This window comes from Ixodes scapularis, unplaced genomic scaffold (genome assembly GCF_016920785.2).
Source record: "Ixodes scapularis isolate PalLabHiFi unplaced genomic scaffold, ASM1692078v2 PGA_scaffold6__148_contigs__length_123643588, whole genome shotgun sequence".
Classification (NCBI taxonomy): Eukaryota; Metazoa; Arthropoda; class Arachnida; order Ixodida; family Ixodidae; genus Ixodes; species Ixodes scapularis.
The window spans coordinates 61,508,105-61,580,193 of NW_024609881.1; the positions used below are offsets into that span (position 1 = coordinate 61,508,105).

Consider the following 72,089-nt stretch of genomic DNA (forward strand, 5'->3'; position numbering starts at 1 on the left):
CTTATCGATATTTGTGTCGCCTAGGCTACAGACTTGCGACCCTCTTTTTTGCATTGCAGAGGTAGGAAATTGGAAAAGAGTCATCCATGAGCTCGCACGGGCGAGAATTTTATTTAGCCAACTTCATGGGGCGTACGTCGCCGGCGCTTTATAACCGCGATCACGAATACGTCCTTAGCTGCCTATAGGACTATTGCAGTTTTTTGCCGGCTGCTCTCCCTTCGCATTGCCCTACCTCGGCGTTGACAACTTAATTCCGTTTTTTAGATTTAAGTATTTTTGTCATTTCCAATGTATTTTGTATGTATACGTAGCGTTAACGTCTTCTCTTTGTCCGTGCCCCTGCCATGTTTATATTTATTTCTGCGTGCTCTATATTTTATATTTAATGTTTCTGTGCATATTTAGTCATTGTCGACGCAGGTGTCAACAAACATAAAGCCGTCGCTTACGCCGCAACCGAAGTGACTTCTACTTTTAGTTTTACGAGAGTCTATCACGCTATAAAGTCATATATTAAACTCGAGTGAAGTCTCGAGAGGGTTGCTTCGACTGCCAGTGCGCATGTCATCAGTGTAGGCAGAGCAACGACGTAGCAATCACGACGCGAGAGCATACTGCGCCTCGATCTGGCCGGCCGCGTTCACTCTGCAGAAATGTCAGCGTGGGACTCTTGAGCCCCGTTAGCTTACTAAAGTTGCAAGACGCTACTTTGTTGTCGCGAATCATTTGCCCTTCGAACGGTCGCGAAGCCGTTGCGCTCGGAGTACCCTACCCAGCATCTTTCAGAAACCGTTCGCGCAGCATCGCAACCTTCCGTCTGCGAGCGTCGGCGATTCATCGTGTGTTGAAATTCGGACGATGTGCTGCTCGGGGTGTCTTTTATGTGTAACTCTTTCGTAAAAAAATTTGAAGTTTAAAAACGCGAACCTAACAGTGCACAAACAGTTTTAAATTTATTGATAAAAATATATTTATATATTTATAGATATATTTGTTTACATCGTGCGCAAAGAATAGTCGCGCTTAGTTCTTCATTCTAAATTATAATGTGGGTTATACGACGGTAAAACATACTGTCTTCAAACTTGCCCCGTTTAGAACCACTTTTGGACTGGACAGCTTCTTTAGAAGTTCGAAAGATGACCTTCAAAGAGCTGTCCTGTTAAATTGGTATTGACAGCAGGGTAGACGCTATGCGTGTTTAAGGCCAATCGTGTCTCAGGCTAGGGTCACGTGACTACTGTCTCGAAGCTGGTGATAAGGCAGAGCACGGAACCTGCCTAAAGCCCAGGTCACGCATGACATCTACTGCACTATGAACTTTGGGTAGAAGTGACAAATTCTCTCTCTGCGTTCATTGTTGAGATGCCCCTGAAGATTAGCCTTTGTAAGCGCACCCCACCCCCGTTCTGGCCTGCTTGCTTTGTACTCCTTCTCTCTTTTTCTCTCTCTCCCTAAGCTGAAGGCGCGGTAGACGGTGCGTACTGGCCGGACGAATCAATGAGGTAGAGGGGCTTAGAGTGATAAACCGGAAGTTCGGAAGTGGCACCCCCCCGGTTGCCGCCATATTTTACGCAAATGTGACCACTCGTCACGTGACCTCCCAAGAGCCGTGACGTCACAGGTAAGATGGCAGCGCCCAGAGCTGGCGGATGCGAGTTTGTTCGGTGCGCGGCAGCCGTGATGTGCAGCTGCTTTCCGACGATTTTGTGTTTTTTCGTGCTCGCTGACGCAGGTATAATGTGAAAATATGAAGGAATGAGACTTTGTACCGTTTTTGCGCAAGATCGCTCTGGATCATCTGGATATTAACACCTGTGAGACAGCATCAGCCGTACCGCCGTACCGGTGCTCGGATTCGAGATCTGTTGGAGGATCGATAAAACTTTGAGTGGTTTTAGCATAAAATTTTCGCATTCTCTTAGCTTTGTTTGAACGTTGGAATGTCTGAGAATCGATGCGAAAGGTATACGTCGCGTTAGGACCTAGGAGAAGTTGTTTCTGCCCTGCGTCACCGAATAACCATAGCAACTTTTAGCGAGGAAGCTCCTGCGATCTTTAACCCTTTGTGCTAATCGACGATTCTACATTCGATCGCTTTTCTTCCTTTTTTGGTGAGTGCGAAGCGCACACTTATTTTCAGCTACGAGGTTGACGTTTTATTGAGTGTGGGGATGAATAAATTGTTGCAGGCACCTGCTTCAAAGCTATTTGACTTGCAATAAGAACAACTGTTTTGGTGCATGCATAGATTAACTGCAGCTTTTTCTCTTTCGTAGGATTTATTGCAGCAATACTTTTTTTCGTCAAGAGTGCATTATATTAGTCGGTCAATTATTTACTTGTTCTAATTACCTGGTAAGATGATTCATATTTGTGTTCATTCCTACCTCGCCTGAAGAGCAGTCTTGTTGAAAAATGTTGACAATCCCTTTCGGTCTCTTCAAATAGACCTTTTTGAAAAGTGTGGGTTGCCTATACTTCGTATCATTGTAACCTGGAAAAGGGCAACCACCACAGCCCCCTCGAACCAATCAGAGAGACAGAGCGAAGGTGCGTGACAAATCTGTGCAGACGAGCACTCTAAATAACATGTTGTCATGTGCCTCTCTCCAACGTGCATATTGGCTCACCGAGAGTGTAGCCTTTGCCAAATTGGGATGAAACGAATTACAGTAGCTACTACTCTAATTACCCTAGGCTTTCATACTTTGGCCATTTGTTCGACAAGAATGTTATGTCCGCCATCACTGTGAACTCTGCTCGGCACCTATTGGACTCGAATGCTGCATTAGCATTCGACATGAACTGGAGCCCATTTGTGTGCTCTACGCCGAAAAAAATGGTAACAGTTGTGTTACCATTTTTTGATGGGGTTCTGCAAAGGGTCTATTGTGTCATACATATAGAAAGTGTCCTGCTACATAACAATGCATCAACACATACTATTAAAGTATATGCTCAGAGGTGTTTGTTTTTGCAATTAAGAAGTTACATCAGTGTGCTTTAATGTTATTACAATGTGCGTAGTTTGAAGTTCTCTGCAATGCCTACGAAGGCCCCTGGAGGGAATAAATTAATAAATAACATTTTCACATCACTGGAGTTGGTTTTTGGATGTGCCACATGTTCAGGAGAAGTGGAATGAGTGCAGTCAATGCAACAAGTCTGCCAGTCTGGTATGTCCCATTAATTATTATTGAAGGGTCAGAGATGCGAGTGCCCTCAAAAGGACCTGCGGGTGCGGTGAACACAATTCTTGGTGTATAAACTCTCGAGGTGTAAAGGCAAGCGGAAAAATGTTTATGTGGTTAGTGTATCAAATATGTTTATTTCCACTGGATTACATAATTATTCATTCTTAGTTAATGGTTCCAGAACGAGTTCTTTCTGCGACAATCTCCTGTCAGGCGTTGAGTCGTAATACCTGGGGACCTTGTTGTGGGATGACGCTCCTGGCACGTCGGTGTTCAGTTTGGTCGAGTAGCAACTTTGACCGACTGATGCCGTCTTGTAATCATACATCATGTGCGGCCACTGACATCTGATGCACTGAAAATGCAGGGCTGGCTTTTAATCCGCAAAATTTTCCTGGTCGTTTTCTGCATCAATGCAGCAAGCTCGGGCATGTATTGGTTATGTGGCTGTGCCTTTTGCTGTACCGTTGACTTGATAGCTGGCAACAATGTTTGTTTGCTATCCAAGCAACTTCACTTCCATTTCGTAATGGAGATTTATTCTGCATCCCGCGACCACTGCAACTTGTGTAAGTCTCATGTGGCAAAGTGAAGTCTGGTGATGCTTGCAGTCCACTTTTCAGAGCAACCAACCATTCTATTTATTTAAGTCACTGAGCGGCATTCTCCCTCAAAGTTGGAAATCGTGTGCTACGTGGCGTGGACACAGACAATTAGTGTCAGCAAATTATTAGGTATTGTCCTTGGACGGCAACCGACACCAGATCAACTCTCCTTGCATTGCCGCTCACCTGCTTTGTCGTGCTTACCTCCCGTCCAGATGAAGTAGATCACGAGCTTCGGGGTAATGTCGACACCAGAAACAAAGACCGCCGAAGATAATCCTCAATCTTCCGCGGACGCTCGTCGAGACGTGGTCGAGGGCCATTCGGCACGAACCTTTGCAGGCCAATTCATTGGTACGGGCACCTCCAGTAGACATGGTCGGCCTCATGCAGTGGTAGCAGAGCGGTCTTCGGTCGGCCATTCGCAATACCTCCGTTTTCTTCGGTGTACTTTGTTTAGCGCGGACCTACACTGGTTCTTCCCGATGTCGGGAATGCTTCGGCGTTGGGGTGTCTCGTTGAATTGGCATTCAATAGTAACAGGTAGCCGGTGGTGGTCGTTGTGACTTAGTGGCATAAGTCGCCCTCAGTTCGTCAGATGCCGCTTCACTCAAAGAAGTCTCCAGTTGAAATGCGCTGTCGAACTGCTTCTGAAACAATCTCGGCGATCAAAATAAAACCCGGGCAACTGATGGCAGGAACTAGCTTCCTTATCTCCTCCCGGACACCGTTGTGGATGATGTCACGGATGCCTGGCGTCGAAGTTGCAGCTGGACAACTCGAGTGTCGAGATGCTGGGGAGTTGTTGATAGGGACAGGCTCGGGCCTGCAGTGTACATTCAATGTTAGAAGCCTCATTTATATGAACCGTTCAACTGTTGTCGTGGGGTTGCGGACAAGGCTGCTGAAGGTGTTGTCCCTCACTTGAGAGACATGGGATTCTTAGGTTCTTGTCTTCTGTAGCATCAGGGTTGGCGTGGGTGCTCGATCGGACGCAAAACATCCTCCATGAAGGTGGTGACGCTCTCTTTGGGGCTGTGTCCTGGACAGAATCAGGAATTCGGCTCTCTCTCGTCAATGTTGACTGATGAACGTGCACTTCAGCTCGATCTTGCAAACTTCCCACGACGTTAAGGAAGATTCGTGGTTCTCAAACCAGTGCCTCGCAGTTTCTTCCACGAGAAGTATAGGTTCTGAAGGAGCTGGTTGTCCATCTACCCACTGTGGCGGGCGACACGGACATATTGTTCAATCCAGCCCTCGATGTCTTACGCACCTTGCGTGAAAGTGCATCAGAGTGTGAGATGCAACGGGCATGCAAACGATGGTAGGAGCGGACGTGGTTTGCTGCTACAGGTTTGTCATTGTTGGCTTAGTCCGCTTCGGTTTTTCTGGCAAAAGACCTAATTCCGGTGGTTTTTGATGATAGCAGCGACTTGCTTGGATTTCAAGTTCCTCGTGGTGTATTTTCGAGTTTCGTCCTTGTGGTACTCTCTCGTCTTGCAGTTTTTCTGCCGGGATCGGGATAGGACTTGGTTCACGGCTTGCCGGGGGTTTAAGACTCGGGATAATGTGCCACCCGTGTCTTCTTATCGGGCAATCCACTCGGCTGAGGAGCCGCCAGGGTCCACACAGAGTGAAGGGCTTTGGATAAAGTGCGCAGCACCTCCACCAGAACATACAATGACAGCTGAGCATGGCCTGGAACTTTCCAGAATAGTAAATATTGATAGAAAATAGGACTGGAGCAAGCATCCGTCACAATATAACAAAACAGACAGAAAAGAGTCTATCCTGACCACTAAAGAAGCTGCATTGCTTTAGTGGCATTCTGTCCGAATAAATCCTCTCCTTCGGGGTCTGGCGGCTGCCGTGGACGAGCTGAACTGGAATCGATGTGGGACCACTTTACTGGTAATAAGCCCCTGCAGACTGCCGTCGCAAAGCGGCGTGAACGGGTGGACTGGGTAGGTGACACGCGCGATGAAATGTCCATACAGCTTGCAATTCGCGTAACGAGTGTTGATGAAACTTTGGTGTCAACGAAACGGACCAGCGGAATCAATACTAACTGCAACACCTGTGCTCCGTGAAAGTGCACGTCTACGCCGGAACAGTTAGGGAAGCAGCACAGTATCATTTAGCACGGCACGGGAACTACAAGCGGCAAGACAGCTCTCCGGTGCACCTCGCAACCAAAGTGAGCCTTCGGTCATTTGAACGAAGCGGCACCACGATTGCACACTGCCAAGCACGACTCACGCAATTTCCGTCGCTAAACTGTGTATCTAAATATATTGTACACGCTTTACTGCAGATCTCGAGGGTTCCAATGGTCAACGAGAGCACAGAAACGTCGCCTTAAAATTTATCCTAGCGGTGTCCGAATCAATCCGAGGTCCAAGCAACGTAAGGCCGATTGTCTCCTTCGTGGCAATATCCCCGTCGGTCACAAGCGAAATGCACACCGTTCCTCCGTATTTTCACGTTATACCTACGTCAGGCACCACGCTGAACTCTGAAGTCGCTTTCGATCGGCCTCATATGACGGCTTTCGTGTCTGAAATCAGCTCACCGAGACGAACGACAACCAACAAAGTATCCGACAAGCTCCGACCCAGCTGGGGCCAGCCGCTGCATGGGCGCTGCCATCTTTCCTGTGACGTCACGTCTTTGGTTTGGTCATGTGACGAGTGGTCAAATTTGCGTACAATGGCAGCCGCCTTATGGGGGTCATTTTCGAGTGCAGACCGGAACCCCGGTTTATCGCTCTAAGCCCCTCTACCTCGTTGGGACGAATGATTCGTACACGTTTTATCGCATGATCACGTGGTTTGACGGATGACGCATTTGCCGTTGACAAACTTGGAATGCCTGCGTCGCAAAGACCGGACCTAGTTTCGCGCGTGATGCGGACTGCGGGGTGTAGGCCCGCTGTGGATTTCGCTTCTGTGGTAAATGGTATCTCGTTCGAAAAGTCTTACCCGTGTCGATTTCTTTAAAGAAGCCCAAGACATTCTTGTGAATAATTGAGTTAATCATGTCGTATTACACCTGAGACTGCGGTGGGAGAAATCGGAAGAACTTTCAGTAGAAGGAACAGACAAAGAGAACGTTCTCTGTGTCTCTTCCTTCTACTGAAAGTTCTTCCGATTTCTCCCACCGCAGTCTCAGGTGTAATACGACATGATTAGCTACCACCAGCTCGCCTGCACTCTCACCGTCTTTTCAATAATTTAGTGTTCGGTTCGGCAAATGGCAGCGTGTGCTACATCGTGTTGAATCTTCACGTATCACTTCCTTCTAGTTTTTGTGTTTGAGTGGTTGTTCTGCAGTGCCCGTGTTGACGTATAAGTCGGATTACATCTTTCAAGTCCGGTATTTTCAACGTAAGTGTGCTGCAACCCACTTGGTGATCATTGTCCGTTCTTGTATGGGTACTCTTCCGGATAACCTCTACAATTGGGCAGTGCCTATCTCCTGGCAGCCGGGAGAATAATTTTCCCGCAATCTTACCGACAGTCGCCTGCCATTATCTGTCTGAAATAATGTCACAACTGCAGGTAGAATACTGACTTTTTTATTCTCCCTGCGTTTCGCAAAAACACGTTTCGTTGCCGCCTTTCTGGTCGACATTTACGTTTCATCGACATTCGTTACGCGAATTGCGCGCTGTAGGGGCATTTCGTCGCGCGTGTATTACTGAGGCGCAATGTTTCCTAGACATTCGTTACACAAATTGCATGTTGTAGGGGGCATCTCAAAGCGCGTGTATTCCTGGGGCGCGTGCTCACCGAACCAGCCCACCCTTTCACGCCGCTTCATGCTAAGTCTGAAGCGGTTCATTGCAACAAAAAAAGAAGGAAAAAAAACATATGTTGAGTTTTTTTTTTATGAAACATCGCGTGTTGATGAAACGATCTGTCTATGAAATGTAGTTCGATGAACTGATTGCACCGCCAATGAGAGGCGGCTAGCGGTAGAATTTCGGGGAAAAAATTCTGCCAGCTGCCGGGAGACTGCCCAGGCAGCACAAGGTGTTGGGCCAATATTGGAAGAGCTTTGGCAAAAAAAGGTCCAATGATGCTCCACTTTAGCCAATCTACTTCCAATATTGGCTATACCATTATATAGAATCTTCAGTGATGGCCCAGCTTCTCCAATGACCAACCAATATTGGAAGCAGATTGGCATAAAATGGGCAATCTTGGCCTGACAGTTCCATTGGCTTGCGAATATTGAATGAACACTGGCAAAAAATGGGCAATGTTGGCCTGTCAGTTCCATTGGCTTGCGAATATTGGATGAACACTGGTATAAAATGGGCCATCTTGGCCTGTAAGTTCCATTGACTTGCGAATATTGGATGAATACTGGCGTAAACCGGACAATGTTGGCCTGTCAGTTCCATTGGCTTGCGAATATTGGATAAACACTGGTATAAAATGGGCAATCTTGGCCTGTCCATTCAATTGGCTTGCAAATATTGGACAAATACTTGCGTAAGCCTGACAATGTTGGCCTTTGAGTACCGTTGGCTTGCTAACATTAGATGAATACTGGAATAAAATGGTCAACGTTGGCCTGTCCGTGCCGTTGGCATTCCAATATTTGGTGGGGACTGGCATAAAATGGACGCTGTTGGCTTGACAACGTTGAATAAACACGAGCTTTTAGTGGTTACTGTTGTCCTGTTGGTACCATTGGCTCATCGTCATTTCAAGAACACAGTGGCATATAATGGTCAGTGTGTGTTTGTCTGACAATACCATTGGCTTAAGAGTGGAAGCATGTTGGAATAGGCTGGTTTAGGCGTGTTCGTTTTACCTCAACAAGTTCAAATTGCTCGAGCGCTTGTAAATTTTATGTTATTTGTTCAAAGCGCAATTCAAGTGCTTTTCTGCAAAGTGAACAAGACAATAACAAGGTACAGAACTTAATGGCAAAGTTTTGCTTCTTCACTGTGCATATTAAGGAGTCGCTAGCGACATGGGCTCATCAGAACCGCCAACTGGAAAAAAAGAAAAGAAAAACGATGTCCGGGTTATAGAGTCAACATAATAGGTTATTATGTGAACTTTATGATCTTGACAGCCACAAAAAGAGACTGAATGCCTCCTACATGGCGCCAAGGCACTGATAGCAGACGGCAATGTTCGTCTTGATCTAGAGTCTAGTCCTTTTTTCCGCATTTTATTTATCATTGTCTCTTTTTAATTTTGACATTAGGCTCCAAGCTGATTTCGGAGCTTCGTGTCTGTCAGTCCCGTTTCGTCCTCTTGCTGTAGGGTTATCACGTCTAAGCAATCTCTACTACCTTGGTTTTTGGAAACCCGGATAGCAAATACCAGCAGAAACAAACGAAAGAATTCGAGAAGTGGTCAACGGAGGGTCGGGTGCCGACGCTCTCGGAACGGCTTCGGAAAGGCGAGAGAGGGTGACAAGAGAACAGTCACCCCCCCCCCCCCCCCCCCGTTTTCCCCACGCTGTCACTAATCTCTCTAAATCTATCCTTTGTGAGTGAAGAGGGCTCGGCGTCCTTGAGGGAGGAGAACACTGCGCATTCCTAAGCTGACAGTGCCGTGGAAGCTACGCGCCGGCCGGACGAGTCATCACCTGCACCGCTCTCTGCGCGTGGTTACGGGAAAGAGCGTGATCACGTGATTAAAAATAGACCTGCGATTAGTTCACCGAGCTTCTTAGCTTCCTTTGCACTCTAAGCTTAGGGATGATGGAGTCCAGACCGCGAAACACACGCATACAGAAAGTGGGATCGCGTACATCAAGGCCACACGATAAGGTAGCGACTGGAAGACGGTGGGGACGGTCTCCTCGATATCCAACACGCGCATCCGCGAACTGCAAGTTGGCAGATGAGCTTCGCAATTTATGCATGCTTTTTTGTTTGTTTGTTTTTTTGTGGCAGAAATAGCTGTTTTCTCCAAGGCACAAGAACGACCAGATAATCATGCGGATATCAGGACACCGTGGTGTCCGTTTCTAAGTCGTCTGAGTGCATTTGATTTCTTAGCAGACTGTTTTTATCGGGCGAAGCGGCTTGGCATCTCTGCCATCCACGCTACCCTATACTGGAACCGGCAAGAACGGTGGTTCTAGGGTTTCGATCACCAGCAGCGTATTTCGTCTTAGTGCCAAGTGCGATCTTCAACATGCGGATTGCCAGGACCATGGATATTCTTTCGACAGCGCCTTCACATCGGTGATTTTCCTTTGTTGTGGGCATACATGTGACCACTAGCTTCGACGGACCGAAGACACGACGGACCACCCTCTCTTTCATGTGAGTGACAAGGAGAGGTCTTCCTGATCATAGGGAATCATATGTATTCTTGCTACGCAGTGTACTTTCTGTCACCATCCGATGAGTTTGAACCGTGTCGAACTCTGTGCCAGGAATCTCCGACGAGTTCGCGTGTAATTCACAGCGATCGGCTCGAAAGACTCTGTACAGCGCTATTTGTAAGTTCTTCTTATTCTAATAGACCATGAGAGACGTTCTAATTGGTTATTTCTGTGTTCGAAGTAATTTTTCTTGTTAAAATATGGCTGTCGTCTTGGCGGTAGATGTGTACTGTAGTAAAAAGTCCTCCCGGTATGTCCAAAGCCGAATACCGCAGAGCGTTGAGTAGTCCTTATTTGCCAATGTTCGGCTTGTTGGGTGCGAGTGGAGTGTCAGTTATGTCACCGCGCTCTGCGAGTGTAATTGCCAGTAATTTTCTTTACACGATAAGCTATTTAATGTGCGTCATTTATTTTAAATTCTTGATTGATTCAAACATCCAGTTCTGTTCAACTGTCAGGTTCTTACGTATAACGGGGTATTTATTGAACTTTTAGTTTAGTAGTGCGTTTGACACTGGTGAGCTAAAGAGGGTGCCAGCGGTTGGATTTATACATTGTAAATATTATGGAGGCACTATGGGTACATTTAAAACTACATATTTCCGTGCCGCCAAAACCGTAAATCTTAAACACGTTTTTTTCAAATTAACGTGGAACTATTAGTGTGAACTTAAATAGTGAGATTGTAATTCTTTAGACTTCTTAAAGCTAGGTGAAAGGTTAAGAGACACCATGATGTTGCAAGAGTAGAGCTAAGCAACGTATGAAATAACCTTCGTACTATTTGATTAATTTTTGAAAATCCCTATGAGCATTTTAATCTAGATCGATTAAGCTCTGAGTAAGGACAAGACGGACGAACAAAACAATAGTAAACGCCTGGGCCGTCTTGCTAGAAACAGCGTCTCAGCTGAGACGGGGAAAAGAAAAGCACTGTCAAAGCCAGCGTACAATCTGAACGGGACTCAAGCCTCGACTCAAGACGCTCGCGCGTTTCAGCCTTTACAGTGCTTTCTTTCACCCAGTCTCAGCTGAGACACTGATTCCAGGAAGCCGGCCCCGGTGTCTTACCTGCGCATCTGTTTATTTTAGAAGGCAGTACTCAGTTTTCTACATACAAAATAACGAAAAATAATTCACCGCAAAAGAACGTTTACTATAAGGAAAAGTAAACATAGAAAAGTCGAGATTTTATACTTGAAGAGCAACTGAACCGATTAATCGAATAGTTATTTAAAGGGCGGCGATTAATAATGAAGCTATGTTTTATTTTGATATTCATTATTAACAAGCGTAGGAGAGAACTGAGAGCCTCTGCAACTCTTCACCTGAATCCAAACCCCCGCTTCTGTCTCTTTCGGAATCTTGTGGCCAGGCCCCTGCGTGGAATCCCTTTGCCCAGCCCTCTGCCCTGTCCACTACCGAGCCTGCCGCCGACCCTGCCGCCAAGTCTGCCCAGGCCCCCCTTGATTGCACAATGTTTTATATCTTTTTATTCGGTTTAAATAAATTATGAACTGTCATACGTTATGAACAATTCATTTGCATGCTTTAATGATTTCTAATGTGTCCAAATACGGTAAAATTGCTGAATTCATTAGATTTTAATATCAGAAGGAAAACAGTGCTTGAGGAAAAAGGGCAAGATACTTGCTTGGTTCTCTGTAGTGTTTTTTGTGACGCTCGTTACACCACTGGCTGAAAAATGACTTCCAATAATGGCATAGACAATGGATGCGAAAAACTAGCCAGTGTATTAAACTGGATGCCAATATTGGAATAGCCAATATTTAAGCCCATGTTGGAAGATCCAGTGTGTAGAGCGGTGGGTGCCAATGTTGGTTCAGCCAACGGTGAAACCTCTACACCAATATTGGAAAAAAAAGCGCAAACCACGTTGGTCCAACGTGGGCTAGAACGTTGGCAAACCAGTGGTCCAATATTGGCACCAATGTTGGACCACCATTGGATCGGGCGGCGTTTTCGAAAATGCCAATAGACCCTTTCCGAAATTCAGTGCCATCTGGTGGTTCGTATGGCAGTTTAGGTTTTGCCATATCAATGGCGTAAATGAACTTGTATCGGCACCGTCGCTTTCGCAAGTCAGCAGCACGCGAGGAATGGTTCAGTAAAATCTTTCTCGATCACGTTCAGTTCGACGGTGACCAAGAACCTGCATTCAGAACAAAGCTCGAACCCACTCAGATGCCCCGAGAAAATTCTATACACGAAAGTGCTGGTCACCGCAACTGAGTGGAGCTGAAAAGATCAAGCTTGCTTGACTGAAGGTATGCCGGAGCACCCTTGTGCATCGCCCAAAAAACGTCGTGAACCGAAGTTTTTGAACCCGAAATGTGACTGAAGAAGCGAAGTCACCCTTCGGTGAACTTGCTTTTTCATTGCGCTTATGTTACGCTAAACGCGTACATAAAGATTAAGCTCAAGGTCCCTTCTTTACTAATGCATGGGTTTTCTTGGGGTTCAAGGTAATATTTGAAGTGAATGGCTGAGAAAATGAATTCTTTCCCTCATTGTGCGTTGTAAAGGTATTTGAATATTTTAGTGTCGCAGGCATGCACCTAAGTTGTCCGCACTCGTCTTAAGACCAACATTAAATTTTCTCCTGGTGAGCTTTTGTCCGGGTCTGTGAAAAAATGGGTGAGCTTTTGTCCGGGATTCGCTCCATGCAGCGCTCCGTGTCGCGCGCCGTGCCCACAGCTTTAACTCTTCTGCGAGAACTGCGATTTTTTTTTTACTTTGGGGCTTTACTTTGGGGTAGCACGGCGTGATTACTTCGTTTTGTTTTGCTAGTTTCCTTATTGTTTTTTTTTTCTAGCGGATTTTTTCTACTACGGCCGTGTAACTGTGTTGCTCCATCGCCTCCTTGTCGTACGTCTGCTTTCGGTGTTCGCTCCTGTGCAGAAACATACCGTGCGGCTCACAGAGTGCGCAGCTAATGGAAAATGCGCCGCGTTTTTTATTAGTCCAAACTATTTAAAAACTGCAAGCAAGCCATTTGGCTAGCGACGAGACAAGCGACGGCGACCCGGTTGATGTCGCTCGCGCGACGAGGCAAACCGCGTGAAAGCGACGAAGAACCAAGGGGATGAGAGCTAAGTTTTCTAGAAGTTCAAAAACCAAGCTACGCAACAGTGAAGGGTGAACCGCATGTAAGCGATTTAGCGAGAACGGCGACAGCGACGGGAGTCGGCGACGAGCGACAGAGATTTCTCACGGTCGCTCGTCGCGCCATTCGGTTTTTAGATTTCTAGAAATCATCGCTCATCGCCTTGGTCGCCTGCTCCCGTCGCTTTCACGGGGTTCGCCTCGTCGCACGAGTGAAAGAGCGACAGGAAAGCGGGTAGTCGTCGCTCGTCTCGTCGGTCGCTAAATTGCTTACGTGCGGTTGAGCCTTTACACACGATACTCGGCGGTAACAAAGAAATTAAAACGGCCCGCCCTCGGGATAAACTGTTTTCTCTTTTCTGTTCAACCAAGCTTCAACGATACAAAATTAGCACACACAAACACACAACCGGCGGACGGTCCGTGTACCCAACGCAGTCAAACGTCAAACCGCGACCTCAAAGAAGGCGGATCGCCGGTGGCGCTCCCTAGCAAACTCGAACCTGCACGCTCAGTGAATGCCACCTATGGGCCTCCTGCACTGAAGCTTTGAACAAGCCGTGGCGCCCTCATTTTGGATAGTACAAGCTCACCTGGCTGAACTCCCACTAATGTGGCGCCTTCGCTGTGATTTTTTTCCTTTTCTGTAGTGCAGAAGAACGGAAAAACACCTTTGGGCGTCCGAAATCGGCAACATTCAACGCCTCAAGACAGTCTAAAGTTCCGGATTCATGCCACCACCGCTAAGGTACGCGTCTCGCATCTCTCAGTGGGGACGTTAGAACACCTGGCGTTCCGACGTCTTTATTTTTTCTTCCCTTTAAGTTTCTTTGGGACGCGTGATACGGCGTTTTTTGGTTCCCGCTCTTATCGTCCCAGCTTTGGCCTGTGCTTCGACAACGTTAGTTAGCATTTTTCGTTTTTTTCTCTACTTCATTCGTTACCGTGTTTCGCGCCAGAGCAGGCACGCTTCTATATGTGTGGCAGTTTGAGTCGCTCAAGTTTGTACTACCCAAAACAAGTCATTTTTCGCAGCGCCTCCTGGGCAACGCAGGATGCCCATAGAGTAATATAGTAAACGTAAAGAGAGGACACAGGAGCCGATTCGCGGCCCAGATAGTGCGTTTCATACCCTCCGCTACGTGGCGCTTTTCTACAATTTAGTTAAAATAAATTAAAACACTTTCTGTGAAAAGTATTTATATTTTAAATGACAATGCTTTAATATTGTTTAAAGTACTTAAAACGACTAAATAGTTTAAATCAAATACGTCACAAAACCCACGTGATGAATGGCGCCTGCCATGGCCTGCCTGCCTGCACGCCGTCACCTCTGCATCATTCTGCATGGCCTCTGCTCGTCCCTGGGTCGTTCGTCTGTGCCGTGCATGCCTTCCATCTGTGCTTTCTGCTGCATCATGTTCGGTCGACTTTCTATCAATCAAGGTGACGCATGACCGCCCGCGTGCTCGCATGCTCGGCGTGAATTCGTGGAGCCGATCGGTTCGAGCTTCTCGCGCTGTTATTTCGGCCGGGCTGTCTGGCTGCACTTGAACGTATGTGCATGTTGATTTTCGATGAGATTGTTTTAAAAAAGAATTTAACTTACGACCCTGCACACGACGTTGTCCATGGGTTTACAGATGACGGTTTTGAACGAACCTCGACATTGCAGATAGAGCCTTGGTTGTTACGCTGTCAGAAATTTCCAGGAGGTGCGTTTAGCCCCTTGCATACACTCTTGTGCACACTCCAATAGCGTCTTCGGTTTAACGCAGTCTCCTCATTTCTCTCATTTGGGAGCTTAAAGGGGCGGTGCAACGATATTCAATTGGAATGTTTTTCACTTTACACGAGCTTACTGGCACTAGTGGGACTCAAGGATACTCGCACGCAACGCCACTGACCAAGAAACTCCTTTGTTGCGCTGTAATTTCGAGGACAAAACCCAGTGTTTTCATTCAATCTCTCCTTCGAAAAACCTGATGACGTAGCTGGGCGGTAGCAGTACCGCCCAGTGACGATATTTGAATACGGCTCATAGATTGGACCCGAGCATGGCGTGGACACTCGATTCGGGCTCGTGATAATTGATAGTTTGAGAAACATTCGGGTAGTGTCCTGTGTCCAATCGCTGCAATGACGACAACAGCCGAGCCATAACAATGTCTGGAACTTAGCGCGTGTCCTGTGCTTTGCCAACCCCAGCGCATGGCTATGATCAACATTGGCGGCATATAATCGGCTCCAGATCACGGGGCCGCTTGTTCTGGCTGCCAGTTGAGGGGGTGAACTCTACTCGTTTTTTTTTTTTTTTTCATTTTTTTCTGCGACTTTGATTGCGTGTGGTGAGAACGAACGGGTATTTCACAGATCATTAACGTCAGGGATTTGTTTTAAGCGGTATTTGCGCAAAATACAAATATCAGTGCATCGCCCCTTTAAGACTGTTGGCTTCACAGTAAAGTCTGTGGTTAGGGAGCTTCAAACGTAAGCTTGGTGTGTGTGGCGATAAGCCATTTTTTGAAGTTGACAACGAACACGTTTGCTTTGTCTTTGATGTTCCGCACCTTCCTAAAACAACCAAGAGCAATCTCCAAGCCCACAAACTTTGCATTGGAAGTTAGGTCATTGAGTGGTCTTCTATTGTTGAACTTTATTGTTCTATCCATGAGATGAGATTGCAATTGGCTCCAAAACTTACTGAGAGACACACTTTTTCAAGAACCTTTATGTAACATGGAAGGAAATTGTGCCCCACAGGTACTGAGTGCCTCACTCTTTCTTGCAATCATATCCCTTGTTTATGCCAAGGAACTTTCTGAGGCAGCCATGACTACAGCCTATATTTGTGATAGGATGTGCATACTTTTTGATTGTCTAAACAGCTAAAAAATTCAAGAAGACATTTCAGAAGTTGCCTCATGCCATTCTGAAGGGAGAATCTGAAATACTTGATTTTCTCCACCAATTACTAGGATGGATTTCAGCATGGCAGTTCCAAAGTAGGAGGCAGCCACAAGCCACCACTGGGTGGCAAGTTACTATAAAAAGTGTCCTCATGCTCTGGGATGAGCTTTCAAGCAGCCATAACTTTGAGTTCTTACTTACACGACGCCTGCAGCAAGACACACTTGAGAACGTTTTTGGAGCTATATACGACACATGCTGGGCTGCAACACAAACCCAAATGTGTATCAGTTCAACTCAGGACTAAAACATCTCTGAATAAAGAAACTGTTCAAACTGTCGGACAATGAAAACGGAGAGGATGACAAGGCTGACCTCCTAAAGGAGTTACAAATATCTTCGCACCATGGAAGTTTGATTTCAGACATTGTGGAATGTCTTCCAATTGATAACTTCCCGCCACTAGAGGATATTTCTGAGCTGGCATCAGACATCAGGTCTAACATAATTGATGACTCTTCCACTTTTTTATTACGTTTGGGGCTATCTGATCAAGCTTTTGCTTGAACAGACAACTTACAGCTGTGGCTGTTCTCAGCTGCTATCGGATGAGTCTAATAACTTGACCAGACCTCACCAGTACTGTCTTGTTCCTAAAGCATACCACGTGCCCGGAAAATTCTTCGGGAACTTAGAAGTACCATCACAGGCTGCCTTTCATTTGATTCAGCAACTAGAAAATCACTTTCTTCCCATAATAGAGAGTGTGACACATGTTCGAGGAGTGTGTGCCGCCCTGTATAGCACACTTTGAGGTCTGGGTGGTTTTAGCCTTTGCCCAGAGGAGCACAACAAAGGGTTTTTAAACTTGTTTTGCAGAATACGCTTGTGTTGACATGTTTGATTTCTTAACTGGAATTTGGACAAAGTTCGGTTGCACTCTTCAGTGGCTAGTAAGAACGAGACAGGTTTAACTGTTAATAGTGTATTAACAGAGGCGGTTGCCAAACCAAAAACAAAAAGTGCTTATTAAGTGGGCGGTGCAGCTTGCTCTCCAAATATTTGTTTCCTCTTTTTCCAGCGAATGTGTATCACGGCTCCCCAACAGAAATATTTGTCCACTTTCTACAAAATTTCGATAGAAAATAGTGTATAGAGGCTAAAAGTATTTTAAAGAAAATGTATCCACTTTTGTATCCACTGTCCATAGTTTTTTAGCCGCTTTTTTCTGAAGCCATATTTCTTTTCTGAACAATTTCGGGGAATGTTTAGGGGCGTTGAATCTTGTCAGATTTTGAATAGACTTCTCATTGTTTGGTAATGGCTTGCCCGCAGTGAGTTTGAGGCTATGCAAATTGGTGTTTTTTTATATTTGCTGGAAATCGGGAATGTGTACTATCCGGCGTGTGCATCGCACTGTTATTATACTCTTATGACTGGTAATCATAGCAATGTCCTATTTATTTTTGCACTTACTTCCCGTACCTGAGTCGGCGTGAAAGTGAATGTATCATAAAGCATGTTCTCCGTGGAAAGGTTTTGTTAACTTGGTTCCGCTAAGAATCTTTTACGAAGTTTACGATATGCCGAAGTCCTGCATATTCATTTATTTTTGTGAGTATCGATCTCTTTCGTATAAAACATACAGAGCTTCTGAAGTAAATCATGTAGACATGAATGTGGTCCAATAAAATGTGTTCGAACCACTTACTGTTGTTGACTCCAAAATGCTCCACCAGCCAGGAGTCAATGCGGCGATTGTGTAACTTGAATGCTTTACAATAGAAAAAAAAGAAATATATATACTTCTGCTTTGTGAAGTAAGTTGAAATATTGTTTGACACATTTTGCACGGACTCCATCGTAAAAAATAAAGTAAAAAGGCGTCAATATTAAAAAAAAAAAAAAAAAAAGCAGCGGTTTCGGGAGTCAAGGAACTCCCCAGAGCAGAGCGGGACGGGGAGGAAAGAGAGAGAGAAAGAAGGGTACCGGAGAACCGGAGGAAAAACGCCCAAACCGAAACCGAAACTAACTTGACCGGAAACGGAATCAGATTATACTTAATACCGCCCGCTAGGAGTGCTACCTGTCACTGGTCTATCTGGGCCGCTGGGGCCTATGCCAGTGTCCGCTCTTTACCTTGTGTACATTACTCTATGGGATGCCTACATGCAGAGTTTTCGATGCAAATAAAACACTCTTCGTGAACTGACACCTGTGTGGTTGTGCTATCAAAATCACTGAAACATATTTGTAACTCGGTTGTGTCATATACCCGCAGAACTAGACAGCGTCTACTGCGAAAGTAGAACATTTAAGCCAAATCTTAAACATTATGCTACAAATCAGAACACCAAATGAGAAATAACCTTCGTTGTTGAAAAACTGTGAAAATTAAACACGTAATAAGGATTCAATAGGGTGACGAATCGTCATCTGGGCGAATTGCCCAATTACGAGTAGCCCTAGGACGAATTGCCCCAAGTGACGAATCGCCCTGCTACGAGTTGTTCTGCTACAAATTGTCTTTCTGATGACCTGATGACTTCCATAGCGACTGCCAAAATAAAATCTTAGACCAGTTATTTTATAGCATTTGGCTGGTGTACGAACGTCCCCTTGGAACTAAAAGGATGTGGATGACAAAGACGTTTTTTGTAAACTTTATCTTGTAAGTCTTGAAAGTCCGTTCTGGACTTTCCGAAAAAAAGATAAGCGAAATCTAAATAACAAAGAAATAACAAAAAATCGCACGCTTGCTGAACCACTCAAACTGTTGGCCCGGCGAACATACAGCCTCCCGTCCACTGTCGGCTTCAAGGTGAATAGAGTATCGAAACCGGACAAAGGATGGTGAACTATCCAAACAGGATACAACGCAGCACGCATGTTTAGAAGAGCAGCCTCCGACCTTTCCGAAACTTCAAAAGAAGGCGAACAACAAGAGATTGTTCGAACTTTTCTTGGAAGACTTCTGAACTTCATATTTCTATATACACGTTCCATACCCTCCCCCTTCCCCTTTCCAATTCCCCTAAACTTTCCTAAAAAAAATAAACTAGAAATATAAAACTCAGTTTTCGACTAGATGCCCTAGCGACGAATAGCCGTATGACAAATTGTCCTACGCGACAAATAGCCCTGCTACGAATCGCCCTGTTACGAATTGTCGTTCGACGAACGGCCCGTAGCCCCAAAAAGAGCTTCTACGTCACCCGTGAAACCTTTACCAAATGATCGCGCTCCTGCCGTCACCCGCGCCCAGACAGCGATGTCGAGGGATAAAAACGCCTTCGGTTCATTGGTCCGGTAACTGCTCACCTTCTTCCACGCTTTCAGCTTAGGGAGAGAAAGAAAAAGCAAATTACAGCTTTTTCAAGGCCAAAAGGGAAGCGCCCTCGCAAAGGCTTATCTTCAGGGGCGACCCAAAAATGAACACAACGAGAGGATTCGTCACTTATATCCTCTTTAAAGTTCAACCCAAGTTAAAAGCGCAGTGGAGGCTATCCTTGGCCTTGGCCTTGAAGCAGGTGCCGTGCTCTGCCTTATCTCTAGCTTGGAGACTGTAGCCAAGTGATCCTACCCGGAGACCCGATTGGCTTAAAACAAGCATAGCGTCCACTCTACTGTCAACACCGAGTGAACAAGATAGCTCCATACTTCCTAAGATACTGCCCAACTTAAAAAGTGACCCCCAAGGGGGAATCCAAGCACAATCTGATCGGGGCGCGTGGCTATCGTGGGGGTGCACTGATACACCTAGAGGTCTTTAAGGAGAGGGGGATGATTATTTTTGGTGTACAAGTACCCTTGCTGGGTATCGCAGGATTCACCTTTCAGGAAAAGGGTGCATTTGCGCCCGATGCACCCGACTACACCCTTTTTTTCTTAGAGTGAACGAGGTATGACCGAAACTTTTTAAAATGAACCCTGACGAGTGTTCGAAACTGCAGCGCGTCAGCCTGGAACAGTTTCTGCAGCTCCATTCGCGCGTGGAACTAAGAGCCGCGCCAAAAACCAAACAGAACACAATGATTCGCCAATTTTGTTTTTCTCAAGAAAAAAAAACAAAAAAACACAACAACAAAAGACAATTTTTTGACATGTACCACACTAAACACTTTTCAAGTTGAAGGGAGACTGAAGCGGTTTTATATTTGAGGAGAAACATTAAAATCGTCTTCATTTGGCCTCCAAGATCACGAATATCGAGATTATTTTTCAATTTGGCGCACGGAGGCTGCAGAAATTATTCATTAAAGTTAATATAAAAGTGCACGGGCGTGGCGTCATACTAGGAGTTATCGGAATCCTTGCTCTAGCGCCTCTTCAGCACCTGTCAAAGCTCTGGGCGTGCTCTCTTGCTCTCTTCGAAAAGGTCACAAATAGACGTCGCGACTGACGTCAGTGCGTAAAAATACACCTGGCAAGCTTGCGATTGCACGCACTGCCCACACGAGCGACACGCGCTTGGCGGCCCAAAGATCCTAGTGCGACGTCACGACTGGCCGGGGATATCGGGTTTTCTCACGTTTAGTATAAATCTTCGTAGAAAATGAACGTAGTATTAAAATTCGCGGGATAAAAATACTCTAGAATTCTCCTCTAACTCGTTCTTTTTTTTTTTTCAAGAGTTGTTTCAGCTTTTTTTTAAAGGTTCTCAGCTATTCAGTCTTTTCACTACGCGCGCCCGCCGACTGAAATAATGTTTTATTCTAATGTAGTAATTTGTTCTAAATAAGAAAAAAAATATGAACTTTTTTTTAACAACTTACGATCAAAAACGAGGACAAGAGGACTCCGCTAATTTCGACCAATCGCCCAACGTGCCACAATTGATGTTACGGTCCACGTCATTCATAAGTTGCATTTTTCCGCAGTCTCCGGTGTCGCTCTCATCGGACCCGGTGTGATTGTTGCTGGTTCTATTCAATTAATTTGTGCGGCGCGCAAGCGCTACATCGGCCTTAAACTTCGTAAAGATTGCCTCCAAGACACTTGGCGTTCATATCAATCGTTAAACTGAACTTTAAAGTGGTCTTCATGGTCCATTTAAGGTTGTTTTTTTTTTCAGTTTTTTTAACAGATTCGGCGTTTGAGTAATGACGGATTCCCCTCGTCGTTTTGGCGCGGTCCGGGATCGATCTTTTGGGAGGGCGCGTTCACCACTGGTCGTTTGAGATCAACCCGGATGTCTTTCGCACTTCCTTTTGGAGCAGCGCCGACTCTGATTTAGGGTTCGAACGCCCAGATCTCGATCGGCTGATCTTCCCGGAGCCGAGTGGAAGCCAATCTCTGGGCGACGTAACTTCCTGCCTCGCCGAGCATGACGGGAACGGCGGTCGACCGACGCCTGATGGCGCTTTCCGGAAATGACGACAGCCCAGCTCGATGGGGAACGCCGGGACGACAGTTGGTCACTCCCGGAAGCCTGTCGTCTTCCGCTGGTGGAGTCAGAGGCGCGGTGGCTCGGCACGAATCGGTTGGTCCGAACACACTTAAAATTTTAACACCCTTATTTGTGTAAATGGCTTGTCCTATGGGGAGCACCCTTATTCGTGTAACAGATCACTCTAGGAAAGGGTTGTAATTCTAAGCACCTTAAGAATGGGGTGTGATCTCGGACACCCTAAAAAAGGGGTGTGATGTTCTCACACCCTAGAATAAAGGTGTGATTTTTCTGACACCCTTAGTCATGGGTGTGATCTCTAACACCCTTAAAAGGGGTGTGATTAATGTCTAACACCCTGAAAAGGGGTGTTACTTTCTAACCCCAATCCGCGGTAATGTCCACCTCTCAGAAATTTCTGGGGAGAACATTGCTTGCGACATTTATTTTTTCTAGCACTGGTGACGTAAGCAAAACTCGACAGGCTTGGAAAGACGGAACGACCGGAAGTTACTTGGGACGCAAGCGGCAGTTCATGTTTTTAAGCATGCTTGCAAAGTACTTACAAATAAGAGAGCGATCTCATGTAATCCGTGATAGATGTATAATCCGATTCGGGCAGCACAGAACAATTCGCAAACGCAATGCCGGGGATGAAGGCGGTCGCTCACATTCAACGGAAGCCTCGCGGTCACCGATGAGCAGCTCTCAGTCGTGATAGATGCACAATCCGATTCGGGCAGCACGAAACACCCCAAACACAATGCCGGGGATGAAGGCGGTCGCTCACATTCAACGGAAACCTCGCGGTCACCGATGAGCAGCTCTCTATCAAAACTCGTCCAACAAACACAGCACAATAATTCCATAGACTCCGACGAAATAAATGGTCAATATATGAAAAAGCTGGCATAGATGTATTCCGGCCGTTCACGACGAAAAACAACGGTCGCGAAATGGAACTCGTCAGGACCTGCTTTCACGAAAAAGAGAACACTGACGGACGCTTTTTGGAAACCGGATTTACGTGGCCCCCTACAACTCACCATAAACTGGCAAACGGCGAAGGCTATGACCCCAGTAAGCCATCAGCGCGTCAGAGCGAGTCGCGTGACAAATGTTCGTCCAAGCGTTTTCGTCCTACGGAGAGCGGTCACGTGTTTCGCTCCACACCTCTGATTCGCTAGAAGCGGCCTTCGCACTCGCTCACAGCCACACCGACACAAAAGAAAGTGGGGAGGCTTATCAGAAGAAGAGGTCAAATGGGGGTGGACAAAGCTGCTAATCTCCCTCTGCTGCCTCCTGGGCTGCACAGGGAGGATCGCCTTGTATGTGGGACCTTGAAGTTGTTGTTCAAGTGGCGGTTCCCTTTCGAAAAGTGTGGAGCCGGGGAGTGGCTTATGCTTTCTGGGTAGAACTCTTTGATCGTCGTCTTGTTTATGCGTTTGAATTCCTTCTGTCTCTTTCCTTTTTTTCTTCATATGTTTGGAAGTGTATTTATTGGTTCAGTCAGGTGACTTTGTGCTACTCAAAAAAAGGCGCCACTGTTTGTTCCAAGCTTCAGCGCAGTTAAAAAGAAAATAAATAAAAAGATTAATCAAAGCGGAATTTGCTCGCTTTTTGCCCAAGAAAGACTTCTTGGGCTAAAAGCAAGCAGATTCCGCTTTGGCTAATCTTCTTTTTTATTTTTAACATCGTATTTTAGGCGGCAAAGAAATAGAAATACCACTCCGTCATAGCCGATTCACGCAGGATACTCTCAACACTCAACTTAAACGGCGTCGCGTACGTTATGTCAGGATATCGTTGGCGCGGCTCACCCCATTTCTTTAAATATTGGCTAAACCAAAATGGTGTGGGCAGAATCTTTTCGAATAGATCCAATATCGGCGACATATGGTGTGTTGCCTGGGCTGTATATTTACACGTCTTCGGTCACCTTTTGCGAGCAGAGGTGATTTTTTTAAATCGAAGTTGAACTGATAAACCTGGTGCACGCGCGACACGTAATTTTCGGCTCCTCTCGGACGAAGAGTTCGATCGGAGTTGCAAAAAACATTCTCTAGCACTTCCTAATCATACGCGCCTTTCTGTGGCGATTAATTATATTCGATGTTGGTACCGCCGTACATCAGCAACCGTTTCATCAAAGCAATAAACATGAACGGTTATAAAATAATGGGTGTAATTGACAGTATCAACATTACGCCCGTCTCACACCGTGTGAATGAAAAGTGTGTGGACGTCCGTAACCACTTGACCGGGACGGAAGCATAGAGCACTGCTCATCGTCATTTGCGCTGGGTTTTTGGGCAAAAACTGGTAGGAATGATTGGCCTCTCCTCTGGCGTGAAGAAAAACGGCGTCGATGACAATGATATTGACCGAACAGAGGGGAAAGCGGATTTGTGTAAGATTAATGTGACGCGCATTCTTGCACGTTCTCGTTGATGTCCTGAAGTTTTGACGGGACGTCGGACCGATGCATCGCTACATAATTCCAAGCAGTTTGAGCTACGTCTTGGTATTGCACAAAGTATAAAATCCACCGCTTAAAGCACATATTAGATAAAAATTCGAGCTTGCTAATGCAGGCGACATTCTTTTTTTCCGACTCATTTCATAGCTAGCTCCTCGATTTGGGGCGCATGCTGCTATACCGCGATGACGATCTATCGATGTCACGATGTCCTTACCGGTTCCTCGCGTAGACAAGGGTTCCTTCGACGTGATTAACTCCGACTCCTTGAAATCATATAAGTCCATCACACCCTTTCTACACTTTATGAACGGGGGGTGTTGCGACGAGTGCCTACACCCTTCTAATACGATTTCCTGAGCATATTTCAAATTGTGGGTGTGATAGGGGTGTAAGAGGGGTGTATTTAGGGTGTAAGCCTTCTCGTACACCCATGTTACACCCACCAATACTCAAAATCGTGTAAAAAGGGTGTAGGAAGGGTGTTGGTTAAAAAAACACCCTTTTAACACGATTTTGGGTGTTAAAATATTTACTGTGTAGTGGATTTAGGTTAGTCATCCAAAACGACCAGGGGAATGGTCGTTTTGACACGCCTGCGACCGCTTACAATGCTTCAACACAGTGGCGTCGTCTACCGGGCAGTCCTGGATACCTCCCAGTCTTCCTACAGTTTTGGGTGTTATCCTTAGGCATTACTGTATTATCACGGATGAAAAAGTAGGTTCATTTAAAAACTGAAAATAAATGTACAATGAGATGAACTCGCTCCCCTAACGAAAGCAAAAAGAACAGCGTCCATCCCGAGATGGCGACAAGAGACCAATGACCCAATGTTGCCAAATTCACCTTCTTTTGTACATAGTCTGTATTCTAAAACATTCCGAACATGAACGAGCGATACGTTACAAGATGAGAACGTTATAGAAAAGACGACAAAGATAAAATGAGAAATTCGGCTAGTGGGGCCCTGGTCCAGTGCCTTCCCGTGGGAGACGCGCGCGATGCTTACTCGGTCGTGAAAATGTCAATAGAAATCAGTTGAGTAAACGTAGCCCTGGAGAGCTGCTCTCACCTTCCCTAGCAGAAAGTCAGATGCCGCTATTAAAGCACACGATTGTTTAATCTCACTTTTACGTGTCATCAATGCTATTCAGTGTATGGAATCGCACTTTTTTTTTAATTGGAGCGACGAGGGATTTGAGGAAGCCATTTGTCGAAAACTCCTGGTGTATTCTTCCGCGTCTCCAACGGGCCGGTTTCGTGATATTTGCTTGTCTCGTTAGCCGCGGCGTTTATGTGTGGCCGGCATGTGACGTCATATTACATACTTATTTTCGTGCAGTGATGCAGAAGCCACGTGCTCAGCAAGCAATGGCCACCAGAATGGCCGCTGATGTGATGCAAGTGGAAGCCATGTTTAGAATCCACCGCGAAAAGCAAACCGGTAACTTTTTTTTTTTTTTTTTTTTTTGACACGCTTTAATCGGACTTTTTCAAAAAATAGTTTACGTTCCATGTTCAGAGCCAAACTCGACGCTCTAATGGCGGCGCTACGCAGCTTCCGCGCCCTTGGAGAAGCGAGCGCCTATAAAAGCGTGCCGCAGAGAAGAGGAGAATCCATTCTAACAAGTTGGTCCTCGTAAGTGGCCTTTGATTCATAAAGTCGGGAGTGTTTGAAGGTAGACGATCTTGATGTTCTATCACCGTCATTAGTGCGGAGAAATTGGAGCTATTGAGACTGCCACGAGATGGCTCTGACATTTGAAAAGGGTGAGTTGCGTTGTTAATGCTCGTTTCGTGAAAAAAGCTGTCTTTAACAACATAATAAATGCAACTTCCTGCTTACGACATTTGACTTATTGTTTTCAATATCTGGTATTTTTTGTAAAATTTTAAAGGGCACTTATCCTTTTCACCCTTTAAAAAGATTCCTGACATAGCCATTCTTACATTTACAAGTGTTTTTCTCTCCTTTACGCACGTTTTTGCGACGGAAAATGTATTCGGCTACACTCATTATTTTCAGCGTTGCTACTGCTCACGCCGGTGATGTATTGATTTTATTTACGAAGACGCTTCTGCATGGCGTTTTCTTAGTGACGTAATATCGAATTTTACTTTTCTCCTGGGCTTAAACCTCCGAGCTTTTGGGCACGATAAACAGTTATCATGAAAATTCCGCACACAATATTGCAGACGAGAAATAATTTGTATTACGGAATGCACCATACCCCCGAAAGGCGCAGGGTTTAAATATGCTTGGGTAGACATACTGCGTTGATTGTATTCATAGATTCCTTCAGAGTCGCTGACAAATAAGACGCGCAGGGTGTGGCTTAATAATATAACCTTGATTCTTGCTTCGTGATTGCTTCTTCTGTGTTCTTATCCTCTAATGCTTCAATCCTACTGGATGAGAAGAAATAATGAGATGCTCGTCAGTCAACCGGCCCTTCACTTAGGTTGTGAATGATTGAAGGAGCGGCCTCTTATAAATATATGCCACTATATCTTCCGGTAACCAGGAGGGGTGAATTCGGATACTTAAATACGTTGGTATTCTAACGGCTGTATCAAGTAGTGGCCAGGCTATTTAAATCGACTGCAAAATTCGGTTTCTTAACCCATCGCGCTACGACTTTGTGCAGCGTTGCCCACAGGCGGCGCAAATTTTTCTATAAACTTTGCAAAGAGTGAACTTACCTGAGGAAAAAGTAAAGAAAGCAATAGTCTTAATTCCCGTGGAAACCCAGCGAAGCCACCGTTCCTCAATCAATCGGGCGCCCAGGTGTTTGAAGTCTGGTGACTTCACTACGTTTCCATAGGAGTTCAGCCATTTTTTTTTACATTTCCCTCAGGTAAGTTCGCTCTTTGCAAATTTTATATATCAAATGCACCACCTGTGAGCAAAGCTGCAGAACATCGTAGCGCCATTGGTTAAGAAACGGAATTTCGCGGTCGATTTACAGAGTCTGCCCGCTACTTGATGCACCCGGTACTACATCCAAATGTCTTCAAAAACACAAGCAAAATAAAATTGCGACTAGGCTAACGCAAATCTAGTGATTATATTTTTATAGCTCTGGCACGTAATTCTAGTACTTTTAACCAAATATGGTAATTCTTTTTCTTTTTTTTATATAGATTTGTCAAAGCAACTTAGCTTAAGGAGCGTTCTTAAGTACTGCTGGCTCCAAAGAATGGTTTGGAACCAGCAGTACGTAAGCCACGTTCCGCGTTCTAAAAAAGTTGTCCGGCTTTTTACGCACTTTGTCGTCATATAAGTTCCATGCCAGCGGCCAGGATCCTGGCGGTGTTGCATCGGTGGTGGTAGGAGCCAAAAGTACGAGCTTTCCATCGTAATTTTGACCGGGAATTCTAGCACGAAGCGCAAGGGTTGCGACATCCGAGAGCATGACGCTTTGGCTCCTGTGAGGTCGTTTGTGAACACTTCGGGATTACTTTTAAAATATGTATGTGATAGGATCTTTAAGCACCAGTCACAGACGAGCTCTAATGGCATCGTACTCCACAGTTCAGCCGGACATAGGGCGTCACACATATATAGAAAGCGACACCGAGGTAATTATACACGAAGCAGTTCGCGTATTCAACGTCTGACGTACATCAGGTCTGCATAAAGACCATGCACTTGGTTCCTCCTGTTACACCTACAAAATAAGAGAGGATGCAAATGTGGCTTTTTAATGCGGAACGCCAATTGCATTGTACGTGCACGGAATGCACAATAACGTAATGTTTTTTTTTTCCCAGTTCCAAACTGCCAGAAATCCTTTCACGTAGTTGGGCATTTGAGAGAATTACTCTTGCGCTTTTCTTAGCCTCTGTTTGTTCAGATTATGTGTACAATCGGAGTTACCAAATGGATGTGACCGTCCCAAAACGATGTTTCATTCATCATGGCGCCGTACAATTAGAGCGCTGAATTGCGAAAAGTTTGACAGATCTCCGAAAGTTTTTCGCAAGAACAGGAACGTAGGCGTGGTATAAAAGATTAGGATTATAACCATCAATATTAAAAAAACTTGGCAACAACAAGGTAATCTAAATTCTTCAGTTCCTTTGTTTTATGTGGTATAGCACTCTTACAGCATTTTGAAGTCTATAGAAGTAGGATATCTTCTCATAAGCTGCATATTAAGAAATGCATATGAAAGAATAAATAGTGTTAACGAAGCACGACTAGAAGATGCCCCCCCCCCCCCCCCCCCTTTCCCCGATTTTCCAAATTTGTTCCGTTCGAACTATTCACATGAGTATAGGCTTGCTTCCCGTGGTTTGTTTTTATTCCATTACATTTCAAACGTCTTGTCATTGCAGAAGAGCTTTCTTATTTTTGTTGAGTTAATTGTAATTTGTTTGTGACAGAGAACTTTGCTACGAGATCTATTAAAAAATTATTTTATTAAAAAAACACCGTGACTTGTGACCAACGCTTTGTTTCGTCCTCTGTACCGAGAAGTTTCCTGCAAGTATGGAACAGTGGGATAACAGGAGCGGTTACGTTCCAGGTGTCGTGTATCCGGTTCTGATTGAAAGCAGATGCGAAAACTCAAGAGGCGCTGTTCAACTTTCTAAAGACTACGTCATATACTTGGAAGAATCCAGTGTTTTAGGGGACCGTCTGTATTTTTCCGAGGCTAGGGATGGAGAGGTGAATCACGAATTGGTAAGGAAAGATTACCTTTCACAAGGAAGCATGCTTCCGCCTCATTGATTGAAATTCACTTAATTTAATTAGAAAATAAACATTCTACCTGTTGATTCACTCAGAAGTTATTTGATGTGTCCGGTAGTGCCTTTGGAAGTTTTCGTACATTTGAAAGTGCCATTCAAGCAGAATTGTCTCCGCTATTAATAACGCAAATAACGCACATTTGTTTAAATGACGTGCCGTCTCCCACGATTTTTTTTTTTTTTTTGTATTCTTTGAGAACGTTTTTCTTCCTCGATGATTTATGCAACCATTCGCCCCGATATTCGTTCTGCGCCTTGTTGAAATTCATTGAACGTAATCATTTACTTAGTTTTTATAAAATGTCATTTTTTGCGAAAAAAAAAAATAAAAAGCATGAGCAATTCCAGTCTGAGAAGGTGGATGACCAGCGAAGCGGTTTAGCACACGACACAGACGTGTCAAAGAATTTTGAACAAAAGTAAGACCACATTTATTGTCTTGATCGGTGGTCACCGTGACGAGCCGGAGGAAAAAAGACACTCGCGACGCGACCGCCAATCCGGGAGAGCGGAATGAACGGAAACTAGGCTCGCAAGCGCTTGGGGCGACTACGAGGAGAGGGCGGTGCGAGAGTAGACATAGCCGACGCGGGTCGCACAGCGCGAAATCTTTGAGAAACCTTTATTATCTACCTGAGAGTCTACTGATCTTGAAAATGGAGCCCATTGATAACTAATCTACTGAAAATGCATATCCAAGTGTTGAGACATAAGGTTTTGCATAAAATGAAGGAATTTTGCACCAAATTTCGAAACCGAGTTTTTGTTGACGCGCACAAAAAATCAACGAAACCCTAGCCATAAATAGCTTGGCTATAAAAATAACCGTTCAGCATTTCAGTTGCTACTATTATGAAGATCACTTCGCAGTTATTTTACTCATATGTTGTTTTCAGGTGGATACTACAGACATGCGTAATAGTGCTTATGCAAATTCGGAACACAAGGCTTCCTTTACAATTACTGAAACAAGTGTGGGAATCGAAATGGTATGTGCAAATATTTTTGAAGTATATATTCGTATAGGAACAATAAATACGATTATACAAATGTGCAGGAGGTTATGCAATCATTATTTATAAATCCTGTATATGTTAACTACATAGATTTTCGCGAACATTTTATAAACCTGCAGCGCTTTTTTAAGTTTCGAAAAAATGAAGATGTATTAAGCATATTGGAAGTTCACATCGCCACAGCGTCTAAAGAACATTATTTATGAGAACTTTAAAATAAATATTTAGAATACTTTCTCCATATATTGCTTCCTAACCAATTGAATTTTTAGTAAAGATGAAATGTTTGGTTAGCGATTCAAAAACAGTCTGCACGGGCAATGCTTGCAATATTCAGAAATCTTTCACTCTTTTACCAGGAAGGATACCTAAACTTTGCCCACGGAATTGAGCCACTGCGGATACATGACAAATCCGGCCGAATCCCTCACAGAATATTTCCGCTCCCGACGCCTGAGGAACCGATACACTTGGAAAGTAAGTGACAGAATCAAACACTACACTAGATATTTGTTGAAAATTCTACCTTTAAAGGCTAGACTTCTCGAAGCAAAAATGATTAGAAATGTTGAACGTATACGACCGAATTTCTTCCTCCAGCGTTTGTTTCGCCTGCGGTGTCAATTCTGGTACGCTCTCAGTTATTTGCCATTTATTATCTCGATGAATTAATTCCCCTCCCATTTTTTCTCTAACAAAATATTCCGTTTAAAGCGTGGCGAAATGATCGCATTAATTATTTGTCATTGGGAAATGAAAAGAAGTTCTTGCAGTGGCCACGGCCCCTCAGTATTTCATTATTTTTTTTTTTTACTTGCATCATTTCAACGGCTCCAATGTTAGTGATCTGAGTATGTAATCTGATGTTAAGAGTATTCAGTATCAGAGTATGTATGATCTCAAATCGTACCAATAATTAGCACTTTCGCAGTTAACGGAAGGGGTCACTGGTTTGGCAGCCGGAAAAAAAGTTATTATATCCTTATATTCAAGTTAACACAGCTTAAGTGCGTTCAAAGTTGCCGTTCACTTCTTCCTAAATAATTTAATTGGTAGCACTCAAGAGTTCCGAGCATATATGTTTGTACAAATAATTTTTAGGACGTGGAATATACTGGCAATTATAACGTCCGTTATAGTTTTACTTAATTATACTTACTGTTTAGGTAACACGTCAGAAATATCACTTCCTCGCCTTTTCTTTCAAACGAAAAAAATTATGTACTCTATTTTGGCATGGTTCGGCTTTGAGGTGATGGCATTAAGGTAAACACATGCGCTCACATCGGATATTGTAATTATTTGTGAAAATTATCTTGAAGATATCTTAACGACTAAAAACCGGAAAAACGGGCCAGCAAAAAAGAAAAAAAACAAACAAAAACTAATTTACAGCAAAACACTAACTGTTCTTCTATACTTTTGCTGAAGAAGCATGCCTTTGAAAAGTTATAACCTTTGACTTCGATTACTTTTTATATTCAGTATCACTATGTTTACAGTTCCCTTAGAAGACCGTTCCGATGAAAGTCTACTGCCAAGAAGTAAGCTTATTTTGTTTTTATAACATTTAACATTCCTCAGCAGTCCCTTCAACCAATTATACAAACACCAAGGAGCAGGCTGCAATTCCAGTTACATGCGCGGCATACATACTAGCCATTTTATAACTATGATGCAATTTTCTGTACACAGTAGAAACCCTCAGAATTTTTCTGCTTGAGGTTTTTGCTTTGAAATAATTCGGTAGACGTCAGCACGTGCTGCGCGAGTAACTACAATTCGAGGCCGCACTTTGATGATATAATGAGTTCGAAAGCATTTAATTCGAGAGACTGTTTCACTATCTTGCACAAAAATCAAGATCAACTTATCTGGCATCGTGATTATTAAAAAAAAAAATTACAAGGTGAATTCTAAACTCGAGAAGCACTGAGGACATACCATCATTTGAAACCTTCTAGGTGACACTGCAGAGCCACCCGCCGTGTGGCGACCTGAAATGTACGTCATGTTTGACAGTGTAATACACAAGTACCTGCAAGGAAACAAACACCTACAGGTTCGATACATCATAAGGCTAATGAACATGGTGCGTATGCTTTACATTTGTTCTTGTTCGGAAATAATTTAGTAATATATGTTTTCACTGACCAAACAAAAAGTGCTTATTGAGGGTTTCGTGCTCCGAGTACTGACACCCGTTCGAATGCCTTATTTTTTCCTCGAAGGTGAATGCTATCTTCAAGACGGTTCGCAAGCCCCGAATAAACCTCCAGCTTGTTGGAATACTCGGATTTCAGGTGCGTATTGATTGTCGAACCCCCAAAGATTGGTATCTCTAAGTTTGAAAGTCTTGTTATTGCCGCCAAGAGTGCAACGCAATTGTAAACTCAAAAGGTTTTAGAAGAAAATTTTTTTTTTCTCAGTTAAAGTGGACTTTTTTAGTTAGAACCGTTTCGATCAGATTACGCTTTGCCAAGGGGACTCGAGTGAGAGGAAAACAATAACTATTTGTTTAACTATAAATTATTCGATACCAATGATTTAATTCAGATTTATTTGCGTTATACTATATTAAATTATATAACATCAGTATAGCCATAAACTAGTGCATTTGATCACTAGATGTATTTTTGAACATCACAGATTGACTAATAAATCCATCCTACCACTGAAAATAATGCGGAAGAAATAATTACTGTAAATTTGAAGCAGGGTTTAAGTGACATTTGTTTAGTAAACTCTGACTGTAGAAAAAAAAAAAAAAAGCTTAATATCGTGTGGCTGCGATATGCTCAGACGACTGCTTTATGAGATTTATGAGTGCGTTATGAGATTTTTTTTATGAGTGCGTTATGAGGTTTTTGTTTTCTTCAGCGATTAATTGATTTAAAAAGAAAACAACGAATATACAATGCATCGCATGATAGAAAAATGGTAAATTATGAAACTATTTTGGGATTAGTTTTGTGGAAATGCTTTTATCCAATTTATTGTAGTGAAGCAGGTATAAATCAAAGCACTATAGAAATCATAATAGAAATCACGATTTAAATCGTTCTGAATTTATTCACCACCATGCTGTTAACGCTCATGTTTTCTGGGTTGGAAGAATATTGTATTGGTCAGCTTGATACAATGGTTTGTTTTCGATATGATAGTGCTGCAGAGCAGGTTTACACAATTGTGCCGGATGCAAAAATATATTCAGTTTAGTGATTTATATTATAGGTAAATGATGAAAATATTATTAGTTATATAAACTACCATACGTTTAGCAATTCGTGTAAAATGACAACGGACATGGCAGTAACACAGATAAAAATATCTGCAAGTTATTTACCGTTCCCACTTAGACGACTTTTTTTCCGAAATTCATGTGTTGGTCACGTGTCGAAAATTCACGGGACGTCATTTCTTCTCCTAAATCTAACGGAGGAACTGAATAGGTGTTGAGGTCACGTGGCGTCAATTTTACTGCTAAATCTAGCAGGCAAACTAAAATTTCGTTTAGGTCACGTGACCAAGTCCGAGGACATCACATTTTCCGCTATATTTAACGGAGAAACAATATTTTTCTATAGGTCCCTTGACATAAAGTGACGTGACGTGAGTTCCCGCTAAATTCAGCGGGGAAATAGGTTGGGCAAAAGTCGGGATCTGAGATGCACTGTGGGCGCTGCAGCAGTATTTTAGGCGTTACCGAGAAAAAGTAACGAAATACGTTAATCATCACAGCAGAAAATATCAAGGCCAAACCAATCATAGCTGTCGCCCATCTTTTGTGTTTTCCTCTACAGCTTATATGTAACATTGCATCAGCAACTACTACTTTACCCCATGGCACGAAAATTCCAAGAGTTGTTGTTTTTGCTCAAAGCCCTGGTTCTGTTGACAACATTAAAAACTGTAGGCTCAGATCCGTACTTCCTTTGGTTTTTAAAGTATTAGAACATCAGATAAAAAGCACTTCTGCAAATTTTTGAATCATAGAAATGTCTTTGTAATGCAGCAATACGGTTTTCAAGAAAAAAAGTCAACAGAACTGGCGTTACTTAGTAACAAAGAAAATTAATCAACATTTTAAAAATAAACTATTTACCATTGGAATATTTTTAGACTAGAAAAGCGTTTGATTTCACTAAGCATGATATATTGTTTGAGAAACTACCGTTTTATAGAATTCGAGGTGTTGGTACGTACGTAGTTACTTATCTTGCCGGTCACAATACACGTGTTTTAATGGATACCGGTACCAAGGCAGAACAAATCTCGCATGGGGTTCCACAGCGGTTTATTTTAGGTCCTCTGTTTTTTATTATTTAAATTAATGATATTGTACCTATCGTAAACACTCCTGAAATAGTTTTTGTATGCCGACGATACAAGCTTTTTTTTTTTCTCGTCCATTTTTACATCATCTAGAAGTTACGGTTCACACATGGCTCAACGAGTTATCCGTGTCGCTTGACCACAATCACCTTCAGTTAAACGTTACGAAAACAAAATATGCAAGTTTTAAGCCACGAGGTAAACCTGACGATTGTGAAATTGTTTTTAAAAATTCTAAGACTCGGTGATCGAGCGTGTAATCGTTTATGAGTTGTTAGGAGAAGTTTAAGCAGGACACCTCATATAAATAAAATGCATGCAAGCAGCTTGAGATTTATTGGTATTTTATACAAAATTAGATAGCTGGTTCCATGCTGGTTAAACCGTCAGTTGCACTATGCTTTAGTTACTTTCATCTCCTTACTGTTTATTAGTTTTCTTGTTCAACAGGAACAAAAATATTGATCGGTTGTTTATTTTGCAAAAGCAAAAGCTATACGTTGAACAGAAAACCTTGAGCATACTGACCACACAGCACCATTCTTTTGGAGCGCAGATCTTAGCCGCCCGTTCCTGGCTTGAGCAGCGTCGGCGTCGCCATCGGCGTAACCGTGAGATGACGTGACCCCCGTGAGGTCACGTGACACCAGTGACATCACTTGACCTCCGTGAGGTCACGTGACACTGGTGACGTCACGTGACCTTCGTGACGTCACGTGACCCCCGTGAGGTGAGGTGACCCCGTGAAGTCACGTGATCCCCATGAGGTCACGTGACTCCAGTAAGTTCACGTGGCCCCGGCGACGTCACGTCACCCTTGTGAGGTAACATGACCCCGTGAGGTCACGAGGGTCACGTGACCTCACGGTTACGCCGAAGGCATCGCCGTCGCAGTCGCCATTGGCGTAACTCTGAGCAGTAGCAGGCAGGATGAGGAGGTTAGGAGGAGGGAGGAGTATACGCTCCCCTCAGTACCCTTCCCTCCTTCTCCTCAAGAGCTGCGCTCTAATTCGGTTTTACAGGGAGTTGCACACTCTAAAAAAATTCCGTGAGTCAACTTTATTGCTCAACACTCGGAGAACCAATCAGCGCTACTTATGCAGGCAGCTCAGCGAATGATGATACCGCAGCATATGTTTCGACCAAAAAAGGCAGTCTGAGTTGTGACATTAAGCAACGCAAGCCTGACGTTTTGTATTGATTAATGTCACAACTCGGATAGCGTTTTAGGTCTAAAAATATGTTTCGGCATCGTCATTCGCTGAGCTGCCTCCGCAAGTTGCGGTGACTGGCTCTTCGTGTTTTGTGCGGGAAAGTAGACGTACGGGCGATTCTTAGGGTGGAAGCGGCTTTCGTATTTTAAACATAGTTTTCTTACCACTGAAAACAATAAAAGACTTCAACTGTTTTTTGACGCACACCTTCCTAGTAATACACAATGCAATCTACGACACGGCTCCTATAAAGTAACTTGGTCTAAGACGAACTATGGACATTCACCAGTTAGCATACTTGATACCTGATTTCTTAAATAAAACACCAGCCGTTAGGAAAACAATCTCAGGTTGTGGAACAAAACACAGCTTTAAAATTACTCTACAGCGGGACCTTGTCTCATGTCATGATGAGTAAATACTTTTAGATTATATTTTCATTGTGTATGAGTTGAATTACCTGTCTCATTTATTTCCAAAGTATTAAGTGCACTGACGATTGTATAGCGTTGTACGAAACATGCTGTGTTGATTGTTGCTGATGTGCTATTTTATCTTCTTGTAATCTTTAATGATTATTGTTTTTTTTCGCCTGCTGAGCATTGTAAACGGGTGATAGGCCCGCGTCAGGCAGAGCTAATCTGCCTTTTGTCCTGTCACCATAGGCCTAGTGTCTCCATAAAGCCAATTCATTCGATTAATTGGAAATGAAAGGAACGTGTTACAGTTACCGATATAAACTAACGCACGTTATCTTGGGTTTTGTTTTTTAGTTATGAATTGATATGTTTTGATAATTTTACGTTACAGGTGTACTTAATCGCCATATTTCTAGTAACATTATGTCCATGCAGACACTGAACATAATTACTTTATCTTTTTATGGCTTCACCCAAATATTCACAAAAAATGCAAAGAAAAAAGCAAAAAAATCACTTAGCATCGCGCCTTGAAACTCGAAAGAATATTTGTGTAATTTTGTTTAAACTTTTAGGAAGTAAAAGGAACTAGTAACGTAAGTACACTACCCGTTACTGTTTTGAAAAGAAGTAACGAGTACGTTACGTGTTACCGAAAATAAGTAACGCGTTACCGGTAACGTCGTCACTTGTAACGCGTTACCCCAACGCTGGCGCTGAGTCATAAACTCAAGAAAAGAACGTTGCACTCCGAAGTAGAACACGACCCAATCAACAGTGAGACATCAGTCAGGGATGATGTCCGGCTTTTTATAAAGGAAACAGAGAGAAGAAAAGCGCCCTTACGTTGAAGGTTACATATGTCACAAACAGCGGCACAAAGCAAACGGAATGGTTTCGTCTCGTTGCCGTTACAACTCATTAGGATACGCGGCTACGATATTGACTGAAGAGGACACCGTGAAAAGCAGATCCCGTAAGTTGCTATATTCGATTTCTGCTTGTCGGTCTCTTTATGCATGATAGAAACCACTGCTATTTATATCGTTTCTTACTTACTCTTATTAGCGCCACCAGGTGCATGCTTAAGGACCATTAACATGCCATTGCACATTTACGCTCCTTTTACTTATAGGCGACCATAACCATGCAACAGGCGAGCAGAGGCTTGTGAGGGACCAGCTGCGCTTGGTGCTGAAAACGTCAGCAGCACCCAACCCGAATACACCCATGCCAAGTTTGTTTAAGGAGGAACTTCTCGAAACCTGCTCTGCAGTTTCCTTACAAATTATTATATCTATCACGCCTCCAAAGTATTAAGCAAAGTTTGCTGAACAAAAACACCAAGATTCCTTTAGGTGCCAGATGAAGAAACAGCAGATGTACCCACGTTGGCCAGCCTGAAGGATTCGATGTATCGAGAAAGGCGCTCATCGCAGCCACCGGCGGTTCCTTCATCAGCCGACACTCCGCAAGACAACGACGCCCACAAAAAGACAAAAATAGCAGAGCCCTTCTTCATCGTCCACGACCGCTGTTACCCTCGTGTTGAATAGTTGCCTTCGCAACACGAGATGGCACGCAACGGCTGTCGTCAGTTAAAATTATTTTTTTTTCCGGACGAGACTTTATTTGTTCTACTATCGGGGAAAAATGAAATGCGAACAGAGGAGCGTGTAGCTCGCGGTACAGGCTGCGCCGCCTGGAAGTGAGCCCAGGAGCGAGGGTGCGTGGCCTACTCCAACGTGTTCACGCCCCTCCCTCTGCGCTCCCCAAGCTTCAGCAGTGCGCCTCTTGGTGTGCTGAAAGCTATCACCGCTATCCTTGCTGGCTCTGCGCGTGCGGTGCAAAGAAGCTCGCCGCATTTGCCGAGCAGGCAAAGATAGCGGTGACAGCTTTCAACGCACTGAGAGGCGCACTGCCGAGGCTGGGGGAGCGCCAATCGAGGGGCGTGAACACATCGAAGTAGGTCACGCACCCTCGCTCCTAGGCTCACTTCCAGGCGGCGCAGCCTGTACCGCGAGCCACGCGCTCCTCTGTTCGCATTTCATTTTTCTCCGATAGTACCTTACATGTGTGACCAACTTGTAATTCTGCATGTTGTAATTGACGGAGTGCCTAGCTCAGCCGTTTGATTTCTGTTGTCGGGTCGGCTAGCTACAAACTTTTGCCCGTGCGTTTGAAGGGCTATAATTACATTCACATTTGCTGGGATTCCTTCCTTGACCCCTGAAAATTTCATGACGGATTTTGAGCAGGCGCTTTTTGGCGGTCTGCGCGTCGTGTTTTCTCAAGCTGCTGATCGCGGGCGCCATTTTCATTTTAGCGCAAAAAATGTGGGCTTCTGTTCAGGGGGCTGGGCTCCAAAGCGCATATTCAAGAAACAGCCAGCTAAGGGCGTCATTCATAAGCTCGCGGCATTTTCCTTTGTTTCGGCTTCGGACATCCCTCGCCCCTGGGCGTTTCTGCGTCGGTGCGTATATTGCTCGGTGTTCCGGAGCTTATTGGATTACTTGATTACTTTGATGCGACTTGAGTGAGGGCATTTTCCACCGGAACGGTAGCACCATCACGGAAACAGGAGATCCAGAACCAACATTTATTTGGAGGCATGGTAACGAAAAATTAAAGCCACGTCGGGAAGATCGCAACCGATACGCTTCGCGTTCGTTCATTTCATCGAGAGAGACGAGGTCCAAACAAGAGTCATCTTGCTTCAAGTTGGAAACCGGGGAGCCGTACGCGCGCAAAGCCGCAAGTGGGCTAAAAAAGTCAGAAAGCTGGGGGAGAATGAAGTACGTCTTCACAGTGTCGTCATTTCGCTTTTTTTTTAATTTTTGAACTATGCTCAAGCTTTTTATGAAATATAGGCATTGCTGAGAGCTTTAGTCGGAGAAATGAGTGTGTGACAAAAGTTGCAGTCGATTCTTTGTACCAGTGTGTGATGTGTGAGAAATAAAACCAAGGTACGTTTGTCGCAAACAGATGGTATCCCTCTAATCGAATGCAGAAAAATAGTTTCGAACAAGCCTGAAAGGAGGGAGGGGAGGGGAAAGGGTGCTAGTGCGTGCCTGTACACATATCTTATATCTGATGGTATGTTGGGGCCCCGAACAAGGTAAGAAAGGAGCGTCGGTCTGTGTTGCGAAGAAGGGTTCTATGGTTCGGTGACGGTATCAAAGAAACGACTTATTTGGGCCATGACCTTGCACTGTTTTAATGTCGCGATTACATAACACTGTGGAAATGAATAAGAAAAGAATGAGATATGACTCAATGTGATAGTGCCATTCAAAAGCAATTGGGGATTTGTCTGACCAAATCGCTTCTGTTCGCGCATTCAAAGCCGTTGGCTTTATTTCGAAGTAACCATTCGTTTTATATTTCAATTTTGTACAATTTTTATTTTTGTAATGACAGATGGCGTTGTAAAAACAAAACTAGCTCCTTTCTAATTCGTTTTCCAAAGGTCCGTATGTTTCTTTTAGCTTATTTCACTTAGAAGACTCAATGCCAAGTATTGCACAATTTTATAAACAATTAGACCTAGAAACATCATTGCATCTAGGAAGTACTACTTTTCGATGATAACCAAGCACCATTTTCAACGGTGGTCTAGTTTGTGATTGAAAAAGTAATAAAATATAAATATTCTCGTTTAATTCTTTATGTTTACAGACGAAAGAAGAGGAGTATTTTATTGAGGAGGAAGATAACCTGATCGCAGCGATCGAGTCAATAAAAGCCTTTGGACAATACACCAAAGACACAACGTTCGCAAGGCCCGCCGATTTCTACGTGATGCTCGTTGGGTAAGCAAGATCACGTAATTCAGCCTGAGGTCTAGTTGTGCCGTGAGGCAGAGATAACATGTTCTAGTTCCTTATGGCGATTCAATGCTCCCGAAGGATATGTGATAGATTACGGCGGTCGTGCGACAATTTTCGGACTTAACAATAAATTACGCACTGCTGAGATCATATCTTTGACTTCCATAACCTCTCAAAACAAATTAGCTTTTATTTCAACTCAAAAGCAGGCGTAGAATTTTTTTTCGTACAGAAACAAGCACAGTTAGCTTTCAACTCGTTGCCGGAACAAGTGGCCAAATGATCTTCTATTACGGATTCGAGGCAGGCAAGTGTCACAACCTTGGCAAAGGCCGGTGGGGTATTACTACAGGGGGATTCAAGGAGAGGCCAGGCTCTTTATATCGACCGCAAAATTCGGTTTCTTATCTTATCGCGTTCCGATTTTGTACGGCGTGGGCCATAGGTGGTGGATTTTTTCTATAAAATTCACAAAAAAGCTAGCTTACCCGAGCAAAAAGTAAAGAAAGAAAAAAGTGAAAGCCGTTTACAACTCCCTGTAACGCCGAATTTGAGCGCAGCTCTTGAGGAGGAGGGAAGGGTACTGGGTGGGTGGGTCACGTGACGATGCCGATGTCGTTATCAGTGACGTCACTGCTGACGTCATCAGTGACGATAACGATGCGGATACCGATGACGTCATCAGTGATGATGACTATGACGATACTGATGCTGGTGATGTCATAAGTGACGTCACCGATGACGTCATTGATGACGATGCGGATGCCGGTGACGTCATCAGTGACGCTACTGATGACGTTATCAGTGACGATGTGACGATGCCGATGTTGTTATCAGTGACGTCACTGCTGACATCATCAGTGACGATAACGATGCGGATACCGATGACGTCATCAGTGATGATGACGATGACGATGCGGATGCCGGTGATGTCATAAGTGACGTCACCGATGACGTCATTGATGACGATGCGGATGCCGGTGACGTCATCAGTGACGTCACTGATGACGTTATCAGTGACGATGTCATCGGTGACGTCACTGATGACATCATCAGTGACGATGACGTCATCGCATCGTCATCAGTGATGATCACGATGACGATGGGGATCACGGCAACGTCATCAGTGTCGATGACGTCATCGGGGGGTCACGTGACCTCGGGGGAGGGGGTCACGTGACCACGGGGGAGGGGTTCATGTGACCCTGAGGGGGGTCACGTGACCTCGGGGCGGTCACGTGACCTCGGGGTGGTCACGTGACCTCACGTGACCTCTGGGGGTCACGTGACTTGGGGAGTCACCTGACCTCTGGGGGTCACGTGACCTTGAGATGACCTTCGTGGTCACGTGATCGTGCGGTGACCTTGGGGGTCACGTGACCTTGTGATGCCCTTGGGGGTCACATAACCTTGGGGTGACCTCTACTACGCCGACGGCGACGCCGCTGAAGCCGGGAATGGGCCCCTAAGAGCTGCGCTCTAAAAGGCTCAGCACCTATGGGAACGCAGCGAAGCCACAGGTCTTAAAACAACACGGCGCCGTTTCGCACGGGAGACAAGAGATGGCGCAAGCGGTCGCGACGCCAACTGCCGCCAACGAACGAGCATACGACATCTTTAGCAAACAAGGAACTGTACTTTCTGCGCTGTCGCCGCCTGCGGAACGCGTGCCGCTTTTGAGTCGAAAAGATCGTCTGCTAAAGACGCCGGCTCTCGGCGCCGTATGCTCGTTCGTTGGCGGCGTTCGTTGCGCCATCTCTTTTCTGCTGTGCGAAACGGCGCCGTGTTGTTTGAAGACCGGTGGCGTCGCTGCGTTTCCATAGGCGCAAAGCATTTTTCTTTCTTTAGTTTTTCCTCAGTTCAATTCGCTCTTTGCAAATTTTACAAAAAAAATGCACCATTTGTGGCCAACGCTGCACAAACTCGTAGCACGATAGGATAAGGAACCGAATTTTGCGGTCGATTTAAAGAGCCTGGCCTCTCCTTGAATCACCCTGTACAGTTGGGCGATTCACTGTACCGCAGTGATTAGACGCAAACTACTACTCAAATGTTCGTCGAGCTGTTTTTTTCTCACGAGCCAATCTCGAGTGATCACTGAGTGCTCGTGTCGAATACTCGAGCCGCCTTCGACACTTTACCCCATATGGTGTGATCCCCGTAACTACGTCGTTAATTTTTTCGAAGCAGAATAACACTTTACCAATACACGGATGCCGTTGTGCTACTAGTGTTTCTTGGCTGTACAGTAGGATATATCGAAATGTTTCCGAAATGAATATGGAATGAAAACAAAACCATTTCAAGTTGTGGTATTTGAAAACAGAATCCCCTCGAGGATGAACGCACTTGATGCGAGGTCTTTCGAGCTTTTCTATTCATTCTTGGATCGGAATTGTTTAGAGACCTTCAAATACGGAATTGAATTCCTCTGTTACATTGTCCTTCAACCAAAATCTCTTTCTAGTCCAGACATATTGACTTTTGGGAAAAATATAAAGTGTGAGGGAATTCAAAGTTCCATTCTGCTATGTTTTTTTTGTAATCGGAGCAAATACCGAATGCAGATGATTTGCTACGCATTAAGAAAATGCGACACCCATCTTGCGAAAAGCTTTCTGTTTTAAATTCGATTCATTACGTAAAATGTTATCTACCTGGTGACAAGAGATGCCCAAGGCTTCCTCTATTTTACGCACCTTTAATGGGCGACATGCAAAACGTTTCCTCTACAGTGTCTGATGTGCTGCCCGTTTCAATGTGTAGCGAACCTGATTCTTCGCTTAATGTGTGCCACAATGCTGGAGCATCGAAACCCCAAAATCTCACTGTTGGAAATGAAGACGATAAATATCAAGGGCATCAAAGCTGTATTTATTTTCGTTTTTGTCCTGTTTATATATAATATGACCATTGGGCCTTTGATTTTACTTTTGATTAAAAATGCACGAGGCTGTTTCACTTAAACGCTCGTCAAAACTAGACTAGAAGATAAATCGATTTCATATTTACATTCACTTCGTTTGATTTAGTTGGATTCCGGAAAGTTTTCACTATGTCCTTGCACAAGAGAAGGTAAAAACAGCGCACACACGAATGGCATAGAGAACCCAGCACGAGCGCTAGAACAACGAACCTTAACAAAAAACCGAAAAAAGTCTACTCGATCATAAACAACCTTCCCATATCCTAAAATTGGGCGTAGTAAATGTTTGTAAGCAGGCAGTTCTTTGCTAGGTGAAAAACACCCGAGGATTATTTGTTTTAACCTCCACAACGTGACCTGCAAAGCTTTGATATGTTTTTCTTATGTCATGCGTTTCATTCGTAATACTGGCAGATAAGTGTTCCACTCATTTTATGCTAGTACCATCTAGATTACGGGTACAAAGCAATAATACATTTTCATGTTTTCTTGAAAAACAGACATCTTTATTTTTGTTTCGGCATAGTTCAGGTATTAGGAGGCGGTATCTAGTTATACACACATGTGTTTATATCTGTCTAACCGATATGTGTTCAACAAAGGACACATATGCGCTGATATGTTTCCCCCTTGGCTTCGTCTTTCTCTGGGCTGTATTTACCTTACCTAGTGATGAACAAACTCGCCTGCATCGCCACCTTTGCTACCCTCGTACTTCGGTCCGACTCGTTCCAACAAGCTTGTGTAAAAAGCATTTCAATCCGAAATTGTAACATGCCCTCTTTTTTAAGTGCCGCTTAACTTGGCTTTACGGCAACGCGACAAGAGACGTGTAAAAAAGCTTCGTTGCCCCTCAAAACGAGGGGTAGATGTGCATAATTTAGTCTAATACGCGCTTCATGCTGGAAGTTATTCATGTATTATTTCCGAGGATATTAAGACCCTTTATTTATGCGAATCCCAGTGATCTCAAATTGTCAGTATTAGGTTGTCGTGACAGCTTCTTTGTTACGCCCCCATCGCCGTGTAACTCACCTGCAGAGACAGCATAAATAGCTTTCACGGCTTTTCTAAGGAAGGACATGTAAAGCCTAAAAAGCACAAACTATATGTACATACACCGTTTCACGTGATTAATGTTCACAGCAGCAGGAATGCGCATAATTATTATTTTCATATTTGCATTTCAGGCGCACCTTAGGGAGACGTGACAAGACCACTAAGAAATTACATTCTGATATTAACGGTAAGAGGGTGGGGTCAGAAGATGCTCCGGACCACACATTCATGCTGAATCTTGAGAAAATCGGAGTTTAACCAATTATTTCCGAGAGATGTTTAACGAATAACGATGGACATTCGCCGTTTCTGCTAGTTAGTAACACGAATCACTGAGTGGGATTTTTAAGTTGGTAGCAGTTTTCACAGAAGATGACCCTGATTGAATAAAATTAACATTTCTTGCTTTGAAGCAGTTGGAGAAAGTCAAGTTCAAAATCTTTTTAAAGCACGTTTTGGCCACTTAGTTCAGAAATAAAATTTGACATGAAGGGTTGTCGTCAGATGATGGTCATAAAAATCACATTCAACAAATATCTCTTGAAAATTTCCCTTATATTCGTGGTGATCTTTCTACAACACGAACCGCGAAAATCAACAACAAATTATGACTACATTTTTATTCTACGTAAAACTGTAAGGCTTCAAGTGTACGCGTGTCCGCAAAAAAAGTGTTTTTCATGACAAGACAGCCTACGCATTGCCAAACGCTTAATGCCTTCCACATGGAGCTCTAACGGTACAACCTAATGCCAAAGTTTTAAAACTCACTGTTTGCGAATTCGAAAGTTAGCAGCAATTTCTTTAATTTTACACTGGCTAAATGACTCCCGTTTTCGGTAGCCGACGCCACTCATTTTCACGCGTTGCTGGACTTCCTCGACTGCCATCGTCTTATTGTGAATTTCCTAAAACTGTTCATAACATTTGAGTCAGCAAGTTGTGAAACTTTGGCATCAGGTTCGAGCAACGAGCGCTACACTTGGCCGAAGACTCAGCGTTTAGTAATTCGTAATTTAGCTTTGCGCTGAAAAAAGTAACTGTAGATGTTTGTTTGTGTGTTTGCTTTGCTTGAACCTTTCTGAAAACAAATTGTCCCGGTAAGCACGCAGCCCCACTTCTAGACACGGCTTGTTTCCTTGGCATTTGAGACTTTTGCACAAGCGGTCATGCCTCGGCTAATTATTAACTTTAAGTGGCTGAACGTCTCATAATTCTAAATAGCTGCTGTTCCAATGAGGGGTTTTTTCACATCCCAGCGTATTCTTACAGGTTGAAAACAACGTTATTGAATGTTTTTCGTAAGCAACAGATGGAGTATTATTTCCAGGTCTCGCCTATACTGGAAGGGTCTGCGTGAAAGGCTGGAATGTGGGAATGGCCGAGGAAGTACCTCCTCTGCACTATGGATTCACCACAATAGCCCACGAAATCGGGCATTTGTAAGTATCTTGTCGCTTCCTCCATAAACATATGTGCCCAGCGTATCACCCGTGAAAAGCTTTTTTAGTCACCGTTAGTAAATCCCATGCCTTTCATCATCGCTACGGACAATGCAATATGGGCCGATAAGAAGCGTGACCATAATGAGCCTTGCTTTGCGTTTCTTAATCTGTCCCTGACTATGGTGTTGAGCATCAGATGGTTTTCTTAGCATGAACAATATTTTCGCAGGCTGGGGAGCGAGCACGATGGAAGTGGTCCCACGAGAAACATCCCGAATCATCCTGGTGCTCGTGACTGCCTGTACCCTAAGAAATACATAATGAAACGTGGAGGGCCTCATGGACCGCCTTTCACGTTTTCAAGTTGTAGTTAGGAGCAGATGCAATTTGTTTTGAAGTAAGCAGTTGCTTGAACTTCCTTAGGTGCTGGCATCTTCGAACCTTTATTTTCCTTTGGACCCGTGACATTTGCTATGCCATTATTTCACCCTAATTTTGAATGTATCGTTTGCGAGTTGACGGGGATGTTACTTATATTCGTAGTTGCTTAAATCGTAGTTCACTTAAAAGGCAGCTAAATCCACCAAACGAATGACGACGCTAAAAGCGTTACCATAATACCGGCACCATGTTCCTTAAGCTGTCAGGGATAGTTGAAAGAAACTTGCAGCTCACCTGTCATTGGAGTGGCAACGAGGCTGCAAGTTCACAACGAAAATATATTGTATTGTGGTTGTGCTCTTATTATCGCTATAAACAAATTATGTGCATTATACCGAATTGAAGAAACATCAAAGCGTTTACCAAACGGTAGCTGAATTCATTAAACGTGACAAATAATTTTTCTTTTTAGAGTAATAGTACGTCCGTCGTAACCGAACTGAACCGAAAGAAAGATTACAATGTTGATTTATTCGACGCCGTTAAGTCCCGGTCACACTGAGGCAACACAAGAAAAACGCGTTTCTGGTGACCCTCTCACATCGCGGCAACAAGAACAGCAGGGCAACACATTGCTGTCACCCGGAATCCGTGTTGGCCGATGTGTTGTCCGACCACCCTATCACACCGCGCTGACGGCGGGCCCAACGCTTGGAACACTCCGCCATCTTGATTGTTTACCTTCGTTCGTGTGTGACGAGGCGTCACCGGATATGCCACTATTCAATGTGCTAGAGCGTTTGAAGGGCCGGAAATTGCTACGGGGCGACATCAACTAGCGACTGTGGCTAGAAAACTTGACACGGGGAGTATTTTCCACCCTTTATTTTATGAAGATGTTCTTCATTCGCTGACAACGATTTAGCCCTATAGGAGGAAAATGAAATCGCCGATATATGTTAGGAATCTACGACATCGTATAAGTTGTTTCTGTTCAGTTTTTTTTTTCTTTCATGCAACCCTATTTCTATACTGCTCAGTGTGACAGGGCCCTGAAAAATTTTGTTGGCAAGGATTTTGGATAATGACTCCAATTAAAGAGGCTTAGTATATTGGCTGCTTTCTGCTAGTGGAAGGATGCTTTTCTCTCTTTCTTCGTGTGTGTTCATTAAAAATTTAAATGTTGTATTATTAATCTAATCTCATGAATAAGGGAAACACCGGTTATGAAAATATGCCCTGGAGAAGAAGAACGGGGGGGGGGGACAATGGACAAACAAATATCTCCAAACACAGTTAATTTCTCCTAGCTGTGTTGAGATTTGTGTTTGTCCTTTGTCCCCTTGTTCTTTCTCTACAGCAATTATTTTCATCATGCTTTTCTAGCTCGCTTGCACCTTTGGATTAATTGCATTAAAATAAAAACATCCGTATTTCTCCTATTGCACACACCCAAATTTTGATATATTGTTATTTTAAAACATATAATGATCGATTCTTTTTGTTTGCAGGCTACATGGAGAGCAATGCTGGAAAACAGAATCCGACTGTGACTTTTTTAACGTCACCAAGGAGGTTGCGAGCCGTTTCTTAACACCGGAAAGGTTTTGCCGACGCATTCACTCGGAGGAATTTTATTCGGCCGTGAGCATCACACCCATTCCCCTTTGTTCCTCTCCCTGAAATCCGATCAAGGAGAGGATTTCAGGGAGAGGAAAGGTAAATCCGCAGCATGCTGCAGGTCTGTACAAACAGGACACGTTATGTGCAGCCACAGTATTTGCTGTCGCTGCAAATGAATGGTCTCATGCCGTTCCAATCCGCATGCAAACGTTTTTCTTTTTTTTTTTTTTCTTTTTTTGCTGGGGGAATTGCTATTCACGACATCGGTTCTTGGAGAGAGGTTTTAAGGGCGCTGATTACGTGTATTTGGAGTCACATGCTCCGCTGGCTGTCGTCAAGACCCCACTGTTGTTGCCAATCGCCAATCGTCTGAAAACAAGGGAGAGAAGGGGACGATAGTGGAGAGGCGAAGAGGAAAGGCGTGCTGTTTGTATGGTTAATGCCCGCAGCAAACTTCACGCCTTTTAGAAGCGTGCACACTTTTTTTTCCGTGCACGACATTTTTTTTGTTTGTTTTGGAAACCCTTGAGTCGGTGCCCTAATAAACACGTTTCCAATAAGAAAAGTTACCTTTTAAGTAATGCCGATTATGTTTGTGCTGTGTCATGAACATACGTTACATCTCAGGCCTGCATAGAGCTACGTTCTTTATGGTTCGAAAAGTACAATCTCAATTTTTTTCCTTGTAAGAAAGAAAAAAAGACATGTTTTAAATTTGTTTATTCACATTAATTCAAACGCCTCTTAGGTATCGCATATATAAGGACTAAACCGTTGGTTAGGAAACCCAGATATAAAGGGACGTGAAATCGCTAAACATGTACCGGAAATAGAACCTACTTCCCAACAAATTATCTTCCATAAATAATAATGCAAGTACCACTAAAGTTTAATGTTTTCACCCAGTAAGAGATCTTACAGGCCCATAGATATAAAATTTGTCAACACCTCCTTATTCGCTGAAAATCTATCTCAATTGTAAAAAAACATTGCTTTTGGAGACCTTCAGACATTTGCTGTAGTGTCTTTGCTTATGTGCACATATGTTCTACAGAATTTGATATCTAAATTAATATTGTAAAAGTAATCAAACTTTTGTCCTACAGCAAATATTTGAAGTTAACTGCCTTTCTTTCCACAAATAATTTCAGAGTATGAAGAACTGCGTCATTAAGTGCCGTCATTCGAAAACCTTTTGGTCCATAACGGATAACACCTACTTCGCTCCATTTGGCTACCCATGCGGGCATAATGGCGAGGTAGGATATCCAAGATACTTTCTTCTTAAGATTTCAAGCAGCTTGGGGGGCATAGGTGTTTCTGATGAGTGCAGAGAAGGGAACCTGTCAGTTAGGGGAGCTAGAGTACCAACAACATAAGAAACGCATTAAGCGCCGGGTACTGAACATCTTACTATTGCTCGGTAGCCAATAAGATCTCGGTATCAGGGGATAAGAGCGTCGAAGAGCCGATGACGCTCTCAGGATCAAGACCATAATGGTCCACATCCTGCAATCATTCAGCTGACAGCGACTCTATGTGTGCTTCAAGAACGGCTTACCAGTATATATTCTCCTAGGGAACACTAGGTGGATAATTAATGTTATATATATTCTTAGTTAGCTTGACTCTTTAGAGGTGCAAGTAATATCCGGCTCCAATTAATCTTCAGTGATACTCTGACTGTTCTTTTAGGCTTTTTGGATTTGTTTTCAAAAAGGCTGTGATTGCTACACTAATAGTCTGCCATCTGTAATGGTGCAAAAATTATAATGTCGTCCCAGCGACCTACAAAGTACACCTGAGTAACCCAGGGCGGATAGATTGGGCAAAAAAAACGTGAACTTTTCTTTGTTTCACCATCAGAGGAAGATAAGCTCCTCTACTCTCGGTGATTAGACTTTCCTTTTCCCGACTGTCCTCTTCTCTGAAGCTCCCTCTGGCATTGTGGAAAGAGTGAAGGAGTTCGTGAAGGAGCTTAATGTGCAATTTTTAAATCTACCCTTCTCGAAACGATTTTTAAAATATAATTTAGGCCTTTGTTTTTGTAAAGGCTTATGGGGCGGGTTTATTAAAATGATGGTTTTTCAATTTATGGTAAAAATCGGACAGTTAAAATTTGGCATCGAATGTAACGAGACAACTAAGCCTCTCCCAGTTTTGCAATACAAGCGGTACATCGATAAATTTTTTTTAGAACTGAGATCAAAATTCATATTTCACATGTAGCTTGAAAGAAAGATACAGACACTCAAAAGGTTTTCTAAAATTCTATCGGGGTACATGTGTACCGCGACACTGCTTAGTTCTGTCTATCTCCGATTCCACATTGAACAGCGAGGATCACCAGCAAGAGCAGTCTTTCGAACTACGTAGAAGAAAAAAGACCGCAGATTGACCAAACACCGCTTACCCATTTTAAGCATTCTTAGTCTGATGTTAATTACCAACAACTCTTTGACGTGAAGCTCAAAATAATTGGAACTGTGCTATCTGATGGCTCGTTCGAAGCAACCAAACCCATTCGGCATGCCACATGTTGCTCGCACACACATTATAACCGGACGGAAAACAAATAAGGTGAGTTCGTCACAAATAGCGAACAGGTCAAACCTACGTAAAAGTGATATTGACGCAGGAGGCGCTTCTTCTATGTCAGTATTTAGTGCGTATACGTGTATGTTTGTCGTGTCTTAAGTTGTTCGCACATGAATACACAAATGTACTACAACTATATATTTTCAGACTTATCTTCTTGCTAACCATGTCCGATTTTTTTAATGCTTATTTTTAACGTATATCATGCTCCAAAAACCGAAACCAGACCAGTACGCGTAATGGAAAGATCCTACTTTAAATCTTCTGCGTGGTGCTTAGAATCGCGTAGCAAGCATAAATTAACGGCTGGTTAATATTCCTCGGTGTCTCGCCGCGACAAATTTGAAAAATCTGATATGAAAATTGTTCCCTCTTTTTCAGCGGTGCTGGTTTGGAAAGTGCAAAATTATTGCTAGTGAGGTGTCTTGAACAGTTACAAGGTGAGAAATTGTGGTCCCAAATATCCATGCCCATGAAGAAGTATAAATAAAAGCGTTTCTTGTTGATTTTCGCATCAAGTGTTATATGAGAAAATAATCACAATCACCATATACGTTTACAATATCTTCTTACAATGAAATGCCTATTAGAACGTTTTATGAACTTCATTTTGCTTTAGATGCAAAAATAACACGAAAAACGAAATACAGAGACTTGACCGACCGGGTCGTTGTTCTTTGATTCTAGTAGAACTGAAAAGATTCTTCGCGGCAGCCATTAGTCCATGTCCTGATATCTGCCGGAATACAAATCAATGAAGAGCGAGAGCACTGCAGCAACTTGTATCTGATCATTCGAGGCAAATCCAATTTATTTATCAATTGCCCCAGAATACACAACAGCATACACATATAAAGCATTTGTTTCGGTTGCGCAGGATAGCTTAGTGGTTATCGCGTATCTTCTCGCGCGTGTCAGCATATTTTGTCGACATTGCAATCCAACGTCTTCATCACGCGACAAAAAAAAATAAAGTGAGCAAGAAGTAAATCAAAGGAAATGCTGTCTCATTTGAAGGAGTCATGGGTAAATTTAAAATACAAATTTAGTTCTAGATAATAAAACCGGTTTTACTTCTTGCACAATCAATCTACGTATCTCAGAAATTTAGAACTTCATGAATAAAGCGAATTCAAACGCATTGAAACGCCGCTGTGTGTAGGAACCATCTTTTTTGTCGACACCGTTTATTGCCAATCGGAGCGGCGCTGTCACATTACGACGATCACTAATCGTTGCGTGTCGTTGTGGCGCACCAAGTGAGACAAAGCACTGTGAGAGACTGAAAGCAGAGTTCAATCAGCTTTGGTAACCCAAGACCCGACACAAGTGTGGTCCTGCTCGAGGAGGCTCGGAGTGAAAGCAACGCAGTCTTCGGCTCGCGCGGGGACGTGTACCGATGTTTCAGTACACCACAGGCGCAAAAGGGTCTCGGATGAAATGCTGGATGGATGTGCAGGAAAGATCGCGGCGTGCTAGACGAGGTCTGACAAAAGCTTTTTGACATGAACGCGGACGAGTACCAGAAACAGCAGCCGTCAGCCTAAAACCCTTTCTGCAGCTCCCTTCACGCCTGGAACCAAGAATTGCGCGACAAACCGGACAAAACACATTGATTCCCCAGTTGTGTTTTTCTCAACAGAAAACAAAAACAACAACTGCACGATCTTGTGTTGATACCAAACTAAACGCTTTTGAGGTTACAAGCCTCTCGGCTCTTCAGTCTTTTCCCTCTGCGCGCCCGTGGACTGAAATAATATTTTATTTTAATAGCAGTGACTCGTTCTGTCAAAAAAACGTGTAATTTTCGTTGCTACTAAATAAGAACAAAAACACTAAATTTTTTAAAGAACTTACAATCAAAAAAGAGGAGGAGCGGACTACACTCATTTCAGCCAATCACCGAACGAGCCTCAATTGATGTCATGGTCCAATCATAAGCTGGATTTTGTCGCTGTCTAGGGCGCCAATCTTCTGGGTCCCGGTGTAATTGTTGCTGGCTGTTTTAAATTAATTTGTGCGCCGTGCAAGAGCGAGATCGGGCTAAAACTTCGTTAAAATTACCTCCAAGACACCTGACACGTATATCAATCAAGACACCCTGTTGGAAAATCTTGATGATGGAAATATTATGCAAAAACCTCATACAAGCGTCTCGTGTTATGGGACGTCCCATACCAACCTAGTGGATTATGTCGGAACCATGAAGGCCAATGGAAGCATGCATGTGAATGGAACCATGCAGGGGTACTCAACTATACAAGCTTAACGTAATCAAACAATAATTTCTCGAGGAAACCCGGTCAGTGCAATCCCTGTAGGCAAAGAATAACATTTTCAACTATTCATCTCATCATCCTCTCAGCTCTCTCTTCTCACATTTATGAAGCCCCTCATCCCACCTTTTTATCCCTTAATCCTTTTCCCTGTCCAGTGTACCGAGCTAGGACAAAAGTCCAGCTTTACCTATCTGCCTCACCCTCACCACTTTATTAATAATAATAAAAAGAAACGTAATATGGAACATCCTATACCAGCGAAAAGGCGATGCCAGCATGATGGAGCAATGTGGACGAATCCACCCTCATGGCCCCATCATTCTGGTATCGCGTTTTTCAATGCGAAAGCATGAACTGTCTCATGGAGAGACCCGACGTCATCAGCTTTGAAACCATGCAAAACGGCACCTTAATGAAACCACGCGCAAAGCTAGCCAACGGCACCATTTAGACTTCGGTCCCATTGGCTGGTGCGCGTTGACGAGGCTCCCATTGGCCGCTGCGCCTCAGTTTGTATGATATCATCCTGACTCTGTCATCACACTCTTATGTTATCAGTGATCACCGCGTTCGCTCGTCTCTTATCGGTTGTACGGCGCGTGGCAGTATATACGGCGCATGAAACAAACCAAGGGGTTCGTTCTGCTGGGAACTACGTTACTGTATGTTCCATCTTTGCGCCGCAAGGCACACGAGATCCTGAACGATTGCACTCCCGATGGTGCTGCGTGTCCGCGAGGCAGCGGCTTCACCGTTCCACGCCCAAAATCAGCGCGTTGTACGCCGCAGATTAAAAAAGGGAGCAAAGAGCGGCGTGCGTGTTTTCGCATTCGCAACTGATAAGAAGTGGTTAGGTGTACCTCAACCACTTCTCACTAATATACAAGGCGATTTCTTAAAGCTTCACATAATTGTTTAAAAACGTCGTGAAAGCTACACTTATGTGCTTTGGGCATGTGAGTTTTACGGACAGGGGTACGTAGTACAGGGGCCTAATCGTAACAATCAATCGGATAATTACATACAACGCAGGGGTGGATATAACGCAGGGGTGACATTTTACGCGTTCTGTAAACAACGCTTCATTTGGGCGCGTTTCCAAGTTTCGATTTCTTATCGGAGCGCATCTCTGCGCCCACCGTCCTGTTTCCCGGGGGCGGTTTGCTCATCTCGCGGCTGCGGCCGCGGTTGCGACCTAGAGGCATTTCTTTGTCACGTGACCAGCTCCTTGGGGACAATAAATACCTAGCGTTCCTGCCTAACGGCTGAGAAATACGTGTCGCTTCGAGTACAAAAGTTTAAATTCGTCAGTAGAAACTGACCGCAGAGGCTTTTAACTTGAGTCCAATTAACCGTCCCTTTATACTTTAGGAGCGCGAGGTTGCGTTACTGCCAGGGAATGCAAATATGATCCAAAATAAAGAAAAATTCACGTAAGGTAAAAGCGGTGGCAATATATTTATATACCTACGCCAGCGTCGAACATCTTAGTCTTTCAGGTGGGCGCATCTCGGTCTTCTACGAATGGGAAAGGAGGTGTGAAGGTGGGGGAGGAGATTATACTAAGCTCCGCCTCCTGAGGGGGGGGGGGGCGGTTGCGGATATTAACACTTCGGCGTCGGCAAAGGTGGACGTGCTGTAGCAGCTGTGGCTATAGCCGTGATTCCTTCACCTGGTTGCTGGTTAATAAAAAAAGTGAAAAGAACGTTCCGCTTCATTCGTGTGTGATTTAGAGGTCGCCTACAATCAGGCGCTGTCCAAGGGGCAGTGTTACCAGGGGTAATAAAAACTTGCTGCGTCTTAGGACATGGTGGGCGCATTAAGAGCGGTGTGTCGCATTTTAAATTTTTGGGACGATTGATAGATTGAGAGCACTTTCTCGATTCGGTGGATGGTGGTGCATGTCCGTTCTTAGTTGGTGGAGCGATTTGTCTGGTAAATTCCGATAACAAACGAGACTCTATCCTATTAAATAGGTGCGTGGTCCTCTGCACCTTGCACCCTTAGAGGGAGAAGCAGCTCCTAGCCGCACAAAAAAAGACCAAGAACAGGTCTGTGATGCCCTTACATGTTCGGGGCCGCACGCGCGCTCCACTGAAGGAAGCAGCGTCTTTTTATCCCTGTCTGTTAAGACAGTAAGCTTAGAAAAATGTGACTTCTGTAAATACAGAGGGCTAATTGAAGTCCATCGGGCTACCTTAATGAGGTGTTCGTCTGTTTAAACCATAGAGTTATTATAATGTGCGTTAGAGGTTCAAGTGGCGCTGGTGTGCTGCTGCAAATTAAAGCAGACAGCAACCAGCCGGAAATCGACTTCCGGTAATGCATTTCTATGGAAAAAAAAAACGAGTGCATTTTCTCGCTGCGCTCGATTATAAAAGCAAATATCACGAATAATTCGTACGTACTAGGCACATTGGGACATTTCTCAGTCACGCAGACGAAATAATTGGTCAGTCACGGTGTTTTTATTTGAAATTCGCGGCATGAAAAACGGTGCTAAAACCGCTTCGTACATGTATTTATGTGCACTGTCGGTCACTTTTAGCGCGAACACGGCATCGGCGCTTTCCACCATGGGGGATATACATGTCAAACGAACGAAAGACATGCTGAAAACCAAGAGAGACGGCAAGAACTACGTAGTGACACTGGATAAGTAACTCCTTGTGCATGCAGGCGATCAAAATAAATTGAAAGCCACGTAATATAGTCCGATTTGCAATAAATAAGCACTACTTTATTCTTTCTGCTCATGAATATGTGCAAAGATGCATGTTCAGGGTTAAAATCATCAACCGCACGCCCCAAATCTTTGCAAATACGGAGAAGTCAGAGAACAGGTGCCTGATAAAAACCGCCCGACATAGGAAATAATAAAAAGACACACCTTTCGTAGTCCATGTACTTTATTTCTTACATTCGGATGTTTTTTAACCGTCGTAGATGCACAACGGAGTCATTTTCATAGAGTGACAGGACGGGCATATTAGCAAAATATAAGCGCCACCGCAATGCTATCGAACCTTGAACACGCTCTACATTCCTTTCGATCCTTAGTTTGCTTAAAATCGTCGCTCGTTTTTACATACCTGCCATGAAACATGGGTTTGGGCCTGAGATATAGCGAAGCTTAACATCGTTCAGTGGTAACGAAAAATGCTGTAATCAAAGCAATTACACTTTTACAATATTAATAAATGTACATACTATCCGGTACAACCGAAATAATAAAAGTTATTTATGTTATTTTCCGGAGAAGAGACAAAATGCACGCGCGTTTTCCCATAGGAATGCACAGGAGCACAGCAAAAGTAGACTGGTTGCTGTCTGCTTCGATTTGCCTCCCGGAAGTCGCATAGACACTAGCGCCAGTTGAACCTCTAGCGCACATTGTAATAACTCTATGGTTTAAACAACAGGGCATAGAAATATAAGTTTCCATGAAATTTCGTCGAAAATAACAACAATAATTACTTCTTATTGTCATCAAGTCTACGACATCACTTCCACAATACGCTCGACGTCGCACACGAAAAGAGGGAACCTGCGGACGCTAACCATCCTCGTCCTCGGTTGTTAGCAAACAAACCTCGGCGCATCGGCTACCTCACTCGTGAGTCCTTTGGCTTCGCTCCTTAATACGTGTCTGCTAGTTGTTAAACAAACATCGTACCGCTCGAGTTATTTCATCTGTCCTCTCCGAAAGGCGAAGTCGAGCTCGCTCGTAGACTCTAAAAAAAAAAGGGTAGTCATATGTGACTACCTTTGGGGTGGTAAAAAGTTTTCCCAAATATAACGACCCTAGGGTAAAAATGACGACTCCACATGTAGTCAAAAAGCAGGTAGTCAAATTTGACTACCCCCAAAAGCAACATGGCGGACGGTTAGCGAGGCTCGGATTCCCCGGTAAGGCCTAGCGAACAGCACGGCTTTTCGGCCGAGTTAGAGAATAGGGCGCATACGCCTATTCGACGCCTTCTGAGCGCCATCAGACACACTGAAGATCCGTCCTTAGACACCGGTACCGTACCAATTAGCCGGGAGGACGGCAGCGTGTTTGCCGGGATCGCCGCGATTGCACCCGACGGCATCTCACTAGATTGACTGTATTTTTACCGCCGGCGGAGAAGGCTCAAAAAAGAAATCGTAACGCGAGTAATGGCCATGCTGACTTTATTGAACACAACGTATGCTTGTCGTTTGCGGTGATAAATCGCTGGGGACCTTCGTCGACACCGACGGGAGGCGTTTAACTCGCACCAACGCCCCGCTATCTTTCTTTCTTTCTTTCTTTTTTCCTATCTCTTCTTGTTTGTCCCTACCTCAACCGACGTGGTTATCCATTGCTGCCTGCACTTCGCAGCTCTTCGACACAGAACAATAATTTAGGTGGCCGAGTGACACAAGTATTACGATTGCTTTCCATCTGAGGGGCACGTAGGGAGCCCAGTGGACCGCAGAGCCTGGGCGGCTGGACCGTATGCCAGCTGTTTGTAATCAATTGCTACAGGACTGCACAACACTTAGCTTATTGAATCAGGCGGCAGCTTGCGCCACCTAGGAGGTGTAATAGTAACCGCTAGATGGACTAAAAAAAAATTCACATTCACTAACTCTCCTGAGGCTCCTGCGCTACGTACGTACTCCACCTATGACAAATCATGCGCCAACACACAAACCACGATACCGAACACTGTTGCGGGCACATACATATCAAAATGGCACAAGTAACTGCAACACAACACCACCGCGACTCTCTACTCTGACCACGCTACCGATCCGATTTGTATATATGCCCTACCCGGTTCTGACAAGGATTAGGGAAGTGACTGCCGCTGTTTAGTTGACGAATACAGAGAGTATCTGCAAGTATTATTAGTATACAGTTGTTCTGAGTATATAGATTGGCCGGCTAGACACCTCTCTTAATCTAACGCTTTGAAAGGCAACATGATATGAAAATAATCGGCTAAAGTAATACCACATGGCATGCTCCCGATCAGTTTCGGTTTCAGATTCACGCAGTGATAAGCTTACTAATGCCATGTTGCCCCATGCTCGTTCCGCGCGTGTAATAGCAGCAAAGGTTGCAATAATATCTGCATTCCTAGCCAGTAATTGGCTAAAGGTAACATAATTCTTAGTCTTGTGTTGTTAAATACCCCACAAAACGAAGGGTATCATATTTGCTACGTGCAGTTTGATAACTCTGAAAGTGACAATAAATAGCGTGAAGCTGAGACCATAGAGTTATTATTGTAATAATTCTATGGCTAAGACCAAAGCCCGCAGTATCGGTTTTGATACGCTGACAGAGCTTTCCGATTTGGTTAGTTCAGCAAGACCCCGCCAGGCTGCCGCTGGCAGCTAGAGCAAGATGGCCGCACGCAGCAGCTCGCTCGAAGGCATACCGTCGGCGTCATGTTAGTCGAAAAACAGTAAGCCGTCCTATAGACCGTTTTACTGAAAGAGGGCGAGAGAGAAAAGGGGAAAGGGCTACAGGCGCTTTCCCCATTCTGATAGTGTAGAAAGAGTGAAAGTCCCGGATGAGAGGCTTTGCCGGTGTTGGGTGTCTGCTGTGCCCGAACTTCGTTCGCGCTTTCTTTTCTGTTTTGAACTCGCAAACTCTGTTAGAGCCAGAGGCTTCGATGGCAACAGTTCCCCGGTCATCGGGACATCATTGTTGGGTCATAGGGTGCACTAATAAAAACAGAAAGCATAGAATACTGTCCGAGGACATATGTAGCTTGCAAGGAATCCGGCAAGGCGAGAGCGGAAGCAATGTCTTTGAGCTCCATCGCTTTCCACATGACCCCTGTCTCCGGCGGCAGTGGATTGCGTCCGTAAACCGAAAAGGCGTCTCCTCAACACCATCCTCTCGACTTCGCTCGGAACATTTCGTGAATGGAGCGGGCACCAAACGCTGTACCGCCGATGAACATGGGGTACGCTCGCAATGTGCGTGCGAGTTTTCTCATGATAACTGGTGTTTCAGCTTGTAAAATTTTGTAACTGAACTTATCTTAATACTCATAATTTGCAGTGGTGACTGACTCGATTTTATCATCTACAACACTTAGTTGAAGGCTCATTTCCGCCCCCGGGTGGGGCTGGAAATTGTTGAAAACGTATTTCTATTGTTGTTTTTTTTTTGTTTTTTTAATCGCGATCTTCTGCGCGATACCAGGGAGCCGGCAAAAGCGTCCTTGGAGTGCCGCTGGTGGGTTGTTTCCGTTGACTAAGGCGCTTTGAGGCGCTTGATAGTCGCTGCAGGGAACGTCTCGTGTGTTGCAATCTGCGTTTTCGAGCCCAGTGTGCACGTTTCTTTGTTTGGGTCATGGCATCCGCCAGTGTGACGACGGGGGGAACAGCGGCAGCGAATGTGCCAGGTATAGAAATTGGAGGTGAGTACCCAAAATATTGCATCAAATAGTAAGATAATTCGTGGCTGCTTCGAGGCTTTCTGCGGTACGATAAAACTACATCTGAAGCGTCTTCGTCGCTCATTCACAAGGAAATATAAGAACAGGGACACGAAGATAAAACCATAGTTTTTGCGGACTCTAACCAAAGCTTTATTAAAAACACATAAACCCGACGTTTCGGGACCCGCTCGCTTCCTTGGTCACCCGTGACCAAGGGACCGAGCGGGTCCCGAAACGTCGGGTTTATGTGTTTTTAATAAAACTTTGGTTAGAGTCCGCAAAAACTATGTCAATTTCTTCCTAACCAGACAGACCTCTGTCAAAAATGTTTACGTTTGAAGATAAAAAAAGCAGAGCAAGACGATATGTAGCAGCTCCGGGCGTTTACAAAGTTAATTGAGGTTCCCGTTTCGTGTATAACTTGTTGATTACAACTAAAAGCGGCTACGTTGAAATAGGCCTATTACAACCAAAAATGTATAAATGGTTCATCATTTCCAGTCACGCGGAAAGCAATGGAGCTTAAAAACATTCCAGCCGTACTCGCCTTGCCGGATTCCATGCAAGCTACGAAGTCCTCGGACAGTATTCGACGCTTTCTGTCGTTATTCGTGCACCCTATCACCGAGCAATGGTGCCCCGATGACCGGGGGACTGTCGCCATCGAAAGCCATGACTCTAATTAAGTTTGGGTGTTTGAAACGTAGAAAAAAGCGCGAACGAAGTTGGGGCACTGCAGACGCCCAACACCGGCCAGGCCTCTCATCCGGGACTCGCACTCTTTCTACACAATCAGAAAGGGCGAAAGCGCCGGTAGCCCTTTCCTGTTTTCTCTCTCGCTCTCAAAATGGCGCTACCCACGATAAAACGGTCCATAGGCTCTTTGCACTGACGTCACATCGCACACTTTTGAACACCAAGTAAGAGGAGAAGAGGGAAGCCGCTTTTGTAAGAATTTCGAGCGACAGGTTAATATTCCATAATCTTCTGGGGGGAGAATAGCGACGCCTGTACAAATCCGGGAGGTACAAAGAAGGGTCCTGATAAGAGGGGAGCACCTTCTTCCCCTCTTCTTTGGAGGGCAACGGAAATGACGTCCTGTGCAGGGAGCCTATAGGCTCCTTGCACAGGACGTCATTTCTTGTTGGCGCCTTGAGTAGGACGTCATCTCTCGTTGGGGCCTTGAGTCCTGGTACGCAGTAAGTCTTCGGCTCTCTCTCGGCGGTGCTGGTTGACAAATGTCGCCTTCAGCTGGCTCTTGAAAATGTCCCAGGATGTCAACGAAGACTCGTGATTTTCGTACCAGCTTCTGGCAGTCCCCTCGAGCGAGAAATACACGTTTTGCAGCCGTTGCTCGTTGGTCCAGCTATTGTGGCGGGCGACGCGTTCGAATTGGTCGATCCAATCTTCAACGTCTTCGTGGAGTTCGCCGTGGAACGGAGCCGGTGTCCGAGGAGCGACGGGTAGGTAGACGACGGCAGGAGCGGCGGGGGCCTGCGACTGGTTGTCCATCGTCGGCTGCCTGGTCCTGGGTGGTAAAGGTCCGTATTCCGGGTGTAGCCCTTGGGTTCGGCGACTTGATCGAGTCTCGATCTGGTCTTCGTTGGGTCCTCGGGAGCTTGGGTTCGGACTTGCAGTGCGGGAACTTGGGGGGCTGCGCTGCACGAACATGCGGTACCCCGCACCTCCACCAAAATGTCACGGGTGGTGACTAATAAACAAGAAATAAACAGGAATAAATAAACGTTTAATGTGGCGAACTTGTGCCAAAAATAAAAGGGTGCAAAAGAAAGATAACAACAGAGCGTCGCGGGCGTCGAAGGCGGCGAAGCAGCACGATCAAACGCTGAGGCGAGACTGACTCGACAAGGTCGCGGGCGGCCTCTTATCTAGAGTGAGTCAGTATCTCGAAGATTCGGCGGAGAAGGTTCGAGCGTAGCGCGCTCGGGGCGAGAATGAACAAGCACTTTCTAGAACAACAAAATCAGGGATGAACGATAGTTATGTCCGCAGCAAGAGTGAACGAGAACTTTCTACAAGTCCGTGACCCTGCGCGCGGCATTACCCCCCCTTTAAAAAGTGCATCGTCCCGATGCAGCACAAAACGAAAAACAACGAACAGAAACAAATCCAAAACAAAAAGGCAGCAGAATCGCGAGCCGCAGTTCACAGTTCACCCGTCGACGAGAGTGGAAAGTTCTATCGTTCGTAATACGGCTTCAGCCGGACGACGTGCACCACCTCGGGTCGCGGCTGACGTCTTGCAGATGGGCGCGTTCCGTCGGGGAGGACTTCGTAGTTAAGATCACCGAGGCGACGAAGCACTTTGTAGGGTCCAAAGTATCGTTTCAGCAATTTCTCACTGAGGCCGCGGCGACGGATGGGCGTCCATACCCACACCCTATCTCCGGGCTGGAAGTGGACGTCCCTGCGACGAAGGTTGTAGCGGCCGGCGTCGACGCGTTGCTGGTCTTGAATCAGGAGTCGGGCGAGCTGGCGAACTTCTTCGGCGCGTTGAGCAACCGCCTGGGCGTCGTCGCTCTCGTCAGATGGCTCATGGGGCAGCATGGCGTCCAGCATGGTCGTTACCTTCCGACCATGTACCAGCTGGAAAGGGGTGAATCCAGTGGTCTCTTGAACCGCCGTATTGTAGGCGAACGTGACGTAGGGCAGCACCTCGTCCCACGTCTAGTGCTCTACGTCGACGTACATAGAGATCATATCGGCGATTGTCTTGTTGAGTCGCTCCGTCAGCCCGTTGGTCTGCGGGTGGTACGCAGTTGTACGACGATGGCTGGTGTGACTGAGTCGGAGGATTTCTTGGGTCAGTTGTGCCATGAACGATGATCCGCGATCTGTAATCAGAACTTCTGGAGCGCCGTGCCGGAGGACGATGGACTCAATGAAAAACTTGGCAACTTCCACAGCAGTCCCCGAAGGAAGAGCTTTCGTTTCGGCGTACCGCGTGAGATAATCTGTGGCGACGATGATCCAGCGGTTCCCCGACGTCGAAGGCGGAAAAGGACCAAGTAGATCCATTCCGATCTGCTGGAAGGGTGCAGTTGGAGGAGAAATAGGCTGCAGGAGTCCGGCCGGCCTCGTCGGAGGTTTCTTGCGTCGCTGGCACTCGTGGCATGATCGTGTGTACAGGTGGACGGTCTTGGGGAGCTTGGGCCAGTAATACTTTTCACGAATACGGGCCAGTGTCCGGCTGTATCCAAGGTGTCCGGACGTCGGGTCGTCGTGACATGCTTGAAAGATCTCCCCTCGAAGGTCGGTCGGTATTACCAGCTGCCACGGCGAGTTGTTGTTCCCGAAGTTCTCTTTGTAGAGTACACCTTGCCGAATGGTGAAGGTCGGCACGGCTCGTGAGAAAACACGGGGTACGGTACCGCCGCGCCCTTCCAGGTGCTCGATTAAGGCTCGTAGCTCCGGATCGTCTCGTTGACGTCGTGCCATGTCATCGGTGTTCACTGCCCCTAGAAAGCACTCGTCATCATCGTCGTCGCTGCTGCCGGAAGGTGTTTCGACAGGGGCCCTGGATAGGCAGTCAGCGTCGCTGTGCTTGTGTCCTGACTTGTAAACCACAGTCATGTTGAACTCTTGTAGCCGGAGGCTCCATCGAGCGAGGCGTCCTGACGGGTCCTTGAGGTTCGCAAGCCAGCAGAGCGAGTGGTGGTCCGTGACTACGCGGAACGGGCTTCCGTACAAGTACGGACGAAACTTCGTGATTGCCCAGACGACCGCAAGGCATTCTTTCTCAGTCGTGGAGTAATTTCTCTCTGCCTTGGACAGTGTCCGACTTGCGTAGGCGATGACTCGTTCGGTGCCTTCTTGTACTTGAACTAGTACCGCGCCAAGTCCTGCGTTACTTGCGTCAGTGTGAATCTCGGTGTCCGCATCCTGATCGAAATGTCCAAGAACCGGAGGCGTCTGGAGTCGTCGCTTCAGCTCGTCGAATGCCTGCTGCTGTTCCTCGGCCCATTCGAACCTCTCGGCGTCCTTCGTGAGGTTTGTGAGTGGTGCGGAAATCCGTGCGAAATCCCGAACGAAGCGACGATAGTAGGCGCAAAGTCCAAGGAATCTTCGCACGGCATTTTTGTCTGTCGGCACTGGAAATGACGCGACGGCGCGAGTCTTCTCAGGGTCTGGGCGCACGCCTTCGTTGCTAACCACGTGACCTAGAAACTTCAGTTCGTCATAGGCGAACCGACACTTTGACGGCTTGAGGGTGAGTCCGGCGGTCCGTATGGCTTGAAGAACAGCTCGGAGTCGTCGCAAGTGCTCGTCGAAGTCGCTGGAAAACACCACGACGTCATCGAGGTAGACCAGACAGCTCTGCCACTTCAGTCCTGCCAGTACGGTGTCCATAACACGCTGGAAAGTTGCTGGCGCCGTACATAGTCCGAAGGGCATTACCTTGAACTCGTACAGCCCATCCGGCGTGACGAAAGGTGTCTTTTCTCGGTCCCGTTCGTCGACTTCGATCTGCCAGTAGCCGCTCTTCAGGTCCATCGATGAGAAGTATCGAGAGTGGTGCAGCCGGTCTAACGTGTCGTCGATTTGGGGGAGTGGGTAGACGTCTTTCTTCGTCACCGCGTTCAGCTGCCGGTAGTCCACGCAGAACCGAAGCGTTCCGTCCTTCTTCTTAACCAGTACGACTGGAGAGGCCCAAGGACTGCTTGATGGCTGGATTATGTCGTCCTTCAGCATCTCTTGAACTTGCTCCTGGATCACCTCCCTTTCTTTAACGGAGACTCTGTACGGTGATCGATGCACAGGGCGCGCGTCGTCCTCGGTAATGATGCGGTGCTTCGCAACGGCTGTCTGGCGTACCTTCGACGACGTCGCAAAGCAGTCACGGTATTCGGCGAGGAGGTTCATCAGCTGCCGTCGTTTTGGGTCCGGAAGCTTAGGGTCGATGTCGAGTTGCGCTGGCGACGTACCGTCTTGCTGAGGTGGCGAGGATTCATCAGTAATGGCGGCGATTTCGGCGGAGTTTCGGAGATCCTCAACGTGGCCAACGGCTGCACCTTTTGTGAGGTGTTGCGTTTCATTCCGGAAGTTCGTCACGAGGACCACAGTGCGGCCATCCTGAAGTTCAGCTACTCCTCGTGCGACGCCTATTCCTCTTCCCAGGAGCAACTGGAGGTTACCTTCCAGAAGAACTTCGCTACGGGTAGCTGCATCGGTCACGACAGGTACGACAACACTTGATCGCGGCGGCAGATTCACGTGGTCGGCAGCGACTCGGACGGCGGCTGACGCAGTTTGGAGTTTCTTTGAAGGCGGAACAGGTGTCCGCAGCGTCAATCTGTTTTCTCCAAGGTCGATGACGGCGCCGTATTCACACAAAAAGTCCATGCCGAGAATGACGTCTCTGGAACAGTCTTGTAGAATGACGAATTTCACAGGACACGTCTCGCCGTGAATTTCGACGCGAGCGGTGCACCTTCTGACAGGCGTGATGAGGTGTCCTCCGGCGGTTCGTATCTGCGGTCCATCCCACGGCGTCGTGACTTTTCGAAGGTGGCGAGAGAGCCTCCCACTCAATACTGAGTAGTCTGCCCCGGTGTCAACGAGTGCCGATGCGTTTTGGCCATCGATAACAACGTTTAGGTTGTTGGACACCGTTGCAGGCGCGTCGGTGCAATGCGGGGCGTCGAGAGAGTGGGAGCGCTCCGGCGTTCTTGGAGGCTGTTTGCTTCCGTCGTTTTCGCCAACGTCACCTCCAGGCGTTGCCGCACTCAGTTTTCCCGACGACGCAGGGGAGACAGGCTCTCTCGGCGGGATCGTGGCGCTGGGGAGGCTGAACGTCGTGGCGATGGGGAGCGGGCTTCACGGCGGAGAGACGACACTGGGGAGGGGGAACGTCGGAGGTACTCCTCGATGTCGTGAGGGCGTTCGCCGTACCTCGGGCGTGGGTCGTTCGGGTGGAACCCACGCAGGCCCATTTGCCGGTAGGGACAACGACGGTAGATATGGTCGGCCTCCCCGCAGTGGTAGCACAGCGGGCGTCGATCGGCCGTCCTCCACACGTCGGTCTTTCGTGGAGCAGCTTGTTCTGGGCGGACGTACGCCCGATCTTCATGGCGTCGTGAATACTGCGGCGCTAGAGGTTCACGTCGAGGTGGCGCCGTATACGGGTGAGCAGGGGGCGGTGGTCGTCGGGTAGCTGCGTCGTAGCTCAGCTTCGGTGGTTCAGGAGCGGCGCTGGCGAGAACTTCTGGCTGCAGCGCCTGCTGAAGTTCTTCCCGGACAATCTCGGCGACTGAGGGCGTATCCAGGCTTGTGGCAGCAGGTAGCAACTTCTTCAACTCCTCCCGGACGGCTTCACGGATAAGGTCACGAATGTCGGGGAGGGTGGTGCCCAGGTCGGATCCAGATGTCGCTAGAGTAGTTACGCCAGGGTGTCGTTGGTAGTGTCTGGCGCGGGCTAGCAAGGCCCGTTCCATATTTGTCGCCTCCGTGATGAACTCGTCGACTGTTGTTGGAGGATTCCGGATGAGACCGCCGAAAATCTCGCTTTTCACACCCCTCATCAGGTGGTGCAGCTTCTTCTCCTCGGTAGCCTGAGGATCGGCGCGGGCGCTTAGGCGGAGAACATCCTCCACGAAGCCGGTGATGCTCTCGTTGGGGCCTTGAGTCCTGGTACGCAGTAAGTCTTCGGCTCTCTCTCGGCGGTGCTGGTTGACAAATGTCGCCTTCAGCTGGCTCTTGAAAATGTCCCAGGATGTCAACGAAGACTCGTGATTTTCGTACCAGCTTCTGGCAGTCCCCTCGAGCGAGAAATACACGTTTTGCAGCCGTTGCTCGTTGGTCCAGCTATTGTGGCGGGCGACGCGTTCGAATTGGTCGATCCAATCTTCAACGTCTTCGTGGAGTTCGCCGTGGAACGGAGCCGGTGTCCGAGGAGCGACGGGTAGGTAGACGACGGCAGGAGCGGCGGGGGCCTGCGACTGGTTGTCCATCGTCGGCTGCCTGGTCCTGGGTGGTAAAGGTCCGTATTCCGGGTGTAGCCCTTGGGTTCGGCGACTTGATCGAGTCTCGATCTGGTCTTCGTTGGGTCCTCGGGAGCTTGGGTTCGGACTTGCAGTGCGGGAACTTGGGGGGCTGCGCTGCACGAACATGCGGTACCCCGCACCTCCACCAAAATGTCACGGGTGGTGACTAATAAACAAGAAATAAACAGGAATAAATAAACGTTTAATGTGGCGAACTTGTGCCAAAAATAAAAGGGTGCAAAAGAAAGATAACAACAGAGCGTCGCGGGCGTCGAAGGCGGCGAAGCAGCACGATCAAACGCTGAGGCGAGACTGACTCGACAAGGTCGCGGGCGGCCTCTTATCTAGAGTGAGTCAGTATCTCGAAGATTCGGCGGAGAAGGTTCGAGCGTAGCGCGCTCGGGGCGAGAATGAACAAGCACTTTCTAGAACAACAAAATCAGGGATGAACGATAGTTATGTCCGCAGCAAGAGTGAACGAGAACTTTCTACAAGTCCGTGACCCTGCGCGCGGCAATATGCAACATCACAGTCACTTCACCATTCTGAAAAAAATTCCTGTAAATATGTATAACACAAAAAGGGATATGATTTACACCAAGCAAGATACTCGGCCATAGAACCAAAGTTTCAACAATAAAAGAAATTATGAGTGGGTACCAAAAAATAACCGTAATGAATTTCAGGAGGCCGGGCATTCGTAGTACCAGAGTCCACCTCTAGCAACACCCTTCCCAATTATAATGCAATTAAATGCAAAGGGGCAAGCGAGCTGGACAATAATGATGAAAATAATCACTTGTAATGGAGAGGTCTCGGGTTCGATACCCGGACCAGGCGGATTTTTTCGGTCGCTGACCAGTCACCTAGCTGTGTTTGGAGATTTATGTTTGTCCCTTGTCCCTCTTGTTCCCCTTCTCCAGGGATTATTTTCACCCTTCCCAAGTTAGTTTGCCGACCGGTGTCGTCTGCTAAGGATCTGTTGTTAATTTTTTCCCAAAGAGCTTCAAAATTTTTACTTGTTTTCTTCAATGCCTGACTTGACGGACCTTCCACATCCATAAAATGATTTTCTTTCAAGACTTTTCATACGGGTGAACATAAAAAAGTCACACGTGGCGAGGTCCTGAGAATGCGGGAGGTTGAGAAGCGGTGTTATGCCAGGACAGTGTCTGCTGGGGCATTGTTGTGATGGAACTATCATTCCCTCTTTCCCTCATATCGGGGCATTTCTGCCTTACTGAGTTTTGCAAGTGTCGCAAAATTCCCCGGTAAAACACCTGATTAACAGATTCACCAAGAGGAACAAACTCGTAGTGATCAATGCCCAATTTTTTTGGGGTTCTTCGTCAGTTGAGGAGGTTAAAGGTCGCCCAGGAAAAGGTTGCTCATCGATCAAAAAATCACCAGTCTTAAAGAGAGAAAACCACTTGCAATTTCTCATTAGCATCTTCCTTGTAAGCTCTCTGAAGCATTACAAGAGTTTCTGCAGTTTTACCTAAAGCAATATTTCACAGCCCCATGTTGTTCTTTCATATCAGACCATTGAAAAAGAAAACATTTTGAAGTGCTTGGAAAAAATATTTGTAGCAGACAATGCCAGTCGGCAAACTCGCTCGGAAAGATTTCTGCAAAGCGCTGCTAGCGGCGGAAGCTGGTACTACTCGCTCTAATAGTTCCGTTTTCCGCAAAGCAGAAAAGTGTCCGGTATTGTTCTAGTAAAGTAATTGCTTCATCGACCGCCTTCAACCGCTCTCTTCATTTTGGGCAATTGAACGTTTGAATGTGCGAAGAAACCAGGTACGTTTAGAATTCATATAAACGTGCTCCTTCTTGGGAACCCTACTTTTTTAAATGAAAAAGGAATTTTTACGATGGTAGCACGTGGCCGAGCTCGTGAGCTTGGCTACTCCCTTGAAGTCCCCGGTGTCCTGGGACCAATTTGATCCTAATTTTAAGCCGCGGGTATCTGTGCATCGGTTTTTGCAGAATGCTGTAGATATATGTGCGTAGTTCATCGGTTAGAAGAGCTCGACAGACATGTAGATTATCCTTTTTCACAACGGATTCTTTTTACTCGTGTTTAATGAATTCGGTTATGGCAGTGGCTATGGCTAGTAGCTCAGCGTGCAGGGAAGTACGAACTCCCTGGCGCTCCCGTGTCAGAATTTCTTTCTGACTTTAAATTGCTAGCGTGCATTGCTTTGCTTTAAAACTGGCATCCGTAAAATAGATTGCTACGGTTGAGTGCTCGGCCTCTTTCTCTAGGCATTTAACTATGTCGATTCTTGTGTCTACATATCTTATGTCGTGCATATTGTTAGAAATGGGATCAACTACAGAACCAGGAGGTAGACTCTGGAAGCCCATATTTTAGGTTAGGCCTCGACAGTAGGGTGACCATCCGTCCCGCGACTCGCGGGACTGTCCCGCATTGAGGGCTCGTGTCCCGCGTCCCGCGAGAAATTCCAAAATCTTCAAAATGTCCCGCATTTCACACTGCTGTAAACTTCACTCCGCAACTCATGGTGTTGCCGAACAAACGGGGCATGGGGAAGCGCGGAGAACGCTAGTAATCGTGTGAATCCCATAATACGCCACTTTCTATGTAAGCATTGCGGGAAGCGGCCGTCGTTCTTGCAGGAGACCTGAGGCGCATGCGCTGTTGTGCCTCCTCCTGGTGGCTAAATATTCCGAGAAAAATAGTTCGCCAAAAGTTTAAATATAAAATATTGTACTAATTACTTTCAAATTGCTGTGTCAATGCGAAAAGGTGGCTGTGCATTTTTCTTCTTTTTTTTTAATGAAGAGAGTTACAGTTGCAATGGCCGAAAGAGAACATAACGTTAAAAAGTTTGACTGAAAACTCCGAGACTGGAACGAGAAGGGACGGACCTCCGGTGTAGACAATGTTGGAAAAAAAGATTTTGTTTTTATTGTTTAAATAAGGTCACTGCTTCTCAGTTCTATTGTAAAGGTTGCTTTGTTGTACTGCTGGTGGCATAGGATTCTCCATTTCTCTCTCTCCTTCCCTCTCTCTCCCTGGTGTTTTGTGTAGGATTTGATGCCTACCCTATTGGAAAACCCCCATATAAACAGCGTATTATGGATATTGGTAAACAATATCTTTTTATTGTATTGCAATAAAATATAGACAGTGTATTAGAAAACATTACATTTATTGTATTGTATTACAATAAGGATTTGTTATGGGACTCCAATATCCATAATACGCTGAAAATATTGGAATCCAATACCATATAAACCCTTATTGGATCCCCATATGTCGTATGGGGATCCAATAAGGGTTTACGATTCCAATATACTCAGCGTATTATGGATATTGGAATCCAATATATTATATCGGCTACCAATAAAACTATATACGAGTTGATATATCACGTTTAGCGCAACATTTCTCTGCAACGCAGTCTCTTCTTGTGTGTAGTTCTGAGTGATAAATTAAAAAAATGTTGCTGTTGTCAAATTGTGAATAAAGAAGCGAAACACTGGACTTATCCATTCCAAATATATTTAACATATTCCTGAACTGGAAGATCTGGCATTTACTGCAAAAGAAAGTTAATTGTTTAAGACTCTCATTCAAAAACTTGATGTTTGAAAACAGAATGTGAAATCCTCACATTAATGAAAACAGCACCTGCTAGCTGTAGCCATATAGAAACTGCAAAATAAAAATTTGTGATTAGTTTGCGACAAGTAGCAATCCTTCACCAAGCCGGATAGATTCAAAATTATGTCTGCGTTTGATTGTGGAAAAAATAAGCTTCAATGCCACTGCCACAGGTCATTCTGAGCTCGGTCAATTAAATATACGGATCCCCTCGTCTGGCTTCACAATTCCTGCTTCGCACCTAACTAGAGTATCTGGAATGCTCACCTTTGAGGAAAAACGAACTGGTGCTTGCTTGCTTGTAGGCCGTGGAAACTGGAAGAGAGATTTGCGGTTAGTTGCGTCCAAGTAGCAGTTACTTTGAGTAGCCACGTAAAGTACACCAAGTCTGAAAGATTCAAAATTAAATGCGCGAGACATAGATATCCTCTTGCGACGTAACTGGGCACGTGTCAATGTCGCCCGCTTGTATTACAGATTAATAAGCTGCAATGCAGGAGCTCCCAGTCGTTCTGAGCTCCGTCAATTGAAAATGCTGTACCGATAATATGGCCTCAGTATTCCTGCTTCGGGAATCTGGAATTCTCACCTTTAAAGAAAAGCAAACTGGGACCTGCTGGCTCTTAGGCTGTGGAAACTGCCAGAAAGATTTGCGATTAGCTGCGTCCAAGTATCAATTTCTTTGACCAGCCACCTACAGCACACTAAGCCGGATAAATTCAAAATTACATGTGCGTGACATAATATGCCTCTTGTGACAAAACTGGGCACACGTTTTGTCGCCTACAGCAACACTGAAGCCAGACAGACAAGCGGTACGGCACCTTTAATTGACGGAGCTCAGAACGAGTAGGGACGCTTTCACTGAAGCTTGTTTTGCTGCAATACACACGTGTATCGCAGCAAAACAAGCTTCAGTGAAAGCGTCCCCAGTCGTTTTGTCAATTAAATATGCCGTACCGCTTGTCTGGCTTCAGTATTGCTGCTTCAGAGCAATCTAGAAAATCTAGAATCCTCACCTTTGAACGAGAACGAACTGGCGCCGGCTGGCTTGTGGGCCATGGAAACTGCAAGAGAGGTTTGCGATTAGTTACGTTTAGTAACAATTTTTTTGGGTAGCCACCTACAGCACACTCAAAATTACATGCACGGGAAGCAGATGCCTCATGCGACGGAACTCCCTTCGTCCTTGTTTTCTGTTAACTCTGCTCACCTTCACCACTCGCCTCCAATTTTTGCGCTACTTCTTTAATCTCGATTCCCTGGTTCCCGAAGGCCATGCCATGGCTTGCGCCAGTCACGGATCTGTCAGCTCTGCGACTGGCGCTATTGTGGCAAAGACGCCACAGCACCTGGCGCTTCATGTGCTCTTTCAATATTTTGAGCACGGCTCAAAACAGGTGGATGGGTGTCTGGTATGCCCTTTGCTTATTTGCGGATCGTTCCGAATCAGAGGGTAGGCGCTTCTGCGACCTGGGCGCATGCTCGGTATTTTACAATAGTTGAAACCGAACTCTGCAGGAATCTTGAAACATAACAAACATAATGTGCACGCCAAAAGGCATAGCAAATGAAACACCCACCATCTATCTATTTTCGTTTCTTGTCCGCAAGAAGCTGTCGTATATGTAGCCTCCCTTGCTTAAGCCATTCCTCCCTAGTGTCCCGGTTGGTCTCGTCCTGATGAATCGTCGGTGGAGACCTGAGGAGCGGTCAACATCAGATTATACCTTTTTAAGGCAGAACCACATGCTTGCTGAGAGGAAGTACACCCAAACGAATCTCAGGCATGTCATTTGTAGTGCGTTTTAAATTGAGACGCATGATGTAAAATGAGACGTCAATACTGACGCACCTCTTTTGCGAACCCAAAATTTTGAAGGCCTTGTCCCCCTTAGCTAGGGGGACAAGGCACATGAATCCCGGCATGTGGATGAAATTTTTACCTTAACATCCCGACTCAATGCCCATCCCTGAATATTCGACCGCCACACTTTTAGAAAAAAAAATATATTTTTTTTAGAAAACACCGAGTCATCTACCACCCCTACAAACGCCTGAACCAAGCATACTCGTACCGTGGCTTGTTTGCTCCGTGCCGCCCCCGAGTTAATTCAGGCTGACAATGTTTTTTTTTTCAAATGAAACCCACATTCTTAGTTTTGGTTTGTCTTGTAGAAGCAGGTGGATACTTTTATAAAGCTTCCTCCCTATGCGCTTCCGAGTCAACATTTTTGCAATGGCCAACCCCCGGGCTTTGATTTTGCGCTCCTTGATGAATGCTGAAACTCATATAGGCGGGCAATAGCTCGCCTTGAAAATACTTGCTTTTGGTGGCCGAGAACAAACCCGTGTTCCTGATCGGCAGCCACTTGCTGCCAAGAATTGCTGCACATATCCTAAAGATTAGTCTAACAGAGATGCTTTGGCCGGACAGAGATACAAAAGCCTGAAACAAGGCCACTATACAGACAGGAAATAGAGTGCCTGTGAGGAATGAAACAAACAACTCAGATAGGCATCAATCACTCACCTTGAAAACACTTGCCATGCGCGGCAAAAAACAAACTTCTGGCCTTGATTGGCTGGTTCTTGCCACCAAGACCTGCATGTATAAGAAAGAACCCGGTCGTAATTACACTTGGGTGCTTTTGCAGAAGAGAGACAACAGAATACTAGTGCAAAACCACTACACATAGGAAATGGCATCCAAAAGGAATGAAACACAAAACTGATATAGGTGGGCAATAGCTCACCTTGAAAATACTTGCTCTTAGTGGCCGAGAACAAACACGTGTTCCTGATTGGCAGCCTTTTGCTGCAAAGAATACCTGCAGATATCCTAAAGAACTGAGTCTTAGTCTAACACAGATGCTTTGACCGGACAGAGACACAAAAGCCTGACACAAGACCACTATCAAGACATGACATAGAGTGTCTGTGAGGAATGAAACACAAAACTCAGATAGGCGTCAATCACTCGCCTTGAAAACACTTGCCATGCGCGGCAAAGAGCAAACTTCTGGCCTTGATTGGCTGGTGCTTGCCACCAAGACCTGCATGTA

The 72,089-nt window shown here is 45.3% G+C and overlaps 1 pseudogene; it reads left to right on the top strand.

The window, feature by feature from the left end:
- The first annotated feature begins 26,072 nt into the window (after positions 1–26,072).
- On the top strand, positions 26,073–50,108 carry LOC120836253 (annotated as a pseudogene).
- Positions 50,109–72,089: the final 21,981 nt, after the last annotated feature.